Raw genomic sequence first — 72089 nt, forward strand, 5'->3', positions numbered from 1 at the left:
TTTATTTGTAACTACTTAATTTTATACACACAGACTGCATTTGCATTGTTTCTATCCCCGTTTCCCCATCCTAACTCCCCCTTCCCACCTCCCTATCAAGTTCATGACCTTTTCTTTATTGTTTATGTAACATAAGCACACACACATACAGATGCACACAAATATTATTTAATGTTGCTCGTATGTACAGGTATTTAGGGAGGAGTGCTTAGAATCTAATAGCTGTCAGGTGGCTTATCTCTGCAGAAGAATAGTTTTTCCTCTCTTAATAGCATTGAACTGTCTGTAGCTCTTCATCCAGGGGTGGGACCTTGTGAGAGCCCATCCATGATCATTTGTCAGCTGCTGTTGTCATTGTGCTGCTCTCATTTAGATATCCGTATTATTGAGGTTTCATGGGCATATATAGCAGACATTATCTTTCAATGGACATCATTGTTTTCTGGCTCTTACTATCTTTCCACCCATCTTCTGTGACGTTCCCTAAGCCTTAAGTGTGAAGGTTGTATTATAGATGCATCGGTTGGGGATAGACAACCCAATGTCAGTCGTTCTCTGAATTCTAAGAGTGTGTATTTTTGTAATGGTCTCCATATGCTAATAAAAAAACTTCTTTGATGGGGAGTGAAATATACACTTATTTTGGGTACAAGGATAAGTATTTGGAATACTCTTAGAAATGATGCTGGTTTAAGAAAGTAACAATGATAGACTATCCTCTATGGTCCTTGTCCTTCCTCACCAGGTAAAGGTAGTGGCCTAGGTTACAGTGCTCCTCATGAATTCCCTCGGCATGAATTCCCTCCTACTTACTGGGCCCCTAGTCCAATAAGACAGCTGTTGGTCACCCCTAAGGGATTAGTGCCACTGTTGCCCCCTTGGCTATGGCTTTCCATACTGGTCATTGTGATTTAAAAGCTTTACAAAACTAGGTGGGACTATTCGTTGTTTTTCTCCACTGGCAGCTTGGATAACACCTCCAGATGCTTGTGTGTCGCCTCACAGCTTCTCATCAAACTGAAAATTCACACAAGGATTGATTTACTATCTTTTGATTGACTAGTATGTCGACTCCTTCAAATTGCGTTAGCCTGTGAACAAATGAAGGAATGTGTTGACTACCAGAGTGAGTTGTGTCGTAAGCATTAGCAACAATCAGGGGTGACCACTGTCAATTCAGCATTAGCAATACTAATTTTGAACAAAACAGGCTTTCAAAATAATCTAATATGCTTCTGTTGTAAAACTTAAAACCTAAAGGGGAAAAACAGTAACGGACGTCTCTCGCTACAATGAATGCATTCAATCAGGTTTTTGCACCCAAGTCCTCATGATTTTATTTCAAATAATGATAGGCCAGTGACTTCTAAAGCCATCAATATGTCAGAATAATTAGCTAAGATCTACAAAAAGGTATTTTCTTTGTAGATGTTTAGGCATGTTTTACATGCAAATGAAATATTTTTAGAAGCACACATCATCCCATGCTTTCAAAAGTCCCAGATTTCTTCTTCATTGTTGAAAGTCCCCAGCTCCTCAATCCCTGTCACCGTTGTAGGATAAAAGAGTTTCTGCTGAAAACTGGTCTTTCTTGAAGAATCCATTAAGCTTATGCCTCGCATCAGGAAAGTAACCTGTTCATTTCCCCTGAGCAGATTCCAACTCTTTTGTGTGACTTAATACAAGGGGAAAAAGTGAAAGAAAGAAAGGAAGAAATACAGTTTCTTTCCCAGTAAGACTCTCTATGTAAAGGCACAATTTAGAATGCAAACTTCATAGTGGCATGAGGAATGGTCAATAAAGATGGTAAGTGTTGTATTGTGTGTTTTAATTGCAGAATTATGATTCTAAGTTCCAAGAAATAATCCTCAGTAAATCACAGTGCAGAGAAAATCACAGGGAAATATTCATGGCCCCTCTAGGAATATATTAGACAGTGTTTAGAAGTAAATTTGAGGGTTATCCTGGGAACAGGAGACATGCTTTTCTATGTCTTCCAACCACATTTATTATGTGTACTTTTGGGGGGAAAGATAACCAAGTTAAACTTCTTGAAGAAAATGTCCCAAAAGTCTACTCTACGAGAGTGTTAAATGTGACTTTTGATTTGAGTAATCTAGTCAAAGCATTGCATACCAGCAACAAGTAGAAATTCTGATTGGACAACAGAGCATGGCTACACAAACCAAGCAATTCATCCCAATCTAGAGTCAGGAAATGAACAGCAAGAAGCAATAATAGTGAGGTCAAGTTTACCTCAACACAGGGGAAAAAAATCATGACAAATCTCAAGCATTGTCAGGTCACATGTACACCTCCCAGCCATAGGAGCTTAATCACATTTTTAATTTTTTTATTTGAATTAGAAAGATTATTTTACATGTCAATCCCAGTTCCCTCTCTCTCCCCTCCTCCCCTGCCCCCAACCTACCACATACCCTTTCTGCTTCGCAGGGAGAGTGAGGCCTTCATAGGGGTCTTCAGAGACAGTCATATCCTTTGGGATAGGGCCTAGGCCCACCCCCTTGTGTCTATGCTCAGGGAGTATCCTTCTATGTGGAATGGGCTCCCAAAGTCCATTCCTATGCTAGGGATAAGTACTGATCTACTACAAGAGGCCCCATAAAATTTCTGAGGTCTCCTCACTGACACTCACATTCAGTGTGTCTGGATCAGTCCCATGCTGGTTTCCCAGCCATCAGTTTGGGGACCATGAGCTCTCCCTTGTTCAGGTCAGCTATTTCTGTGGGCTTCACCAGCATGGTATGGATGCCTTTGCTTATCAGCCCACCTTCCTTGCAACTGGATTCCAGTTAAGTTCAAGGTTTAGCTGTGGGTGTCTGCTTCTACTTCCACCAACTGCTGATGAAGGCTCTAGGATGACATATAAGTTAGTCCTCAATCTCATTATCAGGGGAGTGCATTTAAGGTAGCCTCTCCTCTGTTGCTTAGATTGTTAGCTGGTGTCATCTTTGTAGCTCACCAGACATTTCCCTAGTGCCTGGTTTATATTTAAAACTATAATGTCTCCCTCTATTATATTATCTCTTATCTTGCTCTCTTCTGTTCTTCCCCCAACTCAACCTCCCTGCCCCATCATGTCCTCCTCACCCAAGCTCTTCTCCCCTTCTCATTCTCCTAGTTCCCTCTCCTCTCTGCCCATGCTCCTAATTTGCTCAGGAAATCGTGTCCCTTTCCCCTTCTCCAGGGAACCATGTATGTCTTTCTTAGGGTCCTCCTTGTTTCCTAGCTTCTCTGGCAGTGTGGATTGTAGGCTGGTAATCCTTTACTCTATGTCTAAAATCCACATACGAGTGAGTACATACCATGTTTGTCTTTTTGTGACTGGGTTACCTCGCTCAGAATGGTTTTTTCTAGTTCAATCCATTTGCCTGTGAATTTCATGATTCCTTCCCCCCCCCCCAAAGCTGCCACTGAGTAGTACTCCATTGTGTAAATGTACCACATTTTCTCTATCCATTCTTCAGTTGAGGGGCATCTAGGTTGCTTCCAGGTTCTGGCTATTACAAATAATGCTGCTATGAACACAGTTGAACAGATGTCCTTGTTGTATGAATGTGCTTCTTTTGGGTATATGCCTAAGAGTGGAATTGCTGGATCTTTTGGTAGACTGATTCCCACTTTCCTGAGGAACCTCCATACTGATTTCCAAAGTGGCGTATGAGTTGGCACTCCCACCAGCAGTGGAGAAGTGTTCCCCTTTCTCCACATCCTCTCCAGCATAAACTGTCATTGGTGTTTTTGATTTTAGCCATTCTGAGAGGTGTAAGATGGTATCTCAGAGTTGTTTTGATTTACATTTCCCTGCTGGCTAAGGATGTTGAACACTTTCTTATGTGTCTTTCAGCCATTTTAGATTCCTCTATTGAGAATTGTATATTTCTGTACCCCACTTTTTAATTGAATTATCTTGTGCTTAGGAGACTAGCTTCTTGAGTTCTTTGTAAAATTTGGAGATCAGCCCTCTGTCTGATGTGGGGTTGGTGAATATCTTTTCCCAATCCGTGGGTTGTCGCTTTGTCTTGTTGACTGTGTCCTTTGCCTTATAGAAGCTTCTCAGTTTCAGGAGGTCCCATTTATTAATTGTTGATCTCAGTGTCTGTGCTACTGGTGTAATGTTCAGGAAGCAGTCTCCTGTACCAATTCATTCAAGGGTATTTCCTGCTTTCTCTTCTAATAAGTTCAGTGTGGCTGGATTTATGTTAAGGTCTTTGATCCATTTGGACGTAAGTTTTGTGCATGGCGATAGACATGGATCTAACTGCAGTCTTCTGCATGTCCTCATCCAGTTACGCCAGCACCATTTATTGAAGGTGCTTTCTTTATTCCATTGTATAGCTTTAGCTTCTTTGTCAAAAATCAGGCGGTGTTAGGTGTGCATATGAATATCAGGGTTTTCAACTCAATTCCATTGGTCTATCTGTCTATTTTTGTGCCAATACCAAGCTCTTTTCAGGACTAAAGCTCTATAATAGAGCTTGAAATCAGGGATGGTGATTCCTCTTGAAGTTCTTTTATTGTACAGGGTTGTTTTGGCTATCCTGGGTCTTTTGTTTTTTATACAAAGTTGAGAATTGTTTTTTTTTTTTAAGGTCTATGAAGAATTGTGCTGGGATTTTGATTTGGGTTGCAGTGAATCTGTAGATTGCTTTCAGCAAGATTGACGTTTTTACTATGTTGATCCTACCTGGCCAAGAATGAGGGATGCTTCCATTTTCTGGTATCTTCTTTAATTTCTTTATTTAACTTGATCATGGTTTCCCCTGCCAGGTAAATCTTTAAAGTCTCAAAATTCTTATGACACAGGACTTTTCTTTTTTTGTTAGCATTAACCCAAGTTATTTTATGTTGTTTGTAGCAATTGTAAAGGGTGATGTTTCTCTGATATTTTTTCTCAGCACATTTATCATCCATATATAGTAGGGCTACTGATTTTTTTGAGTTAATCTTGTATCCTGCCACTTTGCTGAATGTGTTTATCAGCTATAGGAGTTCCCTGGTATACTTTTTCGGGTCACTTGTGTAGACTATCATATCATCTGCAAACAGTGAAAGCTTGGCTTCTTCTTTTCCAATTTGTATCCCCTTGATCTCCTTTTGTCGTCTTCTTGCTCTAGATAGAACTTCAAGGACAATGTTGAAGAGATATGGAGAGAGTGGATAGCCTTGTCTTATTCCTGATTTTAGAGGAATAGCTATGAGTTTCTCTCCATTTAGTTTGATGTTGGTTGTTGGTTTACTGTATATTGTTTTTATTATGTTCAGGTATGTTCCTGCTATCCCTGATTTCTCCAGGATCTTTATCATGAAGGGGTGTTAGATTTTGTAAAAGGGTTTTGCAGCATCCAGTGAGATGATCATGTGGTTTTTCTTCTTCAGTTGGTTTATATGGTGGATTACATTGATAGATTTTCAAATGTTGAACCAAACCTGCATCCTGGTGATGAAGCCTACTTGATCATGGTGAATGATTTTTCTCATACGTTCTTGGATTCGGTTTGCCAGTATTTTATTGAGTATTTTTGCATCAACGTTCATGAGGGATATTGGTCTGTAGTTCTCTTTCTTAGTTGTGTCTTTGTGTGGCTTGGGTACCAAGGTAACTGTAGCCTCATAAAAAGAGTTTGGCAGTGAATCTTCTGCTTCTATTGTGTGGAACAATTTGAGGAGTATTGGTGTTAACCATCCTTTGAATTTATGTAGAATTGTACACTGAAGCCATCTGGCCCTGGGCTTCATTTGGTTGGGAGACTTTTGATGACTGTGTCTATTTCCTTGGGGGTATAGGTCTGTTTAAGTTTAGTATCTCTTCTTGATTCAATTTTGTTAAGTGACATCTGTCCAGAAAATTGTCCATTTCCTTTAAATTTTCAAATTTTGTGGCATACAGGCTTTCAAAGTATGACATGAAGACTCTCTGGATTTCCTCAGTGTCTGTTGCTATGTCTCCATTTTCATTTCTGATTTTGTTAATTTGCATGTTCTCTCTTTACCTTTTGGTTAGTTTAGATAAGGGTTTGTCCATCTTGTTGATTTTCTTGAAGAACCCTTGTTACATTGATTCTTTGAATTGTTTTATTTGTTTCGACTTTATTGATTTCTGCCCTTGTTTGATTATTTCCTGGCATCTACTCCTCTGGGGTGAATTTGCTTCCATTTGTTCTAGGGCTTTCAGTTGTGATATCCAGTCTCTGATGTGACTATTCTCTAGTTTCTTCATGTGAGCACTTAGATCTATGAACTTTCCTCTTAGTACTGTTTTGAAAGTGTCTCATAAGTTTGGGTATGTTGTGTCTTCATTTTCATTGAAATCTAGGAAGTCTTTAATTTCTTAATTTGACCCAGGAATGGTGCAATTGCAGGTTGTTCAATTTCCATGAGTTGGTAGGTTTTCTGCAATTTGTGTTGTTTTTGAATTCTAACTTTAAAGCATGCTTTCTTTCCAATTTTTTTGTACCTGTTAAGTTTTGCAATGTTGCCGAATATGCAGTTGATATTAGAGAAGGTTACATGTGATGCTGAAAAGAATGTATATTCTTTTGTGTTTGGATGCAATGTTCTATAGATGTCTGTTAATCCCAATTGGGTCATAACTTCTGTTAGTTCCTTTGTCTCTTTGTTAAGTTTCTGTCTAGTGGTCCTGTCTAGTGGTGAGAGTGGGGTGTTGAAGACTCCCACTATAACTGTGTGAGGTCTTATTTGTGATTTGAGTTTTAATAATATTTCTTTTATGAACATTGGTGCCTTTGTATTTGTGGCATAGATGTTTAGAATTGAGACTTCTTCCTGATGGATTTTTCCTCTGATGAATATGAAATGACATTCTTCATCTCTTTTGATTGATTGTAGTTTGAAGTCTAATTTGTTAGATACTAGGATAACTACCCCAGTTCATTTCTTGGGTCCATTTGATTGGAATATCTTATCCCAACCCTTTACTCTGAGGTAATGTCTGTCTTTGAATTTGAGTTGTGTTTCTTGTATGCAGCAGAAGGATGGATTCTATTAGCTCTGTTAGCCTTTGCCTTTTTATAGTCGAGTTTAGACCATTGATATTGAGGGAAATTAAGGACCATTGAGTGCTTATTCTGCTTTTTCTTTGGGGTTTTGATAAAGTGGGATTATCTATTGCCTATGTTTTTGTGAGTGTAATTAATTTCCTTAGGTTGGAGTTTTCCTTCCGGTACTTTTTGTAGGGCTGGATTAGTGGTTACATATTGTTTAAATCTGGTTTTGTCATGGAATATCTTGTTTTCTCCATTTATAGTGATTGAAAGCTTTGCTGGGTATAGTAGTCTGGGCTGGCATCCATGTTCTCTTAGAGTTGGTAGAATATCTATCCAGGTCCTTCTGGTTTTCAGAGTTTCCATGTCTGGTGTAATTCTGATAGGTTTGCCTTATATTACTTGGCCCCTTTCCTTTGCTGCTCTTAATATTCTTTCTTTACTCTGTATGTTTGGTGTTTTAATTATTATGTGATGAGGGGACTTTCTTTCGTGGTCCACTCTATTTGGTGTTCTGTAGGCTTCTTGTACTTTCATTGGCATGTCTTTGTTTAGGTTGGGAAAGTTTTCTTCTATGATTTTGTTGAATATGTTTTCTGCACCTTTGAGTTCAGTTTCTTCACCTTCTTCTATACCTATTATCCTTAGATTTAGTCTTTTCATGGTGTCCCATATTTCCTGGATATTTTGTGTTAAGGATTTCTTGGACTTCAGATTTTCTTTGCTTGATGAGTTTATTTCCTCTAGTTTATCTTCAGTGTCTGAGATTCTGTCTTCCATCTCTTGTATTCTGTTGTTATGCTTGCATCTGTGGTTCCTGATTGTTTACTCAGATTTTCCACTTGCAGCATTCCCTCAATTTGAGTTTTCTTTATTATCTCTATTTCAGTTTTGGGGTCTTGAACTGTTTCCTTCAGCTGTTTAATTGAATTTCCTTGGGTTTCCTTGATTTCTTGGATCTTTTGGGTTGTCTTTTCTTCCATTTTCTCTGAAGGATTTTCTCATTTCCTCTCTTAGGGTCTCTATCATCTGCATGAAGTTGCTTTTAAGGTTGCTATCTTCTGCTTCATCTGTGTTGAAGGTCTTGCGGATGTAGAGTACCTAGACTCTGGTGGCTGGAACTCTGGAAAATAAGAGTTTTTCTGTTGTTGGATGTGTTCTTATATTGTCGTCTTCCCATTTCTTTTCCCAGTGGGTGCACGTGGTGTCTCTTCCTTTCCTGGTGTGTGTGGGTACAAGGTTCTCTTCTGGTGATGAAGAGGGTCAGATACTCTGATGGGTCTCAAGGTGGGTGTTGGCAGGTCTGAGGGTCTGAGGCACTTGCTCTCCAGATGGGTGGGAGCTGGACTAGCACAGAGATATGATGGGGAATGTACTTCTGTGTATGTGCATCTATTGATTGTTAAATAAAGCTCTGTTTGGCCAATGAGGCATCAAGTTAGGCGGGACTAGGAGTCAAGGAGGATTCTGGGAAATGTAGTAAAGAAGTGATGATCCAGGCAGGAAATGACATAGCAGGGAGACTCATACATAAACAAGGGAAGAAGGAAGTGGTCCCTCTCTTCCTCCAGATTCGCCATGTGATCCATGGGCAAGGGGGGACGCCAATGGAAGGCATCTGATAAGATAAGTCTTATAAAATATATAGATTTATGACAAACAAGACTGAACTAACAGATGAGAAATCCTAGTCATTGGCAAAGCAGCATTTGTACCTAATATAAGTCTCTGTGTATTAATTGGGACCCTAACTTGGCAGGCAGAACTCAGGCAGCTGGCAGAAAGTGCCCACATGGCGGTAGGGCTCAGGCAGCTTTTGGCAGAGAGATTTTAAAGATTTATAGTGGTGTAAGCAGACTCTGGGGTTCTTGGTCCTCAGGGGCAGAGTCGTCCTGCCTGCAGACCTCAGGACAGGAGTTCCCAGAGTGTGCAGGTGGAAGTTGGTTCCAAGGCAATGGGCTAAAGCAGCTAGCTCACTCTGCCCTGAGTGGGAGTGGGAGTAGCCCAGCATTCTCAGCAGATTCGAGGTTGCTTGGCCCTCAGGGGCCAAGTCTATCTGCCAGCAGACCCTAGGACAGGAGTTCTCTCTCACTCACATTTTCATGTCGTCATCCTCAGGCTTATCTGACTTGGGGATAGGGAGCCATAAAGCGCAGAGAGACTGGTGCACTTGCCAGAATGGGAGTTCTGCATATAGGGAGAAATGAAATGAAGACAGGACACAACTCCACCTCACTTCTTTTCCTATAAGCCAGCTGTGCCATAAGCATAAGGACATGGTATCTGGACAAGACGGCTTGGAAGCATTCATTTTCACATTGACAGGCTCAGGCTGAACGGTCTGGTCAACTTCTCCAGTGTATGCTCTTGCCCTGGGTGGAAGACACATCTGGAATTGCCTTCTAAGAACTCCCTTGGTTATTAACACCTCAGTGTTGCTCGCTACTTCTGATTAACCTGTTTCTCTTACTCTTTTATGCATTTTACAACCTTTGATGTTATTGTAAATGATCTGGTTGTCATTTTACCTCTTTAACTGTATAGGAATATAACCTCTCTAAAATGCATGTGAGAAATGCTTAACTTTCAGTGAAATCTCAAGTAAGTTTATCATCATTGAATACACTAAATCAGCCTAAATAAACACCTGTCTACATAGCATCCCTTCCTTTCCTCATGTTCTGAGACTGTAGGCATGTTATCAAAACAGATCCTCCTACAACCTGGGTATGGCTTAGTAATCGCCATGTTCTAGAACTTCCCCAGATCCAGCCACAAACTGGGTATGGTTTATAGTAATCACCATGTTCCACTCCCTCCCCTTCAAATCATGATGGAGGGTTGTATATTGTGCCAGTTGGTTTTGCCAATTGGATTGGAACAGAACTGCTGTTACTCGGGAAGAGGGAATCGCAATTGAGCAAACACTGCAGTCAGCTTGCCCTGAAGGTGAATCTGCACTGCGGTGGGAGAGCATTTTCTTGATTAATTACTTATGTGGCACCACCCCTCTACAGTGGACATGAGTGCTGTGAGGAGTAAAGGGAGCTAGCCACAGGGAGCAAAACAGTACATAGCACTCCTCCATGGCTACTGCCCCAGTTTCTGATCACGTTCCTGATGATCGATTGTGATTTGGATATAGAAGCTAGATAAACTCTTTCCTCCCCAAATTTCTTTTAGTCATAGCTCTTATGACAGCAACAGAGAGCAGACAAGGACAGACATGATTATGAAATTTTCATCCCTAAGTGTATCTTTCCAAAAAATAAAACCCCAAAGCTACCCTATTAATGTTGTCAATGAGTGAGCCCAGGAGTAACTGGCATATTCTCTTGGTTGTTAATTATACTTTCTTCGAAATAAATAATTAGAAAAAAGAGACTTGACTATAGGAAGCCAGTTAAAGTCAGACTTGTGGAGAGCACACATGAACATTAATGCCTTGTGACGAGATGTGTAAACTATAATAAACAAACAGTTCATCTCTGAAGACACATTTCGTTCTTCCCTGGTTTCAGCGTGAACAACTTCAAGAGTTTAAAAAGTAATTTTATTTAGCTATGTATGTATATAGGTGTGTGAGCATATGTAGAACTCAACCTCACGTCACGCATCGGGAGACATCCACCTTGCTTTTTGGGATAGGATCTCTTACTGGCTTGTGACTCTGATTAGGGTGGAGAAGAAGCCCAGGGATTTGACGTCTCTGAATCCTTGGTGCTGAGATTGTCCACCAGGTGCCCAGGACCAGATCCTCGTGTTTGCAAAGTGCATGCTTCACTGACTGAGCTATCTCTCTGAAGTCCCCTGAGGAAATGTTAAAGTAAATGCTTCCAAATGCTTTACTGGTCAAGTTTCTAAGAAGTGAGATCCACACATCACCCGTGATCATCCATATGAAAGTCATTTATCGCTTGAGTATTGACTGACTCACAGAAAGAGGGAAGTATACAGAGCAGTCTTTTGAAGAGAAGAGATGAGGGCCTACAGATACCCGTGCCAGATCAACACGTGACTGCTGGTCCACTGAACCCAAATTCGATTCTCAACCTATTCCAAAATCCTGTCCCTTTTAAATAATTGCTTAAAGGGGTTCTTAAAGTGTTCAGGCCAAATTTCTAAGGCACACAAGGACATCTGTCAGGGACAGAAGCAGCACACACTTATGTGTGCTCTGACATAGGGGGTGAAGTCCTTCTTCCTACCAGAGGGCTCACAGTAAAGAAATTCCAGCAAATGGGAGACCTTTGGGATATTATCAATAAAATTTCCTGAGTAATCAATACAACTGAGAAGCATATGCCTGTGCCTATAGAGATGACTCCTGTTAGCTGACTGATGCGCATGTGTGGAAGCCTGAGTTCTGATCCCAGGATCCATGTGAAAAGTCATAGGCAGTGGTACATCTGTAGTCCCAGGACCAGGGAAACAGAGACAGGAGAATCTCTGGTCTTCCTGTCAATCCTGCTCGGCTGATGTAATGAGACACAAAGATGCAGAAAAATAAAGTAGAGAGGGATTGAGGAGCAGAGCTGATGCTAACCTCTGACCTCCACATACATGCACACGCATGTACATATGTACCTGAGTGGACCCACCCACTCACCCACACACACAAAGAAAAGGAATTTGTATTTCTAAATGTAATACTTTCATCGTGGTACTTTTTTGTATTTAAGAAACTTTATGCAACCTCAACAAAGGATTCTGTTGTAAAAAGAATCAGGCTGCCTTTGCTCCCATGATAGTGGGAGTGCCCGTCTCTCATGTGGATTCCAGGACACATGCAGGAACTCACCTTCTGTGACAGCATCATCACTGCCACACAAGTGTCTAAGAAATAACTGCCGAGAATATCACAATTTGTTTTTTATATTAATTCAATTCAAATCCCAGTGGTCACTCTGACATTCAAGAAGAGAGAATTGCTCTTCCATGCCGAATGAACAAAATGTGTGTTTCTGTCTGGCACAGTGAGTTTCATTGGGGGAGCAGCCGGCAGAACGACGGAGCCTTTGTTTCTCTGTGAAAGGCACAAAGCTAAACTGTTCAGTAAATAATACCAAGTGACCCCAAAAATGCAGCCTTCACTCCTGAGGATATTTAAAATTTCCCCAAACCTTTCCTCCAAACACCAGTAATAGGACTCATTCCCAGATAAGAGCATACACCATGAATTTAATCCATGGGGAGAGGAGTTGTCAATCTCCTCTCACACACTCTCCAGTCTGTCAGCACTGTCTCTGCTTCCAATTCTTGTTTCCAATTCTTGCCTTTAGCTATTAGGATTCTGTGTGAGATAAAATGTACCAAAGTCCATAAAACACATGAGGTATTTTTTCAGAAGGAACTGGAGAACTTTGCATAATCCTTTACTTCTGGCCACTAGAAAAGGCAGTGTGTTGAAGGGGATGCCCAGGATACTCAATCCATAGTGAATATTCAGACCCCATTCTGGCTCTTAGTGCATGAAACCAACAGCCAAGCTCTCTGATGCCTTACTGGTTTAAATTTTATCATCTTACCCATGCAATTTTTAAATCCCTGTTGGGAATAAAAATGGGAAGTTAGGTGAAGGAGACAGAGACAGACAGACAGAGACGGAGATGGAGATGGAGAAAGACACAGATGGAGATGGAGAGACTGAAAATGGAGACAGAGTCAGAGATGGAGAATGAGACACAGAGAGAGACAGTGATGGAAATGGAGAGAGAGACAGAGTTGGAGATGGAGAGTGCCATAAGAATGCAATGTGAAGGTCTGGAGAGGTTTTCGAGACTGGGGGACATACAACAGGATGCCGTGGGAGGGAGGGACTGTAAAACTTTGACCTCAGTTTCCCCATCTAAATATGGCCATAATGATTCAAAACACACATAGCTCCATGGACATTAGATACCGTGAATGCACTCTGTTCATATGTCCTAATGTTTCACTCCATCAAATTCTATAGCTACAGGTAGAGCTCAGACAGACAGACAGGCTGGGCCAAGGGGCTTTCCTCAACTACCAGCAAATGCATATCAACAATTAATTCTAACATTTTGATGATCTGTAGGAGGGAATATATGCAAGATACCATTAACTCCCATTCTGATGGTTTTGAAAATGAAGAAACAGTCCCCATGATGGAGAGCAAGTTCAAGTATCAAGCTGGCAAAATTATCAGTTTGTTCCTATATTTGAATCTCATAGGCTATTGAAAAAGCTGTTATTGCATGAATAGCTTAGCTTTTTCCCCCAAACAACTTGGGTGCTTGGAACAGCTGCAGATGCCATCAACCCTCTTCCTGAGTCCTGGTTTAGAAGTAATGGTTCTCTTCCTATATTACATTTTGCGATAAATGTGATTAAAAAAATAAAATAGTCACATGCAATTTCCCCACTTTAGGGAGTTGATGGGGGTGGGATGGGTGGAGGTGGGGGCAGGAGAAAGGCATGGAGGGGTAATTAGGGTTGGTATGTAAAATGAGAAAAAAAATTAATGAAAAAATAGACAAAAAGGAGAAAGAATTCTAGCAATGCTCTTTTATGGGAGTTTATCCCAAAGAGAATTTTGAATAAGAACAAAAGAATGGATGTACAAGAAATTTCATTAAAGCACTGATTATAACATCAAAAAACTCAAAGGGAACATCTCAGTAAAATCCTTTGCTGTCAGAACATAATGAACATTGAGATAAAGCTCAAGCTAAGGCAAACCTTGTGTCCACCTGTGTCTGATAAGCATGGATCACAGGTCTGTGTGGACAGTTTTCTGCTTCTGGTTCCTCACTCAGTCTCCATTTGTAGGAGAATGCTGTATTTCACAGGGAGCACGGGGCAGTCTTTCTGATGCAGCATCCTGCCCCCTGATTGCCAGAATATCTGCCTTAAGCTGACCAAGGACTCATGCTGCTCATTGCAAAGGCCGCCTTGATGGCTTCATCCGCCACACTCATATCCAATTGATCAGCATATCCTGCTGGATTTACTTTCAAAGACAGATTGAAAATGACCCAAGTAGTCCAAACAGTCATTATCTCTAATCAGTACTGTTTCGGTAACAACAGCAGTGTTGACCTGCTGAAAGCACGTGGCACTGTACCATGTGCCAGGCACCATGCCATGCAGGTATCCAGTAATTTGCCTGATCCTCTGAACTCCCAGGGATATGTAACATGCTTGTTCTCCCTGATTTGTAGATGGGGAAATAGATGCACAACATGGGAATAACATGCAATAAAATAGCAGAACCGCTTTCCTTGCTTCCACCATGATCTATCCCCTTTGCCCTCAGTGTGTTCTCACAGCAGGGCCAGAGTCAAGAATCCTTTAAACGTCATCAAGTCAGCTCTGCATTCTCACTCTGCTGTGGCTCACCGTATCTCCAAAGAAAGCCAGGCCAGTGACAGAGGATATAGCATTGTAAACAGCTTTCTCTCCCACATGCCTGTGCCCACAGTGAACCAGGCATTGCTCCTTCCTCCTGCACTCTTTTTCTAGAGCATTCCACACATGCTCTGCTGTAGCCCCAAGTTCACTTTTCTTGATTTTCACCTTCTGGGCATCCTCCAGGTCCTCACTGGGAGACCCCTTCTCCCTGATCTCTGCATGGGTCCCTGGTAAAACCTGTGTCTCTACTTTCCACAAATTTCCAGTTCCCATTTCCTGATCTGTTTTTCCCTTCAATGGCCACCTTCCAACATCCAGAAGTATAACTTCTCCATCTTATTTAATCATCACTTTCCTCTACCCACTACAAATGTCACGATTTTCTGTCACACATGACTGTAGTAGCATATTCCCTGGCCAGTGAATTTGTGTTGGTGGCCACACCCCTTTGGGCGTGGCTTCAGGTGCTCACATGACTTGAAGGTAGAGAAGAGTGGGGCCAGCTGTCTCCTCTCTCTCTTCCTCCCTCCCTCTTCCTCTCTCACTGCCTCCCTCCCTCCCTCCCTCCCCCCGACGGATCGCACTGGAAGGAGCAGGAACACAGCAGTTCTTGGTTTTTTATGATTACCTGTGTAAGTTGTTCCCCAATGAAAGACCCATTTATCATTTATCTTGGGTCTAGTGAACCCATCAATACTCCGCCTTCATATAACTATCATGTGTTGGTAGAATACACCTTGTTGCTGGCATATTCTACCATAGCGCCAACAGATCAAGAAGACACCACAGTCCGCTCTGACCACATCTCCTTTTGTGCCTGCACTCCTATTCCTTTTCTTGATGATAATTGATGGATTGATTTTTGTCCTTTCTTCTTCTGAGAAGTCTTTGAATTATAATTTTATTGTGCTTTGCTGCATAAAAGACAGGGTATGCCTCACCCCAGGCAATACCAGCAACCCTCCTGTAAACTGGATGTTCAAAACTAAGTGCTGTGGGGATAGCTATACTTTGACTTCACCATCTACCAGAATCACTCTGAAACTTGTCTATTCAACCTCAACTTTACTGCATGTCTTTTCTTATATTCTGCGTCTCTGGGTACTTGAACTCTACTACAATTATTCCATCACACCTTATCCATAGGAAACAGCTTTGGCTACCATGATTTTCTGCAAACTGCACTCTGGTAAAAATTGTACATGCCATTTGAATGCAAGCTTTCATTTTCAAAGGCTAATGCATTATGTTTTCTTGATCCTACAAGCCTGCCTCATGCCTGTATAATAAAAACCACATACATATTGAATTCAATGCTTGTTATTGCTCTATCCATTTTCTTCCATTCAGATGACATGACAGATACACACAACAGCTCAAAGTAAACTCATATTTACCTGGCTTTTATTTCAATATTTTCACCTATCATTTAAGACTTAGACTTTCAGCTTAGACATTTTTCATTTATTTATTTATGTCATATCCCTAGTAGTTCTCATAATGATTAGATATGCTGTTACCCTAACAGTCTTTTGAAATACAGTTAAACTATAACATAATGTCCTAAAATCTATAAATGTATTAATACCCTGGAGTTATTATAGAGGCTCATTTCTCACCTAATAAAGAATTTTGGGAGCAGACAGATTTGTATTAAATTTACTTTCATCTATTTTTTTATACCAACTGTACTAAGAGCAGAGATTTAATTTTTATTTTTGGGAATTTCTTTATCTGTCTCCAGTATAATAAATTAAAAGTTTAATGACAAGATAATCTTACAAATGGACCTGTAAAATAGTGCTATACTCAGGGATCTAGAGACTACTCAGTGGTTAATAGCACTTGGGGATTTTCCAAAGGACCCAAGTTCAGTTCCCAGTACTTATGCAAGGGACCTCATAGCTACCTGTAACTCCAGCTGCAGGGTATCTGATACTTTCTTCTGGCCTCTGAGAGCATTTGTTTACACATGTGCATGCATACACATGCATGTACACCACACACACACACACACACACACACACACACACACACACACCACTAAAATCATATTTCAAAAGATACTTTGAAATATGGGCATGGTTCAATCTTTATGTTAACTGATTTTTACCTATCAAAACCTACACTTTTTAAGAAACCAAAATATTTCCAATCTTATCATTATTATATTATGACTGGATAGAAGAAAACAACTTTAAAGTATTTCTGGTTTTAGGAATATTTTGAAATCCTAGTTGTTTATAAAGCAAATTTAGAAATTATTTACATACAAGCCCTTCAACTAAAAGCAATAGATTGGCATGCAACTCAGATATCTAGGGCACTTAACATGAATATGTTGACTTCACAGTCCTGGACCCCTATAAATTACTGAGGTCTACATAGAGATTAGTAAAACACAGGGCTATTGGATTAAAGTCTCTTTATTCCAAGCACAGCCGGGTGAAACACAGGCCAGAGCTAGGTTAAGAACCCAGCCAGCGCAGCCAGAACAAAGAGAGCGCGCGGTCCCCACGTGCAGCCTTTTAAGAAGCCCCCCTTACGTCATGCCGGCTTTCCTTCACCCCGCCCTTATGGGCGAGTCCCCAGGTCCACCTGGTACCTGCCCCAGGACTATTGGGCGGGGCTAGGGTTACTCCCTACACAGGGCAATATTAATTTATAGGTCAGATCAATGGTGTATCAGGAATATGTTGAGTTTTAGCTATAAGTCATTATTTAAAGAAAGACTTCTGATATTTTTCTTGCTACCAAACATTGATAACTAAAATTATTCATCATCCAATGTGCTCAAAATATGTCAGTATTTTCCCAAAATTCTGGGCTTGGTGCTATTATTTTCATTGAAAAATCAATTAATCTTGATATTGAAATTAGGATCATATTTTCCTTTACTTCAAATTCAGAGTTGACTTTTATTAGAAACTACTTAACTCAAGCCATTTTACTGTTTACCAAAAGCTGCAAGCTAGACTGGACATAAGTTCTCAGTCACAGACAGAATATGTCAGGTTCCTCTGCATTTAAACAAACCAAGTGTCCAGTGTTCCACCTAGTCAATATCCTGACTAGAAGGATCCAGAGCAAGGCAGTGGAAGAAAGGAAGGAAGAAAAATGAAGAACGAATAGGATGCTAACAGCCCTTTTGAGTCTTTTGATAAGAAACAAACCCAATCACCCTGATGGAAAGGAGTTAGTGTCCTGGGTGGCAAGCAACACCTAGCTTTGGCAAGTGTCAGATCTGGGGGGGGGGACAAAGGGTGAGGTCCCAGCCCTGTGCAGGAATCTTTAGGCATCAGAAGATACACACACACAAGACACAAGAAATCTGTCTCAGCCAACAAGGTGGAAGGCATTGGCCCACGTGTGCACAAACATCCTACATCACAGAGCTCCAGAGCTACTACTCTCTGTAATCAGCTGTTTCATCTGACCATGGACATGGGCATCTATAAATGAACCTCTCAGCATGAGCCAGGCCGACCTAGTGATCCAGGGAGTAAGTCATCTTACTATCAGGCTCTGTACCACTAAGCCCAAGACTCAAAACCAGAAAGTAATTAGTACATCTCACAGGCAAGCTTTTGCTCATTTGTAAGTTTTATTTTTATTTCAAACATTCTAATTGTAGTTTGTAATGACATCTCATTGTGGATTCAGTTTGTATTTCCTTAAGGGCTAATTATGTTGAACAGTTGAACATGTTTCCACGGCTTTTTTTTTCTTTTTTTTTTTTTTCCGTAAGAAATATCTGCTCTGTTCATGTCTTTTGCCCAGTCTCTAATTGAATTTTGTTACTTTTGAATCTTCTTGCTTCTTTGGGTGTTTTTGTGTGTGTGTGTGTGTGTGTGTGTGTGTGTGTGTGTGTGTGTGTGTGTATGTGTGTGTGTGTGTTGAAAGGTTCATGTTAAAGCCCAACCTCTTAAGGGTGTATGTATTTGGAAATAAGTGTCTAAGGACTCACTGTAGGGGCACCTGTAGCCACGCCTGCTTAGGGGCTGGCTACAGTTTCCCCTACAATTCCATCTAACATGGACTGGATACTACACTAACATTTTCTTCCTACAGGACCCCACATGACTATCATTGTCCCATTTCAGCAGGAAGTAACTTGGAGGATGCTACTCCCCCTTTACCTAGTTAGGGATAGCTTCCTATTGTTTATGGTTGGGATTGGAAGGAGATGTTCGGGCTTGGACACCTCTTTCAGATGACTTTAGGGTTTAGTTAAAATAGATAGTTAGAATGTGATATAAGCAGATTGTTGTATCTTCTTATATTTCACCTTTATGATTGTTAATTTTGGATACTTTACACTGTTAAGTTTTAATCCTCTTTTAGACTAAAAGGAGAATTGTAGGGGAACCTGTAGCCACGCCTGCTTAGGGGCTGGCTACAGGTCTGCCTGACCACGCCTGCAAGGGCATGGGCAAGGTGACTTAGAGTAGAGGCAGTCAGTGGCTGGTCACTTTCAGTTTCACTTTCAGCTTGCTGGACAGACTGCTGCTGTCCTGGCTGGCTAGGTCGCTCTGTAAGTAAGGCTTTTCCCTATTTAATACCCTTATATTTCTATTTGGCTCCATATTGGTCATTTCTCACTATAACTCACTCTGGAGAAATGAAAACTTGTAGGTAAGAGACAGTTCAAATATTAGTGTCCTTGCAAAAAGGGGCACCAGCACTGGGAGCTGGGGTATCAGGTAGGGTGATTGTTGTGCAATCATGAGGAGAGAAGTTTGATCCCTAGTACTCATTGAAAACAAGACATGGTGGTTCACACTTGTAATTTCTGAGCTGGTGTGACAGAGACAGGTTCTTTGCCCAGCCAGGTTATTCTATTGGGCAAATTCCAAGCAAGTGAGAAATCTGTCTCAGTCAACAAGGTGGACCCACAGGTACACAAACACCCTGCATCACAGAGCAGACCACTTCCTTATTTTCCACCGTGCCCAGTTTTTCTCCCTCTCTTCTTTCTCTTCCCACCCTCTCTCTCAATCAAGAAATATCTGTAATTTTTGATAATTCTATTTAAAAAGTTAAGTGAAATCTTCCAGTGAAAATATGTAGCCCAAAGTGTCCTCTTAAATTTTCACATGTGAGTTATATGTGACACAGGACTGTTTGCATTTTCATCTCGTGCTGGGAGGGGTGTCATAGTCTGGGAGTTCTGGTAAAGTATCCCAGATCATCTAAACTGTAAGACCCCGGGACTACACACTGCCATGCACTGTCTTCCCAGTGACTAAGGGCTCAGTGATTCCATCTCACCCTCAGTCATGGAGACCTAACTTTGATTTGTTTTTCTTTGCCCATTTCAGTTGCACTGGAGTTCCATCTATTTGCCTTTGACTGAAGAATCACGTCTCTCTTTTAGTGTATTTGTTGAGTTCCTGTTTTTAATTTTGATGTCTGCTCATCTCACTAATTCCTTATAGTTACTTGCATGCATTATGATTTTTATATTATGTTTTATTCAAGAATTTTTAAAATTTATGTGCATGTGTGTGCCTGCCTGAATTTATGTAACCCATGTGCATGTGTGAGTCCATAGAGGCCAGAAGAGACTGATGGATTCCCTGGAAGTGGAATTGCAGGTGGTTGTGAGACACCCAATGTGTATGCTGCTAATGGAACCTGGGTCCTCCGGAAGAACAGCATACATTCTTACCCGTGAGGCATCATCTCTTCAGGCTTTCAATTCAGACATTTAAGGTAAAAATTCAGAAAGTTAACCAGGGGAATGTGTTTTCTTAACTGGAAATGCATTTTCTTTTATAATAAGAGTGTGTGAGTTCTCCTGAACCCCCACCACCCACCCAAAGCTCCCAAGACTAAATCCGAGTTGGAGGGACAAAATATGTGGTTGATTCTTTCCCAAATCTTTTCACTCATTTGATGTTATAAAATGATAATATTCTAACTCCGATAGTCCTTGATCATTCATATTGCCAGCTCACTAAAGACAATTTCCCCTTGTTGACTGCTTGGTTGCCCTAGTAACCTATTGCCTGCTTTCCCTACAATTTTTCAAATACTCCACACTTTGAATGCGCTGTAAGCTATCTAACATTCTCTAGCTTTGGATATCTGAATCATTTCTATTCATTTGTTCTTACACTAATTCTGCATTGAATAGCACTGTCCAAACCGTTCTTTGTGCTTTTGTTATTAGTTCCATTTTCTCTGCATGCAGATTGTATACCTACATGGCGCTTATCTGGAAAGGAAAAGTATAATTTTAAAATACATATTAACTTTCTGCTACTATAACAAATTACTGCAACATTCAAGTTTTCAACAAGACCTGCTTATTATGTCTGAGGGCTGTGGGTCAGAAGTCCAGCGGGCCTGGGGAGACTCTGGAAGGGGGTAGTCACGCACCTGCAATTGAAGGCTCAACACGGTGAGCTTTTTGGAGACTCTGGCATGAATCCAGCACATGCTGAAGCAGGCTGTTGTCATAAGTACCCCAAAGCCCCACAGCACTGACATTCTTATCTCTTTGCTGGTTGTCCATCACAAGCCACTGTCAACTGCTGGCTGCCACACCCAGTTTCTGGGATTCATGATTCTTTCTATCTTCAAAGCTCAAATAATGAACCCAATCTTTCTCTCTTACTTGGAAATTCTGAAGGTTAGTGTGTATGTGTGTGTGTGTGTGTGTATGTGTGTGTGTGAGAGAGACAGAGAGAGAGAGAGAGAGAGAGAGAGAATGCATGTGTGTATACATGTATTTGTATGCATATGTGTTCATGTATATGTTTACTTGTGTATGTGTGTGTTTGTGTGTGTGTGTGTGTGTGTGTGTGTGTGTGTGTGTGTGTGTAAGTAAGTGTACATGCATGTGCTAATAGAGTTCAGATGACATCGTGTCTGTCATGGTCTTCTATGACCACTCTCCACCTTCTTGTTTGAGTATCTGACCTGTAACATGGCAGCTTCTCACTTACTGATGGAGGAGGTTAGACACGTCTTATAGGTACTAAGTCTGTCCTGGTAACAGAATATTTGTTGGGCATCTGGGTTCAATAGATGGATGGGTGGAGGGGTAAGTAAAAAACTAAGAATAACTATAAAAGGGGATAAATTTTACAAAATATGATGCCATACTTGAGCAAAGCTTAATATAAACACTATAGTATTCCCAGTATACTAAACTAAGACAGTGGAGATGAGAATGTAACATGGGTCATGCTGTGAAGTTCTGTAGTGATGTGGTTCTCCTGGACCAGATTCCAAAACTGTTAAAAACACAAATAGATGGAAATAAACATCCACTAGTCAATGGTGAGTTGTAGAGTTTTTTTTAAAAGATCAGCACCTAGAAAAATAGTCAATGAAAGGAAAAGGTGAAAGGGCTAAGCTGAGCTGCAGAGCAAAACTGACCAGTGATGGTATCTAGCTCTGAGCAGATATTTAAATGGAAGCAGTTTTTAAGTTTAAGTAACTTTCACATCTCACCCTTCAATGGACATGTCTAAGTGTTACTTACTGCTTTGTTAAATGAACAGGATATTTCCAGTCATGTTAGAAACTTCTGGATGGAGTCCTAGCTTCTGCTTTCTTGCTCAGTAGAAAGCCATATTTATTGTCTAATGGATGGTTTAGGATTATCTTGGTTGTAGGAACGAGAAACAAACAAATAAAACAAAACAAGCAAACACTGAGGGCTTTAATGGACACTCATGGGAACTCGGATCTGGGTAGAGATGGATCGCATTGTGAAGACCTTCTATGTGTTTCTTTGTCTCTTTCTCTTTACTATAGCCTCATATCCATCGTGGCTCATTTCCTGCTTAGTGCTCTGCCCATCTGGCCATTGCAACCCACACCCCAAGTCTCCATGAAAAAGGTTTGAGTGATCTTTGCTGGGCCAGTTAAATTAGCTGAGTTTGTGTATGAAAGGATAGACTGTGGGAGACTTGTGTGGGCTGATGCCCGGTCCATCAGGAGGACGCCCTAAAAGTGAATTAAGTATGGCACATTGGGGTCTTATTGTACTTTACTTCTCTGTTTCTTGTTCTCATTCCTAATATGGGTTGTGCTTGTGAGCAGTCCTTCTGGATTCATACGTTGGATGCTTTGTCCTAGGCTATGATGCTATTGGGGGAAGTGGTGGAAACTGTAGGAAATGGGGGCTGGCGGGAGGAAGTGAGTCAGTCTGGGTGAGTCTATGAAGGTTAGGTTTAGATTCAGTGTTCCCCCTCTCCCCTCACAACATCCCATCATTCCCCATCTCTTCTGTGGCTTAAACGGATCCACCATATTCTCTCTGTTATGATTAACTAAACACTCCAAACTCTATCACCATGTCCTAAATAAATCTTTCTTCCGCTTAGGCTGTTTATGTCAAACATCCTGACACATTGGGACAGTTAACCAACACAGGTGATGAAGTGGCTGTGACAAAGGGGACCCTGTGTATAGTGAATGGAACCAAAGCAGTTTTACAAAAAGGCAACATATAAACATGTGGGCAGGGTGTAAGAAATCCCCAAAGAAATCATGAGGAGGAGGAGGAGTTGCAGCACAAAGATCCTCGTAATCAAAATAAGATAGTCATCCTACTATCACTGTGAGCTCTGTAGAGCAACAGGAATGACAAAGTCCCAACCCTTGAGACAGAACATGTCCTGGGAAACTCTTCCTGATAACTCTATTCTTTTATAAAGGAATCCATGAGCCCATAGGACCCTAGGAACTCAAAAAAATAATTACCCCGAACTTTACTCCTTGTCAATTTCTGATGTGTTAAGTTCATCCCATAGCCAACTCCAATTAGAAGCCAGGAGGCAAGGGCGTCTGTTGCCAGTTCTACACCAGTTAGCTTCCTGGGGACCAGGATACCCCCCAGGAGTGTATGCAAGTGGCATATGGCTGAACTGGCTGGCCAGGCAGGAGCCTCTATTCCCCTTGAGTAGCTACCATCTTTATGCTCTCTATGGAGACATAAATTTTGCTTTTATAGGTGTATTTATATAAAGTTAAAATATTTAAGGCCAGTGAATAAAGTCATTTGCTGTTAAGCCTCCTACCTGAGTTCAATCCGAGGGACCCACATCGTGAAAGGAGGGTGTAGACTCCCACCAGTTTTCCTCTGACCTCCACATGACATAGACTTCCCCTCTCCTTAGCTAAAAAACAAATGTGATAAAAAATTAAATTGTAGAAACATACCCTATTCTAGAGCTTATCTGGGGAAAAAAACCCAAATGTACAATAGATTCCATTGGGTAAGTATTATTTTCTGTGAATTACAGTTTTACTATATCTATTTGCAGTGAGCTAAGCGAATAATTGAGAAAGCAGACTGCCTGTTTCTGTTGATGGAGTGAAACATAGGAAGGTTGCTCAAGGACAGCGGCAGCTTATACCTGAAAAAGCTTGCTGGTGACAGATTAATCCCAGCCACCACGCAGAGCCTGAGACGCTCTTCTGGGTTTTGTCTTTGGATTTCTTCTCCTTCACAGCCTCTGGCTGCTGTGTTTTTCAGATGTCAAGACTGTTCAGACACTTGCCTGCCCTCCATCAAATAGAATTTACTGAGCACACTCTTTGCCTCTAATGGGTAACCTAGGAGCCATCCTTTATTTAGGGCTTTCAATTATACTCTTCAGAGTTCTCTTTGGGTTCCTGGAAGAGTGATTGGCCGTGGATTTGCCATCATTTGACAGAGAGTGTGGAGTATGTGGTTGACCTGCCAGGTGGAGCACTGAGAGTAAACTTTGTGTTTCAGACAGAGTGTAGAAGTTTCAAAGGGAACAAAAATGAAAAGAACACATAATTTCTTGTTAAAATGTTTTCTTTGCTTTTGGAACAAAACCATCCCCTTATTCTCTCACATGAGAGAGCTCCACTGCCAAGCAAGGAGCTTAATAAAAGGGAAAAACTCATCCTTGGCAGTTTGACTAGGTGCTAGCGTGCCTCTGTGCTGTGTGGGACCTCTGCAGAGAGAGGGGTGCACACATTGACTCCTTTGAGATAAGGCATCCACCACAGACTAAGCAAAGGTTCTACCAAAGTCCCACTTGGTGAATCAGTGGGTTTGGGGGAGATTACTTACAGGAATGTAGGTGGGGGGGTGCTTACAGAAACAGGTATGACTCCAATGCAGCCATGTCACCCCAAAGCCCACCCTTGCACAGATGATGACTCATAAAAGCTGCAGCCCTGGGGCTCTCTCACAGAAGAGAGAGAGAGAGAGAGAGAGAGAGAGAGAGAGAGAGAGAGAGAGAGAGAGAGATCTGCAGGAGGCTCTGGGGGCCTGACACACTCTTCTCTGCCCTTCAGCCTGTCAGGGTCTCTTCCCCTCTTCCACAGTCTTTTCTATTTGTGTAACTGAGAGAGGACCCTCATGATTTCTGTTAAGTTTCACTTTCTGAGGCATGGAGTTTTTTTATCACTTGAGTCTCATGAACCTTCCCATTCCTTCCTGGAATGAAGGTTCCCAACAGAGGAAAGCTCTATACAGCAACCTGTGGCAAACTACTCAAAGATGGGCTGTGTAGGACTCATTGCTTCCGGGAGCCCTCTGGCCGCTCTGGCCTGCCCTTTCTGTGCACACAGGTAAACGTTGCACATGCTCAGCACGTCCATCACAAACTCTAGCCCAGAGATCTCCGTTAGACCTGGCATTCTCTGATTATTATCTCTTATTTTCCTTTCAAGGTCATCCTCAACTTTGAAATGTCCTGAGCCAAGATCCATGATCTTCCCAACAGGCTCATTCTCTATATTGCCCCTCACCTCACTAAATGATACACTTACTATTCTAGTTGGACGACTCTGGAGCCTAAAGTAAACTTTAGCATCTCCCTTTTAGTACTTCACCTTCCCAGCCAGCCTCTGCACTAAAATTCTAATTCATCACCGATTCCTGATGGATTTTTAACAAAATCTTTGTGAACTATTTAAAAAACCATTTACTTGGGCCAACTGTACTACAATCAGCATCACCATCAACATTTAGCTTTGTCTACTGCAAATAAACAACAAAACAAAACTAAACAGAACTCAATGTCTCCATCCCTTTCCTGCCCAAAGTTTCACTTCCTTTTTTTTGCAAATTTTTTATTTGAATTATAAATAAGATTGTTTTACATGACAATCACAGTTCCCTTCTCCCTCCAGTCATCCCCTACCACCCCCCAGCCCCAAAACCCTACCTATCACATATCCTTTCTACTCCCCCTGGATGGTGAGGCCTTCCAGAGGGTGTCATCAGAGTCTATCTTATCATTTGGGAAAAAGGCCTAGGCCCACCCACATGTGTCTTGGTTCAGGGAGTATTCCTCTATGTGGAATGGGTTCCCAAAGTCCACACCTATGCTAGGGATAAATACTGAACTACTATAGGAGGTCCTGTAGATTTCCAAGGTTTCCTCACTGAAACCCACGTTCTGGGGTCTGGATCAGTCGCAGACTGAAATCTCAGCTATCAGTCTGGGGAGCAAGAGTTCCCCGATATTCAGGTCAGCTGTTTCTGTGGGTTTCACCAGCCTGGTCTGGACCCCTTTGCTCTTTACTCTTCCTTCTCTGCATCTGGATTCCAGTTCAGTTAGTGATTAGTTGTGGGTGTCTGCTTCTACTTCCACCAGTTGCTGGATGAGGGCTATCAGGTGGCATATAACTTATCATGGGAGGGCATTTAAGGTAGCCTGTCCTCTGTTGCTTAGATTGTTAGCTGGTGTCATCTTTGTAGATCTCCAGACATTTCCCTAGTGCCTGATTTCCTTGTAAATCTAAAATGTCTCCCTCTATTATGATATCTCCATTCTTTTCATCTTCTATTCTTCACCTGACTCAACCTTTCTGCTCCCTCATGTCCTCTGCATCCCTCCTCTTCTCCCCTTCTCATTCTTCTAGCTCCCTCCCTCCTCTTCCCATGCTCCCAATTTGCTCAGGAGATCTTGACCCTTTCCCCTTCTCCAGGGAATCATGTATGTCTCTCTTAGGGTCCTCCTTGTTTCCTAGCTTCTCTGGCAGTGTGGATTGTAGGCTGGTAATCCTTTACTCTATGTCTAAAATCCGCATATGAGTGAGTACATCATGTTTGTCTTTTTGTGATTGGGTTACCTGGCTCAGAATGGTTTCTTCTAGTTCCATCCATTTTCCTGCAAATTTCAAGATTCCATTGTTTTTTTTCCACTGAGTAGTACTCCATTGTGTAAATGTACCACATTTTCTCTATCCATTCTTTGGTTGAGGGGCATCTAGGCTGCTTCCAGTTCCTGGCTATTACAAATATTGTTGCTATGAACATTGTTGAACAGATGTCCTTGTTGTATGAATGGCTTCTTTTGGGAATATGCCTAAGAGTGGGATTGCTGGATCTTGTGGTAGACTGATTCCCATTTTCTTGAGGAGTCACCATACTGATTTCCAAAGTGTCTGTACAAGTTGGCACTCCCATCAGCAGTGGAGAAGTGTTCCCCTTTCTCCACATCCTCTCAGCATAAACTGTCATTAGTGTTTTTGATTTTGGCCATTCTGACAGGAGTAAGATGGTATCTTAGATTTGTAAATTTTCCTGATGGCTAAGGATGTTGATTGAACACTTTCTTATGTGTCTTTCAGCCATTTTAGATTCCTCTATTGAGAATTCTCTATTTAGTTCTGTACCCCAATTTTTAATTGGATTGTTTGGTGTTTTGGAGACTAGTTTCTTGAGTTCTTTGTATATTTTGGAGATCAGCCCTCTGTCGGATGTGGGGTTGGTATGTTACGATAAATCTTTCCACCAAAAGCCGCCTGAGCCCTACCTCCATGTAGACAGTCTCTGCCAGCCACCTGAGTTCTGCCTGCCAAGTGGATGGACAAAATAATTCAGAGACTTGTATTAGGTACAAATGCTGCTTGGTCAATGACTAGGATTCTCATCCATTAACTCAGTCTTATTTATCATAAATCTATATATTTTATAAAACTTATCTTATGAGACACCTTCCATTGGTGTCCTCCCTTGCCAGAGGATCACATTGGAAGTCTGGAGGAAGAGAGGAGGGGAAAAGGGACCACTTCCTGCTTGTCCTTCCTTAAATATGAGTCTCCCTACCATGTCACTTCCTGCCTGGATTACCACTTATTACATTTCCCACAATCCTCCTGCCTAACTTACTGCCTCATTGTCCAACAGTACTTTATTCAACAATCAATAAGATGAACATACACAGAAGTACATTCCCCATCATTGGTGAATATCTTTTCCCAGTCTGTAGGCTGTCGTTTTGTCTTTCTAACTGTATCCTTTGCCTTACAGAAGCTTCTCAGTTTCAGGATGTCCCATTTATCACTTGCTGATCTCAGTGTCTGTGCCACTGGTGTAATGTTCAGGAAGCATAAATTTCACTTTGTTAATTAAATGCTTCCCTTTGCCTGAGGTTTGCTATTATGTTTAACAGTCAAGATACAAGCTTATTTATTCCATCTTTTCTTGCCTTTTTTGCTTCCATCTGCCTAGTCCTTGCCACCAACCAGTTACTTGGATCATGGTTTCTTTGGCTCTGAGACCTTTGCACCCCATATTTTCCCTACTAAGAATACCATTATTCTCCATCTTTTAAGCTCCTTTGAGTTTTCTGAGACTTTTTTATTTTTTTGGTTTTTCGAGACAGGATTTCTCTGTGTAGCTTTGGAGCCTATCCTGGCACTCGCTCTGGAGACCAGGCTGGCCGAGAACTCACAGAGATCTGCCTGGCTCTGCCTCTGCCTCCGGAGTGCTGGGATTAAAGGCGTGTGCCACCAACACCGGGCTCTTCTGAGACTTTTATGACTCAGTCACATACATGTGTTACATGGTCTACTTTTATAACTCTTCATAGGCATGGTCATTAGAGTGAGAAATGGACTCTTCATCCTTTCCATCAGACCACATCCCATCACACCTGATGGGAATTCCTTGTGCTCTCACCTCCTTTTCTATAATATATTTAAATATTATACTGGATCTTTGAAGCAATCTACAGAGGTGTATAAGCATGTTAGGAGAGACTCGGTGCCACGTGGAAGCATCCAATTACTGTGACCGGGATTGCATTCTATACAGCACCCATCCCACTTATCTCAGGGAGATTGGGAGGCTGGTGATTCTCATTTAGATACCAGGTGAGTGAGGCCCTCTAAAATTAGCCTTTCACCGATGAATTGAAAGTTTGAGTCTAAGCATCCACGGCAGTTGTTCATTCATTCAGAACTCTGTCCATGGCTTTGTTGGGTACTATTTAGAAGTGCATACATGTCCCCTAGATCCCATGGGGTGGAGTTCAGTGGAAGCACCTGGGACTCTAAAACAGTGGTTTGTTTCTTGGTGGGAAGCAGTGCTCTGCTATTTAAAGCCTCACTTAGAAACCAACACAACATGCCATTCATTTCAGGGTACCACGACCCACCCTGCAGACAATGGATCTCCAATGACATTTCAACCTGAGTAATTATGCCTTTGTTTGGAGCCTTGTGAGGTTTTCAGCTCATGCTGAACCATTTTAAGGAGGAATTAAAAAGCATTTATCCAGCCTGTTAACTGTTTGAGGGGAGAAAATGCTTTGGAAACATGGTCAAAATGCTTAGGATGAAAACAAAGGCAAAAAAGAAAATTCACAGAGGCAGATGATGATTCTGTGGTCTGCATAGACTCTGATGGTCATTCTGGAGTACCCATCTCCAATGGCCTGGGTTTGGCAGTGTTCACAATTCACAATATACATTTCTCAGAAGTCCTGCCTAAGGGCTAACAGAAGCCACCTGGTATTAAATACCTGACAGTTTACTCTTTGTGCAGAGAGGATCCACAGCTTATGACTGTGCAGGGAATAACATGAAACCATATTGTTTCTTAGGATAGGGCAGCTGAAGAGTGCTCTATATCTAGCTTCCCTGTGGGGTCCTGCTAAAGGTAGACTCTGCACTCAGACACATTGTCTTTATTTAGGCGGGTGTTTCTCCTCCTTCTCCACATGCTTGTACACTTCCCTTGAGCATTCAATAAATCAGACTCGAGCTCAGACAGTTTAAGAAAACCCGACTCTGGTCCCATTGAGACCAACTCAAACCACCATCCAGGTATGTCTAGGCATAAACAACAAAGGAACTGAGTTATACATCAGAGGGGTTTGGAAGGAGCCTGATAAACACAAGCAAAGGAGCAGAAGGTAGAGAGTTCTGCAAAGAGCAAGAGACTATGAACTACACATCTGCCCAACCTGGCCCTTGGGAGATACCCCAGAAAAATCTCTTGAACTCTTAAGTTGTGAAATCCACATTTCCCAGCAGAGGATCCACTATGGAAAGAAAATCTAAGTGGAGCTGTTTCTATAGTTCCAATTCTCTGTGTGTAGGCTGGAGGAAAGGCTGCTCTCCTGGAGAAAGATGATGATGAAGGTGGCCCCTCTTTACCTTCCTAGCAGAAGAGTTTTTCCCCAAATTGATCAGCAGAAACTGATCATTTATCAACTCTGGCAGATGGCAAGAAACTCTTGTTCAAAGAGTACCAGCAGCTTTCAGCATCACAGATAAGAGTCAAGAGGAAATTAATAATGGCTATTTCCAGTCTTTCTGGTTTAGGTGTTGGAAGACTCTAGGCTGTGATGATACCTGCAAGACACTCTTAATAATAACAAGCAGCTGTGTTTTGAAACACATTTTTCATATATTAGAGGGTATTACAAACAAGTTAATTTTCAGTGTCTTTTCAATGGAGCACCATTTTTGTTGTTGTTATACCTTTGTTACTCTGTTTATCTTCAGGATCACAAATCTAACAACAGACATTCAAAACTAACTTTGCAAAAGATGCTGTCTCTTGCCCTAAAAGCAGCCTTATGCCTAGTGCTTGACTAACAACTACACCAAGTGAGTAAGTATATCAACTCTAGATATTTTCCATCACAAACAAGATGGAGAAAATCTCACAAGACCCCACCACTTGAAGAGCTACAGGCAGTTGATAGTATATCCAAGAGTTCGAGACTCTGTCTTCTCCAGAAATGAGCACCCAACATGTTACCCGATCCCAAGCAGTCAGCCCTGAAACTACATATTTGTGAACAACATTAAATGGGCATAGCAGGCTGTATTATAAACATATTATGTCTACTGCCCAGAAAGCACAAATGGCTGGTATTCTCCCTTTTACAAGAACAACTGTTTGGGCTTTATTTTTCTTGAGTGGTACTGCAGATGAGAATAGGCAAACCAGGATGTTTGCATTCTACAGTTTTTCCATCTTCCTTTGATTTGGATGCTTGCAACCCAGTCCCATTCTTGACCCACTCCTGACCCTTTGCCCACATATCTTCCTTCAGTACACACAAACATGGCACACAACAAGTTTCATTTCTCTTAAAATGATTTAAAAAATTTATTTATTTTATTTTGTGTGTATGGATGTGTGCCTGAATGTACGTATGTGCATTGCATGTGTGCCTGTGGATGCCAGAAAAGGGCATTGTATCTCCTGAAAAGTAGTGCTGCAGGCCATTGTGAGATGCCAGGAGCCTGTCAGGATTGAACCCAGGTGTCCTGCAAGGTCAACCAGTACTGCTGAACCAACTCTCCAGCCCCTTCTTCGTTGTTGCTGGTGGTTTTTTCTTTTAATTGTTAACAGCTATTTTCTTTCTTACACCGTTGTAAACCCTATATGTTTAGTGTCTGTACCTTAATTATTTTCTGTTATCAATACCAACTGTGAAGTGGTGGGCATGCTAGATGCATGGTTATGTTCTTGTTGAGTTACATCATGAACTTATGAACTCACTGCAGCCACAAGGAAAACAATGCAAATATTTGAAGTCATAATAACGTTACAATTAATGTCTTATGGTACCATGTTTGCTATTGTCCTGCTATCAGCAAACTGATCCTTCAAATACTGATCATTACCGCCCACCACACTTAAGTGAATCAATAAAAAACAGCCTTATTATTGATCCCATCATTATCGCACACAATGTAAGGAAGCACTCATATGGTCAGTTTATTGAATTTTATCTATATTCTTTGCATGAAAAGTCACTGGGGAGCTCTGTCCCTGGTTATAAGCAAGGAAAAGTAGTTAGATTCTGTTCCCAGTCATATTATGAAATGAATACAGACCACACTGAAAATAAAGATATGTTTGTCTCTGACCACTTTGGGTGATATGAGACTGTAGACTAAGGAGTTTGACAAAGCTATAATTTTGCATCTTTCCAGATATCTTAAGATAAAGAAATGCATCTTTTCCCCATGCTAGTTGACTCCAAATCAAGTCTATTTCTGCAGTAATTCCAGAGGACAAGGCAGCATTGTGGTCAACAATGTGCTTAAGACACAGACATTGCTGTTTTCCATTACACAAGGCACTTGGGGGGTACCTAAAGTATGAATGCCAACCAAGAGAAGCCAATTCTATTCTCGGTTCCATTGATCTACAAGGAAAATAATTCTACAGGCATGCTGCTATGGAGGAAATTATACTTCCAGGGTGAGGTTGATGGCAGTGTTTCCAAACAGACCTATGTGCATAAACACTGCTCCCTGAGACAGGTGGGCTTGCCTTGCTCTGAATCTACCCAGAGAGCAAAATGGTCATGAAGATTTGTGACCGGATATGCTATCTTCTTGTCTCCTTGAACGTGTAGGGACACACAAGACAATCATATTTCATACAAACCAGATTGTTCTCATTATTTCTCTTTCTACTGAAACTTCATGTTTAACTTAAAATGTTGCCAAATAACTGAAAAATGTTGCCTCTGACATCCATAGAATGCATTTAATAACAGAGACATTAATAGTTGAATACTTTGAGTGCATCTAAATACATAATATATATTTACATGCAATATAAACATAAAACTCATTTGATTTTTCAATCCTGAACAAGATTGGTCTAAGATAAGTTAACAGAATTTAACTACACCTTTAAATTTTAGATTTATTTATTTTGTGTGTGTTTTGTATGTATGTATGTATGTATGTATGTATGTATGTATGTATGTGCACCATGTGTGTGCCTGGTGCCCATAGAGATTAAAAAAGGATGTAGTTTAAAAAGGAGCTGGAGTTAAAGATGGCTATGAGCTGCCAGGTGAGTGTTGGGAATCAAACCTGGGCACTCCGGAAGATCAGAAAATGTTCTTAGTCACTGATCCATGTCTCCATCTCTAAACTCCAATATATCCTAATAAAACAGAACACAGCAGGGGCTTTAATAGCCTATCTAAAGACTTACTTTTAAGAATTTGTACAATGTATCAGGTTAGGATACTGTCATTGATTTTGTTTATCTTGATTTCTCTATGTCACATCTATGTAAAGAGGTGAATACAGCTACATTTGAGAAGCAAAGAAAACAGACAAATGTCTCTTGTTGTTTCCATGCAGCTGCTGCTAGGACCACACATTGACACAGCTATTTGGAGAAAGATACTGTGTTCTCTGTTAAACTAAATACGTAACACATAAGTTACATTCTGAGATCTACTGGGGAGAAATCTATAAACCACAGGACTAGGCTAGGGATTGTCCCTTGTATAACTTGTGCAATAAAAATTAAGCCCTTAGTTGTAAACCAAGTAACCTTCATGCCAGCAATGGACATTTTACAATAGTGATAATATTTTTTAAAAAGTAAAATACTGCAATGCTGTAGGTCACCTGACAACAATACTTTATTTTTCACAGATGTGCAGGAACTAAACACCTTGGGTTCTTCGTCATGTCAAGAGACAAAAAATAGAGACTACTATGTAGATCCTGTACCACTATTTCATTTGTGTAACCACTTAAAATGTATCTTTTAAAATAACAATAGAATTATAGATGCAGATGATGCAATGAGTAAAATGACACAATGCAGACACCAGGCTGAACTTGGCTCCTTGTCTGTAGTTCACTGAAACCGGGTTTCACATTCACATAGCTCAATCTGAAGAAGCTAGTACTTCTGAGGGGAAGACGCCGGAGACCATTTTGTACATACCCCAGTAATAAACAGTATAACTCACGAAAAAATAAGGATTGCTTTATATGGAGCTGTGCGTTTGTGTGGTCTAATGACACAATCTCAAGTGTATAATTGTCTGGCTCACGGGTTGAAAGGAATCTGGATGGAGTCCAAGGGGGTCTTGGAGCATGGTGCCAGAGGTATGCTATTTCTTCAGCTACACAATGATCCAGGGGTACTTACAGATTTTTCTGATAACATACATGTGCTATAAATTAGCTTTCCTAAACATTAAATTATTTATGACAATTTAAAAGTTTGAGTTTAGTACTGCTTTATGGTGATAATTCTATTTTCAAGATGAATTACATCCAGATTAATAATCAAAGTTCCTCACAACCAGTAGTTTATGTTTAAAAGACTTTCTGTAACTAAATAGGTTGGGAAGAAACATGAGGCTCATCTCCTACCTGAGTCTTTGTCCCCACATTTCCCTATGAGCACAGTAAGAATCTTGCCCCAGACCACAGCCAGTCACATAATCCCATGTGTGAATGGTCTGTGGTGCTGCCTTCCTCTGCTCTGGGCTTTCACTGTGTTGATTTGGTGAGAACTTTGAAATACTGTGACTCTTAAGCTATAGGAATATTTCACACTAGATCCTTTGGGCAAAGGAGTAATACAAAGAAGACAGTGCCCTCCCTTGGGCCACAGACCAATATCTGTGCTGATTTCAATCAGGGCTCACATTAACTTAAAGAGGTCATTGTACCTTTATCCCCCTTTATCTCTGTGTTGTGACACACGTTCATAAATAGTGACACTAACAGTCAAGGAAGCCTTTGTTGTCCAGAGGTGTGGTGGGACAGCCTTGGACAGAGTACTTGATCATTGTCACTACTGGTGTCAAGAGCTGGTCATTACTGCCCTGCAGATTTATTGCCCAGGTCAAAGCAAATTACTTTCTCTTCCTCTAGCCCTGGCTGCAGAGGGTTTTAATCTTTTCCCTGTATTTTCTGTCTTGCTTGGGGCCTGGCTGTGCACCTCACCAGTAATGCTATTTGTGTGGTGAGGTCAATTAATAGGATGGCTGACATATTAGAAATTGTCAGTTCATAAGAGACGAAGACAGTTATTCAACTTAAGGATTAATACACCCCACATATCCCCAAAGTACCATCATCATCCCCACCACCATCATCATCCCCACCCTCATCATCATCCCCACCCTTCTACAATTTTTATAGCAATGCTGCTAATGAACATTCACTCCCATGATCCAGTCTACTTCTGTCTCTACCATTCAGTTCCTATTGGTTGGTGCTCATTACACATAACCACGTATCCACAGTGGTTAACATACTTTAAAAGTCTGTTTATCCCCTGTCTATCTGCCTCAATTATAGGTCTTCAGTTGTAGCATGATTTCTAATTATCTTAGTAATAAAAACCCAGAGTCAGATTTAGGGGTAAATGCTGAAAGATCAGAGATACAAAGGAGCAAGCCACAGCCACACCTGACCTCACCAACTTCTCAGTCGAAACGAGAGCCAACTTCTTTTCTTCCTGCCTTATATTCCTCTCTCTGCCCAGCCATATCACTTCCTGTCTGTCGACACAGACCTCCAGACCTCCCTGGTTAAATACTGGCTAGCTCTACCCTCTGATCTTCAGGCAAGCTTTGTTTGTTAGAGTACAAACAAGATATCACACGTTCAGTAGCAAACTCCCAACACACAGTGGCTGGTAATTATTTTCCACTATGACCATCCTGTAAACAATTGTTCATGAATGGGACATCTATGGTGCTCTATCTAGGAGCTTCAGAACAGTGGCATGAATGTTGATAGATGATGAGATGAAGGCTGGACGGAGCCTACATTATATCTGAAGGGGAAAACCATAGTTAACTCTGTGGATTCAGACTGGTTTTTTGTTTGTTTGTTTGTTTGGTTTTTGCCATTTCAAAGAAGTTTGGGGAGGAAATTGAATATGACCAAAATACATTGTACGGAATTCTCAAAGAACTAATTTTAAAAAACAGACACAAAAATTGAAGGGTCAAAGAAAGTGCATTCATAGTATGGAAAAAGCAAAGGACAAGAGAAGTTAGGATTCCTAAGATAGTGTATAGTAGCCAGAGTTCCTTTGAATTTTTTTTGTTTGTGTATGTGCCTGCCTGTCTATAGTCATATTTTCAAAATGATCTGTGACTTCAATTAAATAGAGACAGTCAAGTCAACAGCAATGACACTCCAAACAGAAGAAAGATGTCCATTCCCAGAAATCCTCCCCTCCACTTCAGTACTGAGCAGCCATTCCAACCGGCTGCTCCTTGCTACGAAGGAACTCATGCAGCTTCTTCACAGTTCTCCAAGCCCAATTCTTTCCTTGATTCCTTCTATCCCCTATAAAAATGACTTCGAGAGAGTTATTACCATCACGGGACTGTATAGGGGAGAGATTGTGGTTCAGAGACACAGTGTCGCATGTCTCCTCTAGTGCTGGAACCATCCCCAATTCATGACCCAGAGCTTCACAATTTTAACTGTTTTCAAATCAGTTTTGTGATGAACTCAGGTCAGCTCCAAATGTGGGCATATCTTCCCACATAGATAGTACTGCAAATATACAGAAGCTTGTGCCTACTTGTCAGCCAATCAGAAGTTCCCTTCCCATGCTCAATTATCTTATTATTACATTTATTTATTTGCATGTGCATTCAGGTCATCATGCCTCAAGTGTAGAGGTCCTGGGGGCAGCTTGCAGGGTTTGTACGCTCATCCACCACATGGGCTCGATGGGATGAGGGTCATAAGCCTGGTAGCAAATGCCGTTATCTCTGAGCCTCTTCACTGCGCACCCCATTCCAGACTCAGCTCACTGACCAAGTTATTCTCTAGTTTCCAACCCCAACAGTATTGCTCATAAATCTCGGGGGAAGGCAGGTTACCAAAAATAACTTAGGAAGCTTTTTCTTAAAATGAATACTATAGAGTCCCAGAACTGAATGAAGACACACTTGTCCTGATGGGTAGCTTCAGGAAATCCATATTTTTAGCAGTTTCTTGGATGATGCTAAAGTTATCCTTTGGGCTAGCCTGAGAATCGAATCATAACTTCCATCATTTATCCTCAAATACCAGAAGCCTGAAGCTGAGAGCCCTTTTCTAAAGCTTCCTCTCACAAGATAAATGATCCCCAGTCTTAGAAAACCAAGTGTCATGTGTTTTCTCTGTTTCCTGGTCCTGGATTCCTTAGAAAACTGTGTATGTGGAGATGACACAAACGTGGAAGTAGAACTCTCTACAATGTGGTGGGGCTGATGGAAATGGAGCAGGACAGGAAAATAGCCGGAATGGAGGAGACCACATTCAAAGTATATTCTAAACTTTAAGCTGACCTGATGTGACCCAGCATAACACAGTAAAATTAAATGAAAAGTTAAGACAAGGGCCAATGTCACTATGGCCCAGCTTGCTGCCACGCTTGAAAATGTGAGTTCATCCCAGGGACTCATTCAGGGAAGGGTGACAACTGACCCCTCCAAACTGTCCACTGACCTCAACATGCAGGCCTTGGTGCTCTCTCTCTCTCTCTCTCTCTCTCTCTATATATATATATATATATATATATATATATATATATATTTTTTTTTTTCTCTCTCTCTCACACACACATATACACGCATGTGCAGAGCCCTTTTTGCTCATCAAGAAGGAGCCTCTAGAGTAATAGCTTGGCAGGATGGCCAGTACTGCACTTAGTTCTGGGGAAAAAGCCATTTTATGCAAATCATAAACAAAGCATAAAGTCATGTTATATAAAACAGCTCAACTAGAGTAAGAGTTACTTTCAAAAGGGCAAGGGCATGACAGTAACCAAGCAACATTTTCTACTTTAGCAGGTAAAAGCTGGAATAGACTCAATTTCATGTGATTGCAACAGAATTGAGGGTGAATGAGCCCCAATCCCTTTACTGGCCATCTACCTGGAGAAATTAACATTTAATAAAAGGTGTGTGTGTGTGTGTGTGTGTGTGTGTGTGTGTGTGTGTGTGTGTGTGCATATTTGGGCATATGGCATGTCTGTGTGTTCGTGTGTGTATATGTATATGTGTATGTCTATAGTATATGTCTCTCTCTCTCTGTGTGTGTGTGTGTGTGTGTGTGTGTGTGTGTGTGTTTATTTATGTGAGTGTGTGTGGAGGGGTATTATTCTCTCATTGGTAGGAGGCTGAGGGATGGGATTTCAAACGAGCCAAACAGACCCAAGAATACAAACACTGCAATGCTCAACTCACAAGGTAATTGCAGAAGCATTTCCATTAGGAAAAAGAGAAAGATGTGTCATGGATTTGAACACTGAGTGTAACAAAGAGGCCTGTGGAAATGAGAGGCCTTATGCCTCAGACTCTAGGAGTAGGCTTGATCCTTAGCCCCCTTGAGCTTCACATGCTGGAAAATGAACTGACTTACTTGCACAGACTGGGAATGCAACTGGGCCTGCGCAGTGGAAGACACTGCCGCCAGACCTCATATGAGCCCACGCACTTCTCTGCCATTCTCTCCCGGCTCTGTAGCTTCAGATCAGCCAGCTCTTCTCCCTTATTACAATTCCATCTCCGCCTGGGTGGTAAGATGGACAAAGAAATGTCAAGCGCACACAGCTCTCAAATTCCACTTTAGAATGCTCTCTATAAAGTTAGACTGGCTGTGATTCTTGCCCAGAAAGAAGTCTTACTGTATCTCTGACTGCTGGTTAGAGGCCAGTCCTGTGGGCTTCTTGAGGACCCTGTGGGGTGAGGAAAGTGCTCACAGAACACAGGGCAGACTAAAAACGCAGGAATTTGGGAGAGACCTTTTTTACATGCTTGGCATTTCTGACTTTTAATTAAGATAGATTACAATCCCAAATTCATATAGATACAAAGTAACTACTTTTAGCTCTTCAGTTCATCATGGGGCAGGCTCAGTGGGTGTGTGTACATTGGAGACTTAGCACAAACTTCACTGCTGCTCTAATTAGAATTGTAAGCCCACCGGCATCAGATGGTCTGTTCATGACATCCCCATTGCTTTTGGAAGCATGCCCACATGCTCTACAATATTTTCTGCTGTGTGTATTACTATCCCCTTGTAAAGAGAAAACAGTGACAGACCAAAGAAGTGACTTGACCTGAGTCCAACAGAGTGAATCAATGGATGTATTGTTTGATTAGAGGAGCACAGATGACAGTTCACTACTGGAAAGTGACTCAGCAGTTCTGTCACCAAAATTCCCACCCACTGAATCATGGGTGACAACAACTCACAACCCAAATTGCTACTCTGGAGTCCTACCCCTAGTCAACAACATCCATTTGGTCTACCAGCAATCCCCAAGACCACATGGAGAGAGCAATTCTCAAAACCACATGGAGAGAGGATGGGGTTATTGCATGGAGTGAAAGGGAGGAACCATGAGTCAGTAGAGTCTCAAAGGAGGGTCCAATGACCTTCTGTGAAGAAGAGCAGACAGACTCGATTCTACAGAGGTCTCTTGCAGGTGTTCACAGCTGCTCAGAGAGTGGTTGCCATGCCTTGCCTGGACAATAGCATTCTTTTAAGCCCCAGAATGTGAAGGCAACTAAAATAGTCAATTTTATCCCTAGTAGGGGGTTCTTACTCATTCATGAGGAATTTCATATAACCATGGAGGGGGCTGAGAGAAGACACCTGTGTTGGAATGCAGTTTATTATTTTTACAGTATGAATCACTCATAAACTTTATTAATTTGACCAGGATCCATGATCTAGTTCAGTGCAGCCCAGCAGGAAAAGCGAGGACACTTTTTAGATCCATAGTCTGAAGAAAAGGCAGACTTTTTTAAGGCTCTGGATGATGGCTTTTACTGGAAAGGCATTTTCAATTCTATTTCCATGCAACTATAGGGACCACACAGTAGTTCTTCCTCTGTTATCCTCTTACTGACTTATGTCTGGACCAGGGTTTACAGCACTCTTAATTTGTTTTCTGGCTTTTGGATGCGGGATGTGGGATTACATTATTAGGTGACCCATTTTCATCAGCCTCTATTTATCTTCCTGCAGAACCATCCAGCCTACAAAACTCAGAGGAAGATGGAATAATCCCTCGAGCAATGAAGTCTCCGGGGCATTTCTTTAGCAAGACTCACCACAAGAGGTGACGAGTCCCCGCCAAGCAGAGGCAGATGGCAATAAGGTCAGGGGACTGGTATTTATTTATAACAATACGAGAAAGGCAGTCCTGATTCATTATGTTTGAGGTCCTTTGGAAATATATGACAATGTCTTTTATGAGCATTCAGTGTGAGGATGTGGGCACACTACTGCATGGGAAATCAGAGCTTCTGTCTCAAGCTGCATTTGAGAGGGCTGAGTCAGTCTAGCAGCTTAAGCAGAAATGATTGTGTGAGAGGCGTCTGGCACAGCTTAAAGAACTCCAGCACCTGGAGGAGAAAGTCGCCCATTCAAAGGACATATCCCCTCCCCTTGCTATCATAAATACACCCAGGCTTTGAAGCCGAGGAGAATCTGTGGAATTTCACAATGTCGATAAAGACACAGCTTTCCTACTGGGATTGTACACTGAAAGCCTCCAGCATTTGAACATGGATTTGTTCTCTTGCAAAAAAAAATATAATTGCTGTTTCTTGATTGTCATCTTCCTTCCATTTTTCAGTATGCTTGTTTAAACTTTTTGATGAATATTTTTACAAACATATGAATTTGGGAGATTACCCACCAAGCAGCTTTGTGTCTACATTGGATGTCTTGTTCACATTTGGGGAGAATACCCAGCCTTGTAGATTGAGTTTTTGAGAAAGTCAGATCTAAACATCTCACAGATATCATCCCACCAATACCATGAGATTTGAGCCAGGTGCAGCAGTGTGCACCTGCTATCCCAGCAGTTGGGAGGCTGATGTAACAGATCATTGCATTTGAGGCCAATCTGAGCTATGCAGGGAGATGGTGTTAAAAAAAAAAGAAATATCATGGAACATGGGGGGAGTCACAAGAGGGACTAAATGCTAACAATGGTTTAGAGAAAGAAAGTATTTAGAGCTCCTGAGCTACAGATTGTAGGGAGAGATCTTACTAGGTACCTGGATACCTCTCTCCCTACAACAGATAGCTAAGAAGTGCACAGTTTGTAAAACTGCCCCATGCTCGTGAATGCACGGAAAGACTGTGAGTAACCTCACAACTGCAGCAGAGTCCAAGGAAGAAGAGAAGAGAAGAGAAGGAAGAGGATGTATAAACTGTAGTTTCATACTAGGTACTCAAAAAAGTGTCAGAATATCATGGCTGGTACCCTTTCTTTCTAAGTTTTATATTATTTTTATTCTTGTGTTTGCATGTGCAAACACATGGGAACAGTGCCCGTGATAGCTAGAAGAGGGCACCAGAACTTCTAGAGCCATCTTACCCACATGACTGCTGGGAGCAAAACTCTGGTCCCCAGGAAAACAACAGCTAACTGCCGAGCCATCTCTCCTGCCCTTCCTGTGTGTCAAACTTCTTAATGCCACTGTGCATTGCGTTTGTTCAAATCAGAAAAATAAATTTCTAAACCAATCAATAAAACAGTAGCAGGTTCCCAGCAAGACTCTGCTGGGAGATCAGATGTGTTTAGCAAAGGTGAAGTGTTAAATGCAGGGGGAAGACAAGCCAGTCACCCCGAAGTTCTGTGCTGACAGGCTAGAAGTATCTGTGCTCTTCCAAGGGGAGACCACGATTCAGAGCATCAGGACCATGGGGCAGGGTATGTTGGATGTCAGATCCTAACAAAGCAATGCACATCTCTTCTTAAATGGGGGAGATTTTTCTTTTTATCTCAGGTATATTAATTTGTGAAGTACCCTCTTCAAAGAGCAGGCATCACCATGGAGACAAAGTGGAGAAGCCGTTGTCATTAGAGTCTGTCAGCACTTTGCTGTTTTGCCAATCGAGTTAACATTATGTGTTTTGTGAAGAGGTAGGTGTGTGTGTGTGTGTGTGTGTGTGTGTGTGTGTGTGTGTGTGAGAGAGAGAGAGAGAGAGAGAGAGAGAGAGAGAGAGAGAGAGTCTCTGTATGTGTTTCTGTGCATATGAGTGTGTGTCTCTGTGGGTATTTGTGTATATGTACTTGTGTGTGTGTGTTTCTCTGTGTGTATGTGTATGTGTATGTGTATGTGTATGTGTATGTGTATGTGTATGTGTATGTGTATGTGTATGTGTATGTGTATAATCCAGCCTTTTAAGTATTACAGAGATATACCATTTTATACTTGCTGATTTTTTTGGAAAAAAATTACTCACAAAAGCATTAAAAGAGGAAAAATTTGAAATTAAATTTATCTGTTGAAATTTTATCAAGATTAGAAAAGACACTAAGTAGCTTCCCATCCCAGGCTGTGTAACTGGTGGGGGGCTGTATAACTGGGGGGCTGTGTAACTGGGGAGCTGTGTAACTGGTGGGGGGCTATGTAACTGGGGGGCTGTGGAACTGGGGGAGCTGTGTAACTGGGGGGCTGTGTAACTGGTGGGGGCTGTGTACTGGGGGGCTGTGTAACTGGGGGGCTGTGTAACTGGGGAGCTGTGTAACTGGGGGGGCTGTTATAACTGGGGGCTGTGTAACTCGGGAGCTGTGTAACTGGGGGGCTGTGTAACGGGGGAGCTGTGTAACTGGGGGCTGTGTAACTGGTGGGGGCTGTGTAACTGGTGGGGGCTGTGTAACTGGGGGCTGTGTAACTGGGGGGCTGTGTAACTGGGGGAGCTGTGTAACTGGGGGGGCTGTGAGAAGAATCACACTCCTCCTCTTTCCACATGCTGCTATAGTCCCTAGTCTACGCCGTCATCAGCCAGCCTACATATCCCCCAATGTCACTGCCACAGATTTAGGATAAACAAAAGAAATCAGCAGGAATCTCCAGGATTTTCTGAGCTTGTCTTTGCTGACAGTCAGTTTAAACGTGATGTCCTATCGGCAGAGCAAAGTTTACAACCTCTGTCTTCTTAACTTCCATGTGATCATTTCCCATCTCATTACAGAAGGGAGGAGAAAACTATGCCTGGTCTCCGGGAAGCAATTACTGTGTCCCTGGGAGTTGCTAGTGAGGTCACAGACCTCGTTAAAACAGAAGTAAACATAGAGACTTTGAAAAACTTTCTAGTAAACATTCCCAGAAATGCATAGTGTTGTTTTGGCTTCATTCATCCAGCTAACAACCATTTTCCAGACAGGGTTGAGGCAATGCAGAATCCACATATGGGCTTCTGTTTGCTCACTTTGTTTAGTTGTTAACATGGGATCCACATGGGTCCATGTGATGTGTCTTCACCCAGGGGCTACTGCAAGGAAGAAAGACAGCATTCTTCTCACACACAAACTTGTCTGCATTCCCCATCCTCTGGCATGCTATTTTGTCCAGTTCTGAGATTTCTTATCGAGTGGACTGATACCCAAGGTCTGACGGTATCTATTTCTTCCTGTGGCGTTCCCCTGCCAGATCTCCATAGTGTTCTGTGGTGAGTTAAATCATTGCCTGTCAAGATAATTGCTGTGGGGAAGATTTGATGCAGCCATTTCAGGTTAAAGGGACATATTTGCTTTACCACTTCAAGTAGGTGGGACTACTTTCCCCTGCAGAGGTCTGCTAATAAAATAGTTTCTCTCTTCACTAAATGCATGTAAATACTTGTGAAGGCTTCTTCATCGGGAAAAGGCTTAACCCTTTGTCCTTTCTGAGGCTTAAGAGTTGGAAGGCGGCACACACAGCTCTGCTAGAAAGTGAACAAGGAGCTGGCTTACTTCAAAAGTTAATGAATCGTGGACCTGTCTTTTCCAGGCCTTCTTGCCTTCCCTCTCTTTCCTTCCATCCTCTTAGCCTGCCTAATGAGGTTTTATTAGAGCTGGCAGAAGGAAAGTGGAGGCTTTTACCTGGAATGTAGATTAATAGCTACTGAACACAGAAGGGAACCTTTTAGTTCATAGCAACCACAGACTCTTCATTAGGGGACACAACTGGCTAAATTGGTTTGTGGATGGTAGGGTCTCTGGTACTGAGAAAGAATAAGTGAAAGGCAGCACAGTGCCTGTGTAGAACACACTAAAAGCCAGCATTGGTCGCCCTCTCTCTTGCTGTCTATGGTCTCTATATTTATAGCACAGGGGCTATAAAGATGTGTGAGCCAACACTGCTGAACATACCCTATGCACTTGAGTACTTGAGAGCTGCAGCGCCTGGCACCTGTGCCATGTGTAGGGCCCATCAGTGCACCGTATTTTAGAGATGGAGACACTGAGCTCTAGAGGACTAAGGGACACCTGGATAAAAGAAGTGTCAATACTGGAATAGAGCCCACATCTTCAGAATTCACACTGTCATGGTCCTCTGTGTGCGTTAAGCATGTACAGGAGAAAATAAAAACAGCAATATGCAAGGGTTAGCATTCACTGTCAACCTGACAAACTCTAGACTCACGGAGAGATGGCCCAGGGACATGGCTATGGTAGATCATCTGAATTGCATTGATTGAACTTGGAAGATATTCTCACTATGGGTGGTGGCATTCGCTGCCTGGGACCCTGGACCGTGTAGTTAGAGAGGGAGGGAGAGCTGCCCAGCACCATGCACTCATCCCTGTGTTCTAGATTGTGGGTGTGCTGTAGCCAGTGGCTTCAAACTCCTGCCATCTTGATTCCCTGCCATGATACACTGTCCTTTCCAATTGTGAGTCAAAATAAGCCCCCTTTCCCTCATATTGACTTTGTCACAAAATTTTATTACACAACAGGGAAAGGAAGTGAGACAGAACATAGAGAGTAAAGCCACAGTAACTAGGCAGTCCCTTACAGGAGCTTTCACAAGCACCAGGCCGTCCAGCACAGGGCTTACCACACCCTTCACCAGGTACTACTGATATCCCCATGTCTCACATGAGCTGAGATTGGCTGAATTAGTGCCCAGGAATTTCTAGAGATTTTTGAGACCCTGGAAGCACGAACTGTCTAGGAAACTAGGTTTATACTTTAGATTCAAAAATATGCAAATCATTAGTGATGACTCACAACATTTGTAACCCACTCAACGGAGGATGGATGCACAAGAGGAACTGTTGGGCGCCTGCACACTCTGCAGGCCCAGAATTTTTTTACTCAGATAATAATTCATAGCTCCTATGCAATAAATATAGAGAACACGACAGTTGGACTGATAGCCACTCAGTGTTGTTCCTGTGTCCTCTTCACAGCTGATGTTCTAACTTTCCCATATTCAATACAACCACCTGCGATGCGAACAACTCAAACCAACTCCCTCCAAAGCCTGCCTCCAGGTGCTACTCAAGTGTTCAAACACAAGAGCCCATGGAGGATATTGTACACTCAAAGCAAATCCCAGTGTCTTTTCCAACGGTTCTCCATGCTTCCTAGACTTTATAATTGAAATGGAACAAAGATGGCTGACTTCCTTAGCTACATTGGCTGTGGCCTAAACTGGGATTACTGCTTCAGGGTTAGTGTGGCACGATGAAAATCACATGCACTCTGCTGGAGAGATGGCTCAGTGTTAAGAGCACTTGCTGCGTTAACATGAGGACCTGCTTTTAGATCCCCAAATTCACCTAAAAGTCTAGGTATGGCCATGCACAACTGTAATGCCAGCACTGTGAGAGACAGAGGCAGGGGGATTACTAGGACTTACTGACTGTAAGCTTAGATCCAGAATCAGTGAGAGAACAAGATGGGGAGTGACAGAGGAAGACATCTGACACTGTCTGCAGCCTCTGATGCATGCACAGGTAGCCACAAGGACATGCACAATACCACACACACACATGCATACACCACATACACACATACATACACCACATACACACATGCATACACCATACACACACGTGCATACACCACATACACACATGCATACACCATACACACACATGCATATACCGCATACACACATGCATACACAATACACACATGCATACATAATACACCCATACACACACCACATACACACATGCATACACCATACACACACACACCACATACAAACATGCATACACCATACACACACATGCATATACCATACACACACATGCATACACCACATACACACATGCATGCACCATACACACATGCATACACCATACACACATGCATGCACCATACACACACACACACACACCACAAGCACCATACACACATATACACACACCAAACACATACACACCATACATACATACACACACCACACACACACCTAATATATACCACACACACACACACACACACACACACACACAGAGAGAGAGAGAGAGAGAGAGGAGAGAGAGAGAGAGAGAGAGAGAGTCCCACAAACATGTACACAAAGATCACAGAAAAATATTGTAGGAGCCCCACATAAAATTAATAACTATTTGTCCCCAACAAAAAGTGGTTCTATTGAGGCAATAGCAATAGCAATAGCACCCTGTACCGTTCTTGTCTAAGTTCCCCTCCACCATGCATCAGAATGTCCTGAAAGGAGGACTCATTGTCATGGCAAATCCATCCATTAACTAGTTTTCGTCCAACAAGAGAAGAAAGAAAGAAAGGAAAGAAGGAAGAAAGGAAGGAAGAAAGAAAAGAGGAAGGGAGAGAGGAAGAAACTCATTCTGCAGTAGTAGCTGCCTGCATTGCCTGCTTAGTTCACTTAGCTCAGTCTTCAGCTACCTCTCAAAAGTGATTCCTTCCATCTTGAAATTCTCAGGCAAATGGATGGTAATAGAAGAAACCATTCTGAGCAAGGAAACCCAGTCACCAAAAGACAAGCATGGTATGTCCTCACTCATATATGGATTCTAGACATAGAGCAAAGGATTACCAACCTACAACCCACACCACCAGAGAAGCAAAGAAATAAGGAGGAGTCTAAGAGAGACATACATAGTCCCCTAGAGGAGGAGAAAGGGACAAGTTCTCCTGAGCAAATTGGGAGCATGGGGGGAGGGGAGAGGGAGCTAGGAGAATGAGAAGGGGAGGAGAGGAGGGGTGAGGAGGACATGAGAGAGCAGAAAGGTTGAGTTGGGGAAAGGATAGAGGAGAGTAAGATAAGAGATAATATAATAGAGGGAGACATTATAGGTTTAAAGAGAATTCAGGCACTAGGGAAATGTCTGGAGAGCTACAAAGATGACACCAACTAACAATCTAAGCAACAGAGGAGAAGCTACCTTAAATGCACTCCCCTGATAATGAGATTGATGACTGACTTATATGCCGTCCTATAGCCTTCATCCAAAAGCTGGTGAAAGTAGAAGCAGACACCACAGCTAAACACTGAACTGAACTGGAATCCATTTGCAGAGAAGGAGGAGTGATGAGCAAAGGATCTGGACCAAGCTGGTGAAACCCACAGAAATGGCTGACCTGAACAAGGGAGAGCTCTTGCTTCCCAGACTGATAGCTGGGAAACCAGCATGGGACTGCTCCAGACCCCAGGAATGTGAGTGTCAGTGAGGAGACCTTGGAAATCTATGGGGCCTCTTGTAGATCCGTACTTATCCCTAGCATAGGAATGGACTTTGGTAGCCCATCCCACATGGAGGGATACTCCCTGTACTTAGACACATGGGATGGGCCTAGGCCCTATCCCAAAGGATATGACAGACTCTGAGACCCTGTAATGGAAGGCTTCACCCTACCTGGGGTACAGAAAGGGTATGTGTTACGATAAATCTTTCCGCCAAAAGCCGCTGAGGCCCACCGCCACATGAATGCTTTATGCCAGCAGCCTGCCCGAGTTAGGCCCAAATGAATACACAGAAACTTGTATTAGGTTCAAAGCTGCTTGGCCAATGACTAGGATTCTCATCTGTTAGCTCAGTCTTAACTATCATAAATCTATATATTTTATAAAACTTATCTTATCGGATGCCTTATTGGCGTGCCTCCTTGCCAGTGGATCACATCCTGTCACTGGAGGAGGAAGGGGAAAAAGGGACCCTTCCTGTTTCTCCTTCACTTAAATATGAGTCTCCTTGCTATGTCACTTCCTGCCTGGATCACCATTTCTCTACTACATTTCCCAGAATCCTCTTTGACTTCCAGTCCCGTCTAACTTGCTGTCTCATTGGCCAAACAGTATTTTATTCAACAATCAATAAGATAAACACACAGAGTACATTCCCCATCAGGTATGGGCTAGGTAGGGTGTTACTTGGGGGGGGTGGGCAGAGGAGGAGGGGAGGGAGAGGTAATTGGAATTGACATGTAAAACAATCTTGTTTCTAATTCAAATAAAAAAATTTAAAAAGTGATTCCTTTGAGAAACTTTCTAAAGTAACATGGGCAGATTGGTTTCTGTGTTCCTTTAATGTCCAAGCACATTTGTGAGCATTGCCTAAGAGAGAGCCTGTTTTAAGGGGTGGCTAAAAATGATTTCCAGTTGAAGCAGAGCATCTACATAGGGACACAAGCTGACAGAGGCTGCTGATATTTGAGGGTGAAATAAATTGATATTCAAAGGTATCGGGGAATTAAATCCCTGGTTTACACTATGTTTTAAAAGTGTGAGGTTTATCACCAAAATGTATGACTGATTTTTATTGTGGGTTGAAATCTGGATGCTTTCCAAGTTATAAATAGGGATTATGAATTTATTCCTTTTGTAGCGACAGACTTTCCTGTTACTTTGCCTTACGACTGTGATGCGATTATCTAAGATGGAGTACATGGGAAATGCACTGATTAACTAAATGTTAGGATGACTTGAGATTGTAAAGTTGTGACTCAGAAGATTCTAGATCATTAGAATTAACGTCATGACACTTGGGTGGCTGGCAAATTCAGTCAGTAGAGGTCAGAGCATGCCGGACTCAGCTGAGGGTCCCTGACAGAAGTGGAGTGTGCTGCCATCACTTTCCTTTTGTGCTTTATAACTTACTAACGCAAATCTCCACATACAATGCATACCCTGCGTTCCAAGTGCCAACAGAAGTCCCAACCCCCAAAACCTAAAATTAATTTCTTTCTACACACACAGTAATGTATAACTCATTTCTTTATATGGCAGTCAAAGACTAATTAGGGGATGATTTCTGAGTGTGGTTGGACACAGAGCTGAACAGAAGCCTAGGTATGGTGTCTTCTCCCAGCAGTTAACCTGATAGAGATAGAGATTCTGCAGGCAGGAAAGCTGAGGAGAGGATGCTTCATCCAAGATCTAACGTTTTAGAAGATAGATGAATTATAACCATCATCTGTGCTCTCTATCTTCCCCCCATATGTGTGTGTCTGTTGCGATTTTGTCTCTCTCACTTGCTCTCTCAAGCTCTCACTCTCATTTATCCCCCTTTAGTTCTCTCTCATTCTTATTCCCTCTCTTATCCACATACTCTCTCTCTTTCTCTAGCTCCTTCGTTCTCATTTGTGACTCCCATTGTGTATTTCTCATGACCAGAAGAATACTGTTGCAAATTCTTAATGTGTACGTCCCTTCTGTCCACATCCCAGCATGTAAAGCACTCTCAGTGTTGTTTTCAAATGTATATAACTGAAAAGAACCTGACTGCTGCAGTGGAAAATCTCTTCCTTAATCGTGCTTGTATTTCAGGCTGAGTACAGAGACCTGAATATAGACAGACTATAGGCTAGAATGTAGAGACAAGTGAGTTTAGTTTTAGTTTACTTCTCTCTGAAGGAGAGGTAGAGAGTACGCATTTGCTGGTAGAGGCCTGTAGCAGCCACTTGCAGCATCCCAAGGTCTTCTCATCCTTAAGTTTGCTGTTTGTGTTTCCTCCCCTATACTCTAAGTCAACATCAATTGCCCACTCGGCACTCTAAAAAAAAGTTTGTATTTCGAGTAGCAACAAAATAACTCACAAAGATAGTTGCACTTCTGTTTAATCCTGGCTTGTTCTTCAGATAACTAATGCTACTGCCACACACTTTATTTTTCATGCTTTTCTTGGAATATGGTGGGAGCAAGAGTCAGCCGACTCAGCACATTGCAGACCAGAGAAGTGACTCCAAATAGAAAGCTGGGACCTAAATAGCCAAGGGCAATGGATGGCAGAAGCTCACCACCATCCATCTCTTCCACCGGATTATTGCACAGGGGGGTTTCTGCTTGGAGGGAATTTCCCTTGGAATTTCTACGATGTGCGTGCATTACTTTTAGTTAAGAGTCATACCCAGGCATTATTTCCTTTCTTTCTGCTTACCTATATTTTTTCTGAAGCCACCATTTTAGACTTTAATATTCTGTACCATGGTGATCAGTTGTGTGACAATTTGTATAAAAACTCTGTCCATCAGATGTACTGCTTGTTTCCAAACCCAGGGCAATGGATTTGGAAACTGAAGGAAGGAGTGTAGAGGAACTGAGAGACAGAGGATGGAAAAATGGGATGAGAGAAGGAGGGGGAGGAGGAGAGGCAAAGGTTAGAGGTGTACACCAGAAAATTAAAGAATTGAATTTGGATAGAATGTTTTTTTTAAATCTTGGTTCCATGACTTCATTTGATGCACAAGTTAGTGAAATGTGTTCCCAAAATGTCCATTTTCTCAGCTACATAGTGGATCCATTATCGTAGCCCATAAGGACATTGGACAGATTAAATAGTATGATAATGGATGTTTTGAATTCAAATAAATTATTGTCCCAGTTAAAACCGGTCCTTGTGTTACTAAAAATAATTCGAGGTAACTGTGTCCCTGAACAGTATTTCTGAATTCGTATCAGTTGTATTTATAGAGGTTACACTGCAAAGTCATGAATGTACAAGAAATACAGCTCACCTCCTGAAGTACTAAAACTAAAATTTGCACATCTCCAAAAAATCTAGGGATAGTTTCACTCGCTTGTGCTTAGAAACTTTTGTGCTATGATATTTATTAGGTTATGATTTGCAAAGCAAAGTCCTGCAAATAGTTTGAATATCCCACAGCTGAAGAATGAGAACACATTATGAATTTACGGATCCTCTTTACACACTGAGAATATTGATGCAAATAAACATAGGAATGTGAAGTGATCTCAGATATGAGAAGGTTCTTAATCTGTGGATTTTCTTTCATTTGTGCTAAGAATAGTTATAAACTCATGTACACATATACACACATGTGTGAGAGACAGAAAGAAGAGAAAAGTCAATAACATTCGTTATCGAATATGGGGACAAGGAACAGAGGGACTAGACACAAAAAAATAAATTTAAAAAATGAATATTACAATGTAGTATTTGGTATTGGTTAAAATCTGTGTTTTGCTTCTTTGATTGCTAAATTATCACTCTATAAAATAGGCAAAACATCCAAAGTGTAAACAAACAGCTCACCAAAACAATTATTTTTGGTTGACTCTAGGGAAATATTAAGCCCAATCTATAAAAGCACAGACAGTTATTATACAATAGTCTCAGTAAACCATTCCCCTCCCCACTCCGATCAACTGAAGCCAGTTACCCAAACACTAAACCCATGAGGAAGCAGCTGGCTCCTCATGGTATAGTATTTTTAGTTGCTCAGAGAGATGCTATAGTGGTAGTGGTCATTTGCAAAGTCACTAGCCACCCCTGCTTCCTATGACAACTTTTCATCCCTTGAGTTCTCACAGGGGAAGGGACTGAACACCCCATTCCCTGCAGATCAGTTATGATAAGTGGCTGTGGGGCAGCAGAGAGTGGAAGTAAGCTAACAGTGCTTGATTGTGGGTGGTAACATTGGCAAGAACCCATGTGCTACATACAAATTCTATTCCTTCAGGACATTCTGATTCAACTAGTTAAACAGAAATAAAATCAAAATTTTCTAATGTGTAACAATATGTCTTTACTCCAAAGCTGCTTGAGCCCTGCCACATGGGTGTTTTCTTCCAGGCCACCCTGAGTTCCAGCCACTGCCACATTAAAGTCACAAGTGACACACAGAAATTTATATTAGGTACAAATGCTGCTTGGCCAATGACTAGGATTTCTCATCTGCTAGCTCAGTCTTAATTATCATAAATCTATATATTTTATAAGACTTATCTTATGTAGGACACCTTCCACTGGAGTCCTCATCCTGGGATCACATGGCAGCTCAGAGAAGAGAGCAGGAGGAAGAGAGAAAGGGATTACTTCCTTCTTGCCCTTGCTTATATACTGAGTCTGCCTGCTATGTCACTTCCTGCCTGGATCTTTTACTACATTTCCCAGAATCCTCCTTGACTCCTAGTCCCACCTATTTTGCTTTCTCATTGGCCAAACACTACTTTATCAACCATTAAAAGAGACATATACACAGAAAGTTGTCCCCCATCAGTCATGAACCATCATAAAGCATGGATAGAAGAATTAATGAATTGTAAACTCTGTTGAAAATACCTACAGCACCAATTAGCTGTCAACTACACGTTATCTTAAACAGAAAGCTAGGTATTTCATAAAACACATTTGCAAAAACACTCTTAGTCCATTTCCAATTGATAATACCACCCAAGACTCAATTGAATTACTACTAGATTTAAATAATGTAAATGTCTATTCAGTGCCTCATATAGTTTGCACTAAGAAATTGTCACCATTGGTTGTCAATGGACTCCTCTTCTTCCTCTTAACATTCCTGTCAAGTACAGTACTTGATATGACAAAGTAATTTTTTTCAAAACACTTCATTTATTCTTTTGTATTATTTGCTTTTCTCATCACTGCCACCAAACCTCTGACAAAAAATAGCTAATAGCTCACACTTTTCATGAATAACCTCTCACAGCAGGGAGGTCACAGAGGCAGGATCTTGAGGCAGCTGCTTGCATGCATCTGTAGTTTGGATTCTGAGTGAGATTAACACTGGTTTTCAGTTCACTTTCTCCTTTGTATTCAAGGGATGGTGCAGCCTGCTTTCAGGGTGGGTTTCCCTAATGTCCCCAAAGAGGCCCTCACAGACAGGCCTGAAAGTGTGTGCTCTAAGTTATTCTAAACCCAGTCAGGTTGATTATTGAGGTGGTTTGAATGGTACTGGACCCTATAGGCTCATCATTTGAATATTTGGGAGCCAGCTGGTGGAATTTGGGGGAAAGGATTTGATGGTACAGCCTTGTTGGAGGAGGTGTGTCACTGGGGTTTCAAAAGCCCACTACAGTCTACATTAGTTCTCTGAACCTCAGCATTTGAACTTTTAGCTACTGCTCTAGCTCCAGGCCTTCCTGACTCTTGCCATGCTCCCCACCATGAAGGTCATTGTCTTAGCCAACCAATGCTGTGAAGAGACACCATGACAACAGCCACTCTTATAAAGGAAAACATTTAATTGGGGCTGGCTTACAGTTCAGAGGTTTAGTCCATTGTCATCATGGATGGAAGCAAGGTGGCATGCAGGCAGACATGGTGCTGGAGAGGGTGTCAAGAGTTCTACATCTCGATCTGCAGGAAGTAAGAAAGGAGAGTGACATCAGGCCTTGCATGAGCATTTGGAAGCCTCTAAGCCCATCTCTAGTGACACACTTCCTCCAGCAAGGTCATACCTAACCAACAAGGCTACACCTGCTAATAGTGTGGCTCCCTACAAGCCTATATGAGAGGCATTTTCATTCAAACCACCAAAGTCATGAACTCCAAATCTCTGAGATCATAAGCCCTAAATGAAATGTTGTCTTTTATAAGTTGCCTTGATCATGGTGCCATATCACAGCAATTGAAAAGTACCTAAGACAATTCTGAATATTAAACATGACATAATCTTTTTGCCTCCTTGGCAGGATTATTTTCCGAGACAGGGTTTCTCTCTATGGCTTTGGAGCCTATCCTGGCACTCTCTCTATAGAACAGGCTGGCCTTGAACTCACAGATATCCACCTTGGCAGGATTTCTTTAACCCTAATTTGCCTGCGTGGATGTCAATCCCCTCTATTCTTACTAAATATACGCTGACAGCCTCATGCCCATGCAATTCACCCTGACCCACACTGCCTCCTTAACTCCACAAGCCTGCTTTTAACCAGGTCATCTCCATGGGCAAGAGTACTTCCTGTCCAGCTATCAAAAATTCCATCCAGTTTGTGAACTCCACATCCATTAAACATCAGGCAATGAAACAGCGGCTTCATCATTGAATCCATTCCCTTCATTTACACTAGTTCCTTACCAGTCCCTCACAGTAGTAATTGCCAACAGCTCACTCCAGTTATCCAAGAAACAAAGTAGGGGCAGGTTTTGTGGCTCAGTTGGGAAGAGGAGTAAGGTTCAGTTCCCAGAACCCTCATCAAGCAGCTCACATTAGCTTGTAACTCCATCTCCAGGGATCCAACACTTTGTCCTTTGACAAACACACAATATATATATATATGTGTATATGTATGTGTGTGTGTGTATATATGTGTGTATGTGTATATATATATGCATATATAGAGAGATAAAGATATAGAAAGATATATATATATATATATAGAGAGAGAGAGATAGATGATAGATAGATGATAGATAGATAGATAGATAGAGATATAAACTGCAAGAATTATATCTTATTTAAAAGGAAGCAACATGAATATCATAGTTCATGCCTTTCAGAAAATAACCATCTTCAGTCTTTTCTGATTTCAGGGAGTACTTGCCATGTATACTAAATATACATTCTAACATTCCAATTCATAAAACCTGGGATTCTATGAGACTCTTACATGCACACGAGAATTGTGCAATCCATGTTTCTTCTATCAAATTACTGGTGGTCTTGGTGTCACATGTTCTAACTTCTCTTGTATCCAGTTACTTTTCCAGGCCCATCAGAAACACTTCATATCACAGTCTTACTTCACTGCTTTAGTCACTGTGCTTTCCCCCATTTGTCTTTTGCGATCTGCCCCTGAAGGCTACTGCTCGTTCACGTCCATCTTCTCCTGACACTCCCTCTCTGCCCTTTCCCCTAGTTAGCCTCTACACAGTCATGGGGTACCATCTGCTTTTTGAACTACTCCTTAAAGCCCACACTGCAGTTCACACTCCAGTATAACTGGTTTATAAGCATTCACTTAAGACTACACTTTCACTGTGACCCAGCGAGGCTGCCCCTTGGTGTGTTGCCAACCTCTGTCATACTGGAAATTTGAGTTTGTTGCATCTCTAATAATTACCCCAGAGCCTGACACACAGACTCACTTACCACACAAAGGACTCCACAATCAGTTGCACTATGGATTGGAATTAATGATATGCAGAACTATTATTGTTGGTTTCAATACATTGGTGATGAATACAGATACAGCTTAAAAACGTAAAGGAGAAGTTTACAAGTGGAGGTGTTTGGATGTGACATACAGAAATGACATCTCGGGTTACCCTAGATGGGCAATACTTCAATACACTGAAAGAGTGACTCTCAGAGAGCACAGGGCCTGTTTGATCTTGTGTATGAAGAGCTTTTGACACTTCTGGGAAGGGCGTGTAGAGCAGATTCACAAATTTGTTTTACTTAATGGTGATTGCTATTAAAATTAATCAAGCATGCTATGTAAATGCCCCTAAAACATATTTAGATTTTGAAAATTGCTATTAAACAGATGAGAACATAATGGAAATGCACTTTCCCAGTAATTGTCATTAGCATAACTAATTGTTTGTGTTCGTTCAAACCCTGAGTGTCTGACTATTCTCTAGCAATGCAGTCATTTTCACTCAGAGCTGAAAAGGACATTTGGGAAAAGAGAATAAAGAAACAGGTGAGCTAAGAAAATATCTTATTTCAAGTTTTAAAATGATAAAAATAAATTAGACAAGATCTTTCCATAGGATTATTTCCAAATACATTTTATGAGACTAACGTTGTTCTAGTGATAAAACTTCAGTCTGATAGCCACAGTAAATATTCCTGCAAAACCCAAATATAGAGCAGATAAACCTAATACAAGAAGATGTCAGAAAATGTCCCATATGTACCTGAACTTTCTACCTGGGGCACATGTTTAGAGTTAATACTATGGGATAGGTAGGGTGTTAGTGGTGGGCAGGGGGGAGGGGAGGGAGAGGGAACTGGGATTGACATGTAAAACAATCTTGTTTCTAATTAAAATAAAAATGGAGAAAAAAGAAAGTATACTTAAAAATAGACACACACACAGAATCAGTTGGCATATTTCTCATAGACAAAATGAGTTATTAACACTCAGTCATTTCAATAGATGTGAAAAAGCGTTTTGCAAAGTTAAATATTCATTTGTAGTTTAAATTATACCCTCTTCAAAAAATAAAGTACATGCTTTCTACAACATAGAGTAAATCCTTGAAAACCTTGTAGTTGATGCATAAAAATTGTGTTCTAATGAGGTAGACACAGAATTGCTCTGCAACATTAGGAGTTCAAGTGGGAACAAGAGGAAACAGACATTACAAGGAAATATCTGAATACAAATTGTGGAAATCCAACACTATCCCTCCTTGCAGAATATATGACCCTCTGTGACCAAAACACATTTCCTTTAAAAATATCTGTCTGTCTCCATCATCACCTTTTTTAGTGAGTGCGTTTACAGCTGAGTCTATGTATGTGCACCACATGCATACGCGAGATTTTGGAAGGCAGAAGGCATTGGATCCCATGGCATTGTAGTGTTTATGGGCAGCCATGTGGGTGCTGGGAACCAAACCTGGGTCCTCTGCAAAAGCAACTAGTGCTCTTAACCACTGAGTAATCTCTTCAGGCCCCCTTTTATATGTATTTTTACTTTTATTTGTGTGTGTTCATGTGTTTATGTTTGGGGATATGTGTGTGTAAATGTAATACCTTCAAAAGTCAGAAAAAGGTTTAAGTGGTATAGCACAAACAATAAAAATCCAGAGATAGATACTGGGGGTTCGAGCTGATGATCAGAAAAGCAAGGTGGTGAGCCACTAGCTCTTACTTCTACCAATGCTGGGGTGATCCTGTCCTCAGTGTGACTTCAGACTGAATACTCTGCACTCCTGTCTCACCTCCTCTCTAGTGCTGGGATTAAAGGTGTGCACCACCACCTCCCAGCTTCTATGGCTAACTAGTGTGGCTGCTGGGATTAGAGGTGTGTGCCACCACTGCCTAGTCTTTTCTGCTGACCAGTGTGGCTAGCTTTGCACTCTGATCTTGAGGCAAGCTTATTTTGTTAGATCATAAATGAAATATCACCACGAATGAGGGCTGTGTTCTGAACTCAAATCCCCTGAAATAATAGCAAACACTCTTAACTACCAGCCCATTTCTCCATACCACAAAACACAAATAATCCAACCAAACATTCTAAAAAAATGTGGTAAAGTTGTGGAATGAAGGTGCTAATACATAAAACCAGGTGTGTTTTTTATTCACACTAAAATATGCTCAAAAGAGAACTTAAAAAAACAAGCTCACTACTATATAAAAAAGGCTAAAATATTTATGAGAAACTCAGAGACAATTTCTTCATGACTGAAGAAGAAACTGAGTAACTAAGGAAGGATAGATCCACACACCATAGTCTGTAAAAGTAAATATGAAAAATTTTGATTTGTACAAGTGGGAAAGCATTGCATGCTCATGGGTTGCAACAATTAATATTACAACCAGATCTTTACCACTGGAAAGAATATGCAGATTCAGAAAAACACTATCAAAATAACAATTAATATTACAACCAGATCTTTACCACTGGAAATAATATGCAGATTCAGAAAAATACTACCAAAATCCCAATGGTATTTTCATTAAAAAATCCAAACAACTCTAAACTTTGTGAACTATAAAATATCCTGTTTTCAGAAAGGAAAGAGTATTCATGTTTCCTGATTTCAAATTGCATTGAGAAGTTGCAGTTACTGGATAAATTATAACTGTACGATGCAAAGCAGATACATGAGCCAATGAGATGGGGCACAGATTCTAAATGCAGATAGAAGCATGGTAGACTATTCTTTTTATGAGGACACAATGGAAAATGATAGTCTCCTCAATCCTTCTTGTTTGGAAAACTCTATACCCATATGCAGAAAGGAAATTGGACCCTTATCTAATATCATGCATAAAATCAACTCAGAATGGATTAAAGTTTTATAAAGTAAAACTTGAAACTACAAAACTCATAAACATGGGGAATTTTTTATGATATTTATCTTTGTGATACTTTGTTGGCTATAGCACCAAAAGTTCAGGCAACAAAAGCTAAAAATAACCAAGTTAGACTACATCACCTGAAAAGTCTCTGCACAGCAAAGGGAGAAAAGCTAAATAAATAAAATGAAAAGGCAAATTGTTGATCAGAAAGAGGTATTTAAAAATCACGTATCTGGTAAAGAGTTAGCATTCGTAATGTATACAGGATCATACAACTGTATAGCAAAGAAGTTACTTAATTAAGTGAAACAGCATGCCGGACAAGAAACCTAAAGATGTTTTTCTCCAATACTGATATGTAAATGGCCAAACGGTGTCTTAAAAAGTATTCAGCAATGGGAGTACTTTGCAGTCCAGGGAAATGAAAGCCCAAATCAGGAAGAATGTGACCATACACAACTGGAAACAGTTGTTATAAAAAGAAATAGATGAGGCTGGGAAGATGGCTCAGAGGATAAAGCAGAAATTCAGATCCAAATGAAGCACAAATTCTGCAGTTCCGGTCCTCCTACAAGGAGACGGGAAACAGAGGCAAGAGGCTCCCCAGAAGATCATGGCTCAGGTGGCCTGACATCTGCAATAATGAATAAGCAAGATATTGTGTCTCAAACAATGTGAAAAGTGAGGATTGACAACCAGGGCTGTTGTCTGAGATCATGTCCACATAGTAGCATGTGCATCCCATCCTCACAGTAATAATGAAAAAGGAAGGGATAAAAAAAAATACTGATTTTGTTAGGGGATCCACAGGGATGACCCCAACTAAGAATCCAAGCAGTAGTGGAGACGATGCCATTGATGCCCTTCTCCTATAATGAGAATAATGTCTACCTTAGTTACCATTCCTAGAGCCTTCATCCAGTAGTTGTTCAAAGCAGAAACAGGCACTCACAGCAAAGCACTGAACCATACTCCTGGAATCCAGTTATGGAGAGGGAGGAGGGATGAGCACAGGAGTCAAGACTGTGCTGCAGAAACCCCCAGAAACAGTTGACCTGACCTAGTGAGAGCACGGAGACCCTAATTATAAAGTTGGGGAAACAGCATTGGACCTAACCAAGCCCTCTGAATGTGGGTGCCAGCTAGGAGGCCAAGACAGTCTATGAGACCTCTAACAATGGAGCCAGTCTTTAACCCTAGAGCACAAATGGACTTTGGGAGCCCATTCCCTATGGAGGGATACCATTGCAACCCAGATAAAGAAAGGAGGGCCTAGGTCCTCCCCCAAATGATAATGACAGACTTTGAAGGTCCCTGGTGGAGGACCTCACTATCCCTGGGGAGGAGTTGGGGGATGGGTTTGTGGGTTTGGTGGGGAACATGAGAGGATGGGAGGGCGAGGCAATGGGGGATGGATATGTAAATACGAGTAATAATTAAAGGATTTAAGTAAAAATAAAAAAATATTGATTATATATAAAACGAAGGTGATCATGGAGTCTTTTTCTGATACTGTCAACTGGTATGTTTGTTATGAAAACTAGAAGTGTGTGAAGAAAATAAAAGTCCAACTATCAATGATAGAGAAATCTCTCTTCTGAGTGTTTACCCAAAGACAATTAGGGTTAGTTCTTCAGTTGTACAAATGTCTGTGTCCATGATCATTACAACCTTAGTCACCAGACCCAAGATATGAAAATAACATGAATGCTCATTAGCAGACAAATGAGGAAATATTAGAATACAACCATGGAATACCAATCCAGTTTATCAGAGAAGATTTGCTTTTTAGTAACTTAGATAAGGTTAAAAGACCTTATCTAATAATAATGAATAAACCAGGCACACTATTATGCATCATAAATAGAATCAGTAAAATATAAAATACTTAGTAGAGTAGAATACATATAAACATAAAATAAAAAACTACAGATGGGAGAAACAAACAAAAATTCATAAATAAAAGCATACAAGAAAAATCTAAAGGGAAATGAGATAACCTTTTTCTAAACTAAGAATGTCAAATCAATACTTGAGGATTCTGATGCAAAATATTGAATAATTTACTTATTCAGAGACGAAGTTGGAGGGGTAGGCGTGAGAGAAATCATGAGGATCTTGTAAATTTGGCATACTGGGACAGCTACATAAGGAGTCTTTTCTAAACATTCTTATGAAAGATTATTGTGTGTGTGTGTGTGTGTGTGTGTGTGTGTGTGTGTGTGTGTGTGTGTGCATTCGCACGCACACATGTTTGCACAAGTGTCATGACTCACATGATCAGTCGGAAGACTTGTGGTAGTTGGTTCTCTTCTTCTACTATGTGGATTCCTGGAATCAAACTCAGGTCACTAGGCTTGGTAGCAAGCACACTTACCTGCCGTACTATTTTGCCAGCCAAGAAGAGGAATGCAGGGGGGAATAGGAAGATGAGGAGGAGGAGTGGGCAGGGAGGAGGAGTGGGCAGGGAGGAAGAGGAGGAAGAGGGATGAAAGGAAATAAGACAGGGAGGGGGAGGAGGAGGAAGAGAAACTTCCATTTTATTGTGTATATGCCTGCATGAGTTTATGTGCCCAACATGCACACAGGGGCCCACAGTGGCCACAAGAGGGCACCAGATATCCTAGAACTTGCGTTAAAGGCAGATGTGGGTCTCCTGGCATGGGTGCTGGTAACTGAACCCATGTTCTCTTCAAAAACAGCAAATGCGGTCAAGGGTTCAGTCATTTCTCTGTCCCCAGTTTTACTGGTTAATTTGAAAGAAAAATTTCTTAAGGAAGACAACAAAACTTAAGCAATATAACATGTTGTCTTTCAGGAAAATTCATGAAAAGAGATGATCACTGAAATAATTTTGAATGAAATTCCAAAACATGGAGGTTACTAGGGATGAGGAGATCACCAGAGAGACACATGGCAATCAAGAATGCTCATGTATAGGTATTGAGATTAAAGTGTGGTAGGGGGTTTTCCCCCACTTTTTGTCTTTTCTAACATTACAGTGTGCACAAAATACTTTCATTTAAAGTAACAACAATAAAAAGTATACCCATAAAATACTAGTTCTTCTAAAGTCATACCAGCTCATTTCTGTTAGCCATTTAGACCCAAGTTTTCCCTTAACTGTTATGCTATTATATCAGAGCTATTTGTTAACAGTATTTCACTGTGAAAAGAATGCATGAATAGGCATTTAATTGCATGAGGGATTTGCACTGGAACCAGTTTAATAAATCAAGTTCCCAACATCTGCAAACATTTGTACCTAAACTGCAGTTGTGAAGGAACAACAACCAAAACCCACAACATTTCTAAATCAAAATGAAGATGAAATATCCCAACACAAGATCTTGCTGCAAAAACCCATCATAGAAAATTAATTGTTTTTATGAACTCTTTTGATTTGTTTAATGAGGTATCTGTTGTTTTGGTGCAAAACAGTAGTGCTTTCCAGGAAGGAAAACAATTTTTTTTCTCTAATTCTTAATGAGTGAGAAAATCACGTAAGTCATGAAATCAAGGAAAATAATATAGATGTTTTTTTTCTTTTAATTCTAAGAACAGTTTACCTCATACATGTGAGCTTACTTCCTCCCATGTCAGAAACAACAGCATGTGGCTGAGTTGACACACCCAAGCTGGTAGACTCCTGGTAGTTAAAATGGATGTAAAAGGAGCCATTCAACTCTTATTACTAGAAATGGATTTGAAAGTGAAATTCTTTTTCTGTCTCAGAGTACACAGACTCTGTAAATCCCAAGATTGTTTCATCAGATTTTAGTATTTCTCTTTCTATTTCTGTCTCTTGACCACTTACTGATTAAACTAGAGAAAAACAGGTAAAAGAGCAACTATTGCTTTCTCAATACAGACTTTCCTAATTTTGCTAATCATTTTATACTCTGAGAGACTTGGTGTCAACAAATTAAGTCATAGAAACAAATAGCATTGCTCAAAATGTTGACCACATTAATAATACAATCCAGTAATTCATTCTAAATATATATTAAAGAGATTTGAACACACACACACACACACACACACACACACACACACACACACGCTCGCTCGCACTTTCATAGCTACAAGATTTATAATAGAGAAAAATGGATGAAAACCAAAACCCATTGTCCAATTCAGCAATCTGAGAAATTGCTATTTCTGTGTTAGGGAATGCATTCCACCTAAAGGTAAAGAAGCAATAATGCCTATTAGCATAATAACAAGAATAGAACCTGAAATCATTTTAAGTAGAATAAGCCAGACAGTAACAGGAAGGATGGAGAATCATCCACCAAGACCACCAGCCACATTGCTCTTAGTTTCTGATTCACATTCTGTTTAAGATGGCTAGAGTTGGGTGTAAATTGCTGCAAGTGAATAGTTGATGAGTGTAGTGACCCATTTTTATATTTGTTAATTATAACACTGTTCATAGCAATGAAAGATTTTAGCAAGCAAGAACATTTGCCAGTAATAAATATAAAAATTGATTCTACAAATACTCAACAAAACAGATCTGCATACTTTTATGTGCAGACATAAATTATTTCTTTTTTCAGATGTATTTTATGCTTGGTGTGTGTGTGTGTGTGTGTGTGTGTGTGTGTGTGTGTGTGTGTGTGTGTGCGCGCGCGCGCGCGCGCGCGCGCCACACATGTGCAAGTGCCCTCAGAGGCCAGAAGAGGGCATCAGCTTCACTGGAGCTGGAGTTACACACAGTTGTAGATTGCCCAACATAGGTGCTAGGAACCATATTTGGGTCTTGGAAAGAGCAGCACATGCTCTTAATCACTAATCTATTCTCCAGCTCCCATAAAATGTTCCTTATAGGAAAATAAAGATGTCAAAGTGTGTAAAAAATAAGACTAATGTATAACTGAGTGACAAATACAGCCAGGCGAGGAGGCCTAGCAATGCTGTGTTCAATGATGCTCAACAGAAGGCAAGTGCATCCCTGGGATTATGACACACCTGCCAATGCTGATCGCCTAGAGACACTGCAGCTCTTCTAAATCAAAACAGGAGCCATTGCTTGTGTGTTTCTTGGGATGCTGATGTAAATGAATCTTCAATGCTTCAAGGTGCATAAAGCATAGTGTGTAACACTTAGAGCAAATGGCCACAGTATTGACTTGTGTGTTTACTATACTATTCATTTCATCTTTATTTTACAATGTCTCCCTCTACTTACTCTTTAAAAAGATGCTAAGACCCACAAGTGGTCAAGGTGCAAAGTATAAGAGACTGCATCCTAACTCTAAAATAACATCTGTTTCATATTCCTCCTTCCACGGTCCAGGGATCATTGAAGAAGAAGGGGAGTAAAAGTGTAAGGCCAGAGGCTCCCTACAAGGAAAATGCCTTCTGGACACAGCAGAGCCACTGTCCATACAGACTCACAGTGATTGTGACAGCCTGAACAAGCTCAAGCCAGAACAAATCCCAGAATGAGGAGGGATTGTGAGCAGGAAGTCCCACCCCTGGTACAGGAGCTACTGGGAATTAATAGCTGCTAAGAGACAAAGAGGTAGTTTTCTTTAAGAGTGTGGCCCCTGTTTGATAGACTACTCCAGTGGAAAGCCAGGAGTCCAAAACATATGGAAAGAAAAATTGGGCAGAAATAAATGAAGACAAAGTTGAGTGGGTTGGGAAGGAGGATGGGGGAGTAAATGTCATCAAAACCATTGGAAAAAATCTCAAATACGTAATTCTTTAGATATTAGAAAAATGAAAAGAAAATGGTGAAATAGAATGCTTTGTGCACAGGAAGCTGGCTCACACATCTCCTGTTGTTCCTGTCTCTTGCTTACACCCTCTGCTGTGGTGTTTAGTGGTCATCTGTTGTTTTGTTCACCAAGGCCCTGTGAACAACAGATTGCTATCCACTATTGAACTCTGGTGATGTAGCTAGCCATGTCATCCAGGGTTTGATGTATACTGTACAATGTTTGCACATTGTCTTAGAATATATCCATGCTGTTAGACAAGCCATGTCTTCATGTACATAAAATACAACATGGCAAGCAACAGTAATCTTCTGACATTCTTCTCATTGTTGCTCTTCCATGGGGTAAGAGACAGATTCAGAAGACTTTTCACTCAAACTTATGTATTTAGTGCACTTTTAAGCACTGAGAATTATTAAAATACATGCATGTCTGTTCATCTCTGATACTACAAAGAGCTTGAGAAGCCTAGGTGATTCTACCCCATGGTAACAAGCATAAGATGATGTGAGTTGTTGTTTAGGAAATCCCAGTCACATGCTCTGGGAAGGCTCTAGGTGAAGGTATCCAACAGATGTATTTTCTAATGGATAATGCTATTGTTTTAAGTAAGGGTAGCCAATTTAGAAGCCTCTTGCCTGGAGGAAGTTTCATCTCTCTCAGCTTGAGCAGAGCAGACTCTTATGTTTTACCCGCTAGAGGTGGTGGAAGCAGTTTGAGACAGGCAGCAAAGCAGTTGGAAATGGAAATGAAAGCTGAGGGAAGTGGAAAGATTGGAGGAGGGCTAATGGTGTGTGCTTTTCACCCTTTGCTTGCTGATTTCTAATGTGTAGGGAAAAAAGATAATCTGGAAAATAGCTGAATGGTCTAGGGAATCTTTGAGATCCTAACAAGTGGCTCCATTCACACAAACTCAGGCAACAAAGTGTAGAAGTGACTGTCTGGATGGTGGTGTGAACCTCTGCCAGTGGCGTCACATGGCCATTAGTGCACAACAAACAGAAGTCAACCAAGAACCAAGTAGCCAATGAGCAAGCAGATGAAACTTTAGTGTAGAGCCCATGTCAACCATGAGTGAGAGGAATGGATCTCACAGTCCATTATTACTGAACTCTCTACCCACACAACAAGGCATTGACAGGATTTGAAAGGATGAAATAGAATGTGTAAAAGTGTGCATGTGCAATTTGTATGTGTTTGTGTGTGTCCTGTGAAGTTTGTATGTGTTTTGTATGCAATTTGTGTGTGTTGTGTGCAAGTTGTGTGTGTGTGTGTGTGTGTGTGTGTGTGTGTGTGTGTTGTGTGCCATTTGTACAATAAAAATAACCATTATTAACACAGAGAGAAGGCCCAGAAAAGAAGATCTCGTATCCAGGGACATGAGGGCAACATAAGCTGCTTCTATGTGGGACCACAAGCAAAGCTGAATAGACAAATGCATCAATATACATTCATAAGCTCTAAATATGCTCCAAGAATTCAGGAAAGGGTGTTCAAATCACCTAAGGGCAATATGGCAACAGGAATTGGCTGAAGGGGAAGTTGCAGCAGAGAAGTGGAAGCTGTGAGAAAGAAAAAAAGGAGGATACTTAGTCCTAAAAGTATAATAAAGAGAAACTTCCATTCAGTGCTCCCCGGCAGATTCGGTCTGGGAGAGAATGAGGGTCCTAAACACAGACAGGAACTTTAGCAGTGCAAATGTTAGAAAATCCCCTGGAGGCTGGGTGATGTGTCCTGTGCTCTATCAGGACAAACAACACACACAGCAAGGGCAGCCCTCTTAGTGTTGGTGACCCTGAAGTCCAGAGTTCATCAGACTGTGTCCCAAATCCAAGGGCATATAGTTCTAATCCTGGGCTTTAGGGACCTAGGACCCCAAGTCTTTAGAACTATAGGCTTATTAATCTGCATGCTTCAGGAAGAGACTTTAGTACTCAGGGACCAACATCCACAGCTTTTGCTATAGCTCCTGAGCGCTGGGTGTTGGCTCTATCCCCTAACCCTGACATCCCCAGCTCTGGCTGCTGGTCTATCCCCTAACCCTGACATCCTGAGCTTTGGGTGTTAGGTCTGTCCCCTGACCCTGACATCCTGAGCACTGGATACTGGTCTATCCCCTAACCCTGACATCCTGAGCTCTGGGTGTTGGGTCTATCCCTTAACCCTGACAGCTCTCTCAAACAGCTCTTCTCAAACTTCGTGAAGGTAAGGCACGAAATCCCCCAAGTATTATCTCTTCACTCCACCTATCCTTTCTTGTCTTCACAAACCTTCAGCTTCCTGATACGTCTTTCCGTCTCAATGCTTCCACAGCCCCTGGGAATTTCTCATGATTTCATCTTCCATTGCTTTCTGGAACCTCTCATGGCAACTGCTAAGAGAGGCTCTCTGAAACTCTTCAGCCACCTCTCCCAAGCTGCTGCTTTCAACACTGATATAGTTGACAGCCCAGGCCCTGTCCTGCTCCTGATGCAGGGAGCCTCACCTTCCTTACTGTAATAGAGATCGCTCATTAAAGAGCATTTGAGGAAAGTATTGATTAGGCTGAAATAGGGGAACAGCAAATGGATGCACATGGAAAAGGTCCTCAGGCTAGCTCAAAAGGCCTTTGAAGTACGCTGAATACATACACAGAAGCCAAGATTGTCATGGGTACGTTATGCAAATGTTGAAACAAAAATTGCATCAGTCATAGCACCAGGCTTTGCATTGCACAAATAACAACACTTTCACTAAATCACCAGGGAAAGCACCCTCCCTGGATTGAGTGAGGAGAGCTGTGGGCAAGCAGGACCATCCAGAGGTTCCCAGAGCTTGTAAGGGGGAAGCCTGTGCATGTTTTATGAAGCAACTATAACTAACACAGAACTTTGTGGAGTAGAATCTGTGGGTTCTGTCAAAGCTGCAGTTGCAGTGCTCCTTGCAGCAGATGGAGATATAATGGCAGCCCAGCCTTCAGAAGGTCCACCTTGACTGTCACCCAAAGCAGGAACACTTGGCTGGAAACTCTTCTCTTGATTCAACCAGACATAGATAGGATTGTGACATCTGCTGCTTGGGCAGTTTGCGGCCTTTCTGGTAATGGCTCAAGTTGCCCAAAGAAAAAGGAAACTAAAGGCATGCGCATATGATAGACATTGACCATTGACACAGGCGTTCTCAGCAGTCCTTGACATAGGCTCCTTTTAGTGCTTAACCATGCCCAGCTCCTAGATGATTCCCCTCCCCCCAGACTTCAGCTTCTTCCAGTCTGGCTCACAAATAAGCAGAGGTACAGAGTACATGATGGTACTGAGCATCTCAACCCACAAGCGTGCACATAACACACACACACACACACACACACACACACACAAACACATGCATACATACACACACACACACACACACACACACACACACACACACACACACACAAACACACACACACACATGCATACATATACACACAAACACACACACACAAACACATGCATACATACACACACACACACACACACTCACACACAAACACACACACACACACACAAACACATGCATACATATACACACAAACACACACACAAACACATGCATACATACACACACACACACACACACTCACACACAAACACACACACACACACACAAACACATGCATACACATGCACACAAACACACACACTGCAAAGGGGACAAGGAAAAGGGATAGAATTACATAGAATTATTGGAAACAACAGGTGTAAGCAGCCAGTGCTCAGCAGATAAAGGTGATTTCAAGTGTAAAGACTGGAGTTCAATCCCCAGGCCATGAGGTGGAAGAAGAGGACCAACTTCCACAAGATGCCCTCTGAACTCAATATGATATATATATTTACTCACACACTTGTGCAAACTCATCACACACAAATAATTAAATAAATAATAGATGTAAAAAACTAATATGAAAACCTCTTAAATATGGGTGATAACATGACCACAAAAGTTCATAATGAATATAAGATCAGGGAAGGATAACTGTCTCCCTCAAGTATGTCATGTACACATATCACACACAACATGCTAACAGCTAGTCTGAGATAAAAAGAAGTAAGAAACCTTTTAATAACAAAGAAAAACGAATGATAAAAGAGAGGAATTCATATTAAATACATATTGGTTAGAGACAGATGTTTACTTTGAAAGATTACATATCAATTTATCCTAAATTCTAACATTCATGAAAAGGAAAAATTACAATGATGGTAAATACACACACACATTTACATGTGTGCACATATATGTATATATATGCATGTGTGTATGGGGTAAATATATGTAAGGTAAATAAATTTACTCTCTCTGTGTGTGTGTGTGTGTGTCTGTGTGTGTGTGTATGTGTGTGTGTGTATTAATTGTTGGAAGTTAAGCAGGAGATTGGGAAGAGATGATTCAGTTACTTTCAGGGAATTTGTGTGTGTGTTGTGTGTGTGTGTGTGTGTGTGTGTGTGTGTGTGTGTGTGTGTGTGTGTGTGAAACTATTATAGATGGTGCAGTGCCATGCTAATAAGCACATGGCATCATGAATCTGCCAAAACCTGCAGGGCTTTAAGGTCCGAAGTGTAAACCTTAATGCATGCAAATGATCAAATCATTTAGGTTACAAGATTTCAGGATGTATGTTGAGGCAGACAAGATTGTGTAGTTGGTTATACATGTGTGAAAGAACTCATTGACGAGAGGGAGAGGATGCTGCCTCTTATGTCTTGAAAACGAGTCTAGTCTCTCAGACTGGAAGGGAGGAAGGGATGCTGTCTAGCAGAGAGTCTGGGTTGGTGAGTAGGATGCTACTTTGTACATAAGCTGGAATTAAACATGCTTTTTACATATGGTGGGTGGTAGACCTCACAGCTTCAGTGTTAGAGTGGGAAGTTACAGATGAGCAAGAGGAAAACATAGGATGTCACATGGATCTCTGATCCACAGCAAATGAGGACATGTGAGCTCATGTGTGGCTTAGTTTAAAGTTGGGCACATATTTATATCAGACTTCCATGCACATTAAATCGTAGATGGAATACAGGTCTCTGTGCATACATGCATTAAAATATGCAAACATGCATACATTCCCTTTCTGTGCTTTCTGTGCAAACTGATCATGTTGACACCTGATACCCAGATCTTAATTATTGTGACAAGGTAAAAGGAAACTGGATTCACTAAATCAATATTTGACACTAGAGCCAAAAATATCTAAAATGAATATGGTGGATTATATAGTCCTAGAAAGAATCTAGAATATTATTTGAAAGTAGAAATGGTTTAAAGTAATATTCTTTAAATAGGAAAGTTGGAATTTTAACCTTACATAATTTAATGACTCCTATAAAGCAGCAATAGTTAAAACAGTTTGTTTTGGGAGCAAATAGAGATGATGGGAGAGAACCATAGGCAGACTTTGAGTCAAGCATACATGATTGCCTCAGTTTTGACAGAAGTGTCAAATCAATTTAACTGAGGAAGAAAGCTCTTTTGGAATCCATGGTGTTGGTCCATCCAACATTCCCTAAAGAAAACAATGAGCATTGACCTTTTGGTCACATCATAAACAAAGGTTCAATCGAACTGTAAAATCTGAAATTACAAGAACCTCTACAAGAAAATACATCAGGAAATCTGTGTAGCTCCGTGGGAGGCCAAGATGTTTCAGAACATAAGAACTACAGAACTGAAAAGATTCCAGTGACCATTGAGATGTCGCCACGGCTGACATTAGGAGATGCAATACCTTATGTTGTTTCCAGAGTTATGTGACTGACTTGGGAAGCTCTTTAGGTATGTGAAGAGGTATATTGTGTATAATGAAGACTGTAATGGGGACACAGTTGGTGAACAGGCACGATCCTGATATTTCAATCCTTCTTTGCAGTAATACCATTTTTCTTTTTACTTCTCATTAAAATGGTGTTTGGGTATCAAAGAGGGAACAGCTGAGAATCTTGCCCACCTGGGGCATTAAGCATGGCAAAGGCTACAATACATTTAAGTAGAATCTCCCAAGTCAATACCTCACTGGAACGTGGACAGGTACTGGGGATAGCCAGAAGGGGGCTGTGTGCACTACACATAACAACTGTGTTACTTCCCACATGTTCTATTGGCTGCAGCTAAGTCATGTAGCCACATCTCACCGCAAAGGAAGCTGGGAAATGTAGTTCATCCATGGGGAGTATGTTAAGAAAAATAACACCTGCACATCAGATTTCTACTGCATTGTAGTTGTGTTGCTTACGCAGAATCCATTTTTACCTTTGTATGATTATTTTAATAAGTATCTTTCCGTGTGCTGTGCATTGCCTAGCATTTTAAAGGCATTTGATTAATTAAACCATTCAGAGGCAATGATCTTTAAACCTAGAATTCGGGAGCATTTGTTAGGAGTTCCTAAGTGATAGATTATACACACAGAGCAACTAGGACCCTTGATTTAAGATAATGACAGCATAGTGAAAATGAGAGAGGAAAAATAGAAGACAAGCTTAATTTCTGGAGCCGCTGGATCACACTGAACCTGTAGCAGACACTATGTTGACAAATAATGTCCTAGGAATCAGTATTTCCCCTCATTTCAATTAGAACAATGTAAACAGCTTTTGTTCCTTGGCAGCTAAGTGTATTTATTGGCTTGAGGGGTGACTGGAGGGATGGCAAATGCAGAGAGAGATGAGCACAGTGTCTTGCCTGGTCAGGGTAGCCAGAGCAGGGCAAGCTCATGGCCAAGCTACAATTTAAAGGTCAAAAGCATCAAAGCTAGGCATTGTCTCTCCAGGCAGATAGCCTTTCTGAAACACAAACACAACCCACAAGATTCATTTAGCTTCCACTCACATGATCAGCCATTAGTCAACTTACTCCAGAGACCTGCAATTGGGATACTTTGATTCTGCTTACTTGATGGATAAAGACTGAGTTGGTCTCTGTGTGTCTTGTAAGGAAGTGGGCCTGGGTCTTCAGCCTTCAAAGGAAGCAATGTTTGAAGAAGTTTCTGGACAATTGCACAGCATGGGGGAAGCATTGTGATTTTAAAGATATTCTTCTAATAGGAAGATTCTTTCTAGGGATTTGAAATTTCTATGTGAGGTTAGTTTGCTAACTGTCATGTTTACTGTTCTTCATCTAGCAACACATAGTTGGAGTGATTTAAATCTGTACTTACGTTCTGACTGACAGTTTTTATTCCAGAAGGCAAGGAAAAGCAATTTAAAGAACAAAGCTGCCCTCCTTCCTATACAACAAGATTAAGACACCTATTGTGTTAAGATGGCCTTGGCCTTGTTGAAAATCACCTTTTCATAAGGATAGAATCACAAATGATTGGGCAACATCTTCATCATCAATGCTATTGGGCTATGGATCATTGCTAGCCTTTTGGTGACATGAAATTAAATTGTATTTGGTAAACAGCAAGCATGGTATTTACAGCAATAATTTATTTGCCTAGATAATTTCTCAGCAGGAGTTACCATGGTCTCAAAATGATAATATTATAAGGTCACAATGTTAAGATGTATTTATTTCTTCTAACTGCCTTTTGTTCAGTTCACATTACAAATCCCTAACTGGGGTCAAAGTCAATTAGCTTCTGAGGCAGGGATTTCCACCATGATTCATAAATTAAATGGTACCTGTTATTACTAAATGGAAAATATGCTTTAATGCTTAGGAGAGTGGGCTGTCTTCTATTCAGCTTTTTTTTTACTTGAAAAGCAAAGCATACACTACAAATGCCTGACCCCATCTCCACACTGCACAATGCACATAAGGATTAAAGCCACATGGTGCCACATAAATACGCACAAGACATTTTGTAAAAGGAGTAAATGTTTTTTCTCAGAGATCCACATCCTACTCAGACTCTTGTCAAAATGATTTGCACTTCCAGAAAATACAGAGGCACTTTCTATTCCACAGGTGGCTCTCAAGTCCCCCAGAATAACCAAGTCATACAAGTAAAAATGAAATTGCATTGGTTCATGTTAATATACCCAATGAGTATTCATCAAGCAAGAAATTTGTGAGAAGCACTTTGGTTATGAGTTCAAAGAAGAATTCAAATACCTAGAACTTGTTGGAGAGATGATGTAATTGGTGAAATGTTCACATTGCAGGCCTAAAGGATTTGAGTTGGAGAGCCAGAGCTCACTTTTGAAAAGCAGTGTGTGGCAGCATGTACTCATAATCTCAGCACTGGGGCAGTAGAGAGGAGTATCCCTGGGACTCACTGGCTAGTCAGCTTAGCAGACTTGTAAAGTTCCAAGCCATTGAGATGCCCTGTCTCAAAACTAAATCAATGAATACAAAGTAAACACAGAAAGATGGACAGTACCTGGGGAACACTCTGGACTCCACATGCACACTTGCAAATGCAACAGGGGCTCTTCCACCATGTATGTATGCATGCATGCATGTATGTGTGTGTGAGCAGACTTGATAGGAAATGAAAGCCTGGCTGGGACAGCTGTAACTCTGGGCCAATAATCAGATATGCCTTCCATCTTCTCAAAACCAAGTGAGGATCCTAAGACAGCAAGTTGAAATCTGCACAGACTGCTGATTGCTGAGCCTAATTTTTCAAGAGTTCCTGTTTTCACATGAACACAAAACATGCACCTATTGTTTCCTAACTCAGCAGCAAAATAAAGGTAAAATGCACAGATTTCATTGTTGAAAATACACAATTGCTCATTTTTAAAATAGCCTCACAGTCTGCCTGCTTTTGAACCACCCTCATTTATTAAGAAGGACTATTTGCACATCACCAGCGAGGCGCCTGATCACTTCTTTTTCTTGGGAGCTCTTTAAGAGACAATTCTGAGAACTCATGGAAGAAGGCTGGATATTCTGAAGAACTGACGTCAAGAGAGAGATGACATTTTAACCATCTCTACAAATAATGTAAGAAGAGACCCTCCCTGCAGGGCATAAGGCCAATTTCCCAGGATAATCACAACACACAGAAAGATGGGAAGGAAGGTTGTTTTCAAGGAC

The sequence above is a fragment of the Cricetulus griseus genome, chromosome 6 (assembly GCF_003668045.3).
Source record: "Cricetulus griseus strain 17A/GY chromosome 6, alternate assembly CriGri-PICRH-1.0, whole genome shotgun sequence".
In the NCBI taxonomy this organism is placed as follows: Eukaryota; Metazoa; Chordata; class Mammalia; order Rodentia; family Cricetidae; genus Cricetulus; species Cricetulus griseus.